Below are 72,089 nucleotides of genomic sequence, written 5' to 3'. Positions count from 1 at the left end.
TGTTGCACGGGTGGAGGGATTGATGCGTTTTGAGCCGCCCATTGACCTTCCTCCTGTTGTTTTTTTATCGGTAGTCTTACCGCCACTTGACTGTTGGCCGGAAGCTTAGGAGTTAGACTCCTTAGCTTTGTTGATTCTGGTAATATATCGACCAATAGTGACAGCAGTCATGAGTTTGCTAAATATTATTGAGGTACCTAGACCGGTAGACACATACAGATGCTTTAGAATCCATTATATCTGTACTGCGAAACCAAGGCTTCGTTTGTTGTGAGGAGACACAATTTCGCACAAAGTATTGAATAGAACCAGCCCCTAGTTAATACTATCTCCCCTAACAATGACACCCATCATATCGAACTTAGATTGGTTAATGGTGTCGTAGTTTCCGCCTCTTACCTGTAGGGCTTTAACGACAATATCGCATAAAATGTAATATTCTCACTTGAGATCTTTCTTCTTACCGTTAACGCTCACTGAAACAGCGCTATCGAAAAATATAGATTGCAAGTGGGATAAAGCATCGGGAGTCATTGCTTCAAAAAAGTCTTGACCTTCTGTTGGAAGTTGTAGAACCTTGGCGAACAACTCTTCAGTAATAGTGAACTCCACACCGTTCACCGTGGTGGAAATAGAGTCGTCAACCAACTTTGTAGAGTCAAAGAATGCCCGAACTACTTCACTGTAGCAGATGAACGACCCTCCCAGAAAATGTCTGAGGTCGTAGTCCTCAATAGATCCGAACATCGTCCGCATCTCCAATGTTCCAGATTCATAGATGGAATCTAAGTTTACCTTCATGATATTTATAGAGAATATATTATCCTTAGCCATATCTATGGATTTAGAAAAGTGGAAGAAGATGAAAATTTCTAAAGAGAGAGTAGAACAAGATAAAAATGATTTAGGGTTTGTAGAATGTGAACCCGAAATTTCGGCATGCACTGCCTTTAAATAAGGGTATGACATGCTATTTTTCAAAAACGGATTTAGGAGGATACTAAACCGTCACATTTCTGGCGCATGTATCCACACCTTATCAAATGAGGAAAAATGGCACCTTTTTGAAAGGATATATTTCCAATAAAAAATTTATTTTAAAACAATATTGTTTTATAACGGTTATAAATTAATAATGTGACTTAGAATGACAAATAAATGCACATGTTATTTAATAACCCATAATTTAATTAATATAAATATTAATAACCGATTCATAATACAAAATTAATCGGTTACCAACACAAATGACTGGTTCACAATTTCCGAATTCTAATTTTAAAAAATAAAAAATCCTAAATCTAATCACACAAAGACCCTATGAGCATTTCCTTCTTAGCCCTTGCTTTTTCTACCCTATCGATCCATCTATAGATTTTGTTTTTGGTCAGTACATGAGAGGGTATTAGACTAGTTCTGGATTCCTTATAGGCATTGATGTCGTAGAAAACGTGACCAAGTGGAAAGACATAACTGGTCAACATTTTTTTAGATGAGATCATTCTCTTTAGATTTTCGAAAATGACCTTCGACCAGTTAATAGGAATGCTTCTAGTTATGGCAATCATCATTTCAAAGACTTTCTTGGAGTAGATGTGGGTGGAGTCCTTTTACAAAATACATTTGGAAATGAATCTCAAATTCGATTTATAAGAAGGATTTAACACCATGAGTGCCAACGCGTATAGAGGAATCTGAGAAGTGTAGTGACATTTCATTAATGATGTCACTTGGAGATGGAGGAAACTCATAGAACCCTTCCGTAGGAAGGTCGAGGGAGTGAGTAAAGTCTTCTTTGAAAAGAAAAGAATTCTTTTCCTGCCACTTTCGATAGAATTGCATCATCAATAACTCTTGCGTTTTCAAATAATTCAAAAACAATGCCTTCGTATAGGATTGGCGTGCCTTTGAGGAATTTTATTAAACTAGAGTTTTCTAGAGATTGAAACATGGAGATGATTTCTTCATCCCCACATGATAGGACAATGTTGAAATTAATGAACAAAGTGTTGCGAGCAAAAGCCGAATCCATTTCTTGATTTTTGAGAGAGAATAAATGGGCTTTTCTTTGTGAAGGGAAGATATGGATTGATGGAAACTTAGGTCTTTTTGAAGAGATTTTAAAACGCTTCAGATGGATAGTTTTTCTTTAATAAAAACATCATTAAATAGAGGAATATTTATTTAAGATTCATCCTAAATTCTATTGGGCAAGGGAAAGTGACCGTTACAAGTATGTGAAAGTAATCATTACAAATATGTTTGTCATCCGTTTAAACGGTGAGAGACACAAGTTTTCACGTTGTTTGAGGTATGACTGTTTGATTTTTGAAAGTGAATATATTCAGAAAAATAATGACAAAACTGGACAACTGTCCCATTTTGATTTTAAGATGAAACTACCGAAATTTTCCATGTAAATAACTGAAGAGACTGTTTGTAAACTCTATATGTAAGGGATCAATTATTTAAGCTTTAAGAAAAACCGCTTCTGCATAAAGTGAAAATTTAACCGAGCGGCATTTGTTCATTCTTCTAAATAACCGATCGGCTTAATATCTAGTTTTACTTAAGTTGTTCGGTTTATCTACAGTTGTATCGGTAGAGTGATCTGATGGGTTTCTAAAGGAGAAAACCGTCTGGTTTTATCTGTCTGATGTTTTATTTACCCTCTAAACTTATGCATACATATATTTTTTGAAGTCATGCAAAAAAAACGTTTTGAGTAGTGGAGGTTTCTCCCTAAATCCATGCATATTATTTTTATGAAAACAATTTTAACATAAATAATTTTGAGACGCAACGGCTTTTCCCTCAATGCATGTCCGGTTTTATATGAAAATATATGCAATAAGTAACATTTTGAAAAAGAGAAAGATTCTCCCTAAATGCATGTCGTGTTTTTAAAAAGTTTAGTTAATGTCTGCAAGACCCAAAATATTCCTAAACTAAGAAAACTTAGTCTCTTGGAGTGGCTTGGTAAAGATATCGGCCACTTATTGATCTGTTGAGACATTCCAGCCAGATGTACTTCTTCGTCACATGATCTCGGATGAAGTGGTGCCTGATGTCTATATGTTTGGTCCTTGAGTGCAACACCGGATTGTATGTTTTGGAAATGGCACTGGTGTTGTCAGAAAAGATTGGGGACTATCCTGGATACCGAAATCTTTAAGTTGTTGTTGGATCCATAATAACTGAGCACAACAACTTCCAGCGACAAGATATTCTACTTCAGTCATTGATGTTGCAATGGAGGTCTGCTTCTTGCTATACCAAGAGACAAGTTGATCACCAAGGAATTGACAAGTTCCGCTGGTGCTCTTCTTATCCACCTTACAACCTGCATAATCTGCATCAGAGTAGCTTATCAAGTTGAAACTGGAATCCTTCGGATACCACAGTCCCACATTTTGAGTGCCCTTAAGATATTTCAAAATTCTTTTAGCAGCTACATAATGAGATTGTTTAGGATTAGCCTGGAATCTCCCACAAACATCAACAACGAGTAAAATGTCTGGCCTTCTGGTTGTTAGATAGAGCAATGATCCGATGATTCCACGATAAGTGGTGATGTCAACACTTTAACCATTTTCATCCATATCAAGCTTGATTGATGAGCTCATTGGAGTTGAGGAAGTAGAGCAACTTTCCATGACGAATTTCTTTAGCAGCTCCTTTGTGTACTTGACTTGATTGTTGAAAGTGCCTCCTTCTAGTTGACGAACTTGAAGGCCTAAGAAAAAGCTTATCTCTCCCATCATGCTCATTTCAAACATATCTATCATCATCTTAGAAAATTTCTCACAAAGCTTGGGGTTAGTTGACCCAAATATAATATCATCAAAATGTATTTGGACAAGTAAAATTTGGGAGTCTTTTTTAAATTTGAACAATGTTTTATCAACCGATCCTATAGTAAAATCATGATCAAATAGGAACTTTGTAAGTGCATCCATTCTCTAGGAGCTTATTTAAGACCATAAAGTGTTTTATCCAATCTATAAACATGTCTTATCAAGGCGGGGGTTTTAAAACCGGAAGGCTGCTCGACATACACCTCCTCATTAATTATTCCGTTAAGAAATGCACTCTTAATGTCCATTTGAAAAACTTTGGAATTTTTGAAAGATACAAATGCTAAAAAGATTTGAATTACCTCAAGTTTGACAACAGAGCAAATGACTCCTCAAAGTCAATGTCTTCCTCCAGTCTGTAGAATTGGGCCACTAGTCTAGACTTGTTCCTCGTGACCAAACCATCTTCACTTAATTTATTTCGAAAGACCCATCTGGTTCCAATGACAGATTGATTAGCTGGTCTTTGAACCAAATGTTTCTTTCGAATTGGTTTAGTTCCTATTACACAACAAGAATCCAATCTAGATCCTGTAGTACTTCATCCACTTTCTTAGGTTCAATATGGGAGATGAAAGTCGAGTTCACGAATTACACCTCCACAATTCCTATGTCATATTACATGGCTCATCGCCAAGGGGGGGTCAATCCCATGCAATCTAGTTTTTCCTCTCGCAACATCACTCATTTTATAACATGTTGTCATTCCTCATCGACAATTTTTACACATAATTTATAGAAGTATTAATTTCAATTGCGTACTTCTTAAAGCAATGTTAGGGTTATATACCCTTTGTAGGCCCATGCATTTATTATGATAAAGTCTATGCATACGTTATGTGTTGTACCTTTTAGGATATGCCTATTAAGTTGAAAATGTAATACACATGTTTTTCAAAAGTCAAGTTAAACAATTTAATCCCCAGCAGAGTTGCCAAAAAACTGTAATCCATTTTAAAAAAAGCAAAATACTTTCATCATCTCATCACACGAAAACACAATCGGCACAAACGACACGATCGACAAGAATATAAAGAACAACATGATTGGCACGATATTAAAGTCGTGGTTTTTCTTATTGTGGCCGCGATTGTTAGTCTCTTGTCAAATCAAGAACATGCGCACGATCAGCACAATCGACACAACTGGCACAAATGACACGATATCGGCTCTAATTGTTATGTGAGCCATTCATCTGTAAAGCTTGGTTGGAAGGTTAGGGTTTCTAGTTTGCCATGTTCTATAATAGTTAGGGTTTATGGTATACTATATTCTATTATTGATCTACTTTATTGTAGTGTTCTATTCTTTATTAAAATGAGAAGAAAAAAAAGAAATAAGAATAAGGAAGTCAAAGAATTTGTGATGGAAGGTTTAAGAAAGGCAGTTGAAAAGGAAATTGATAGGATTGATAAAGAAATTATCCAAGAAAAACATGAATGCATCAAAGGTAAGGAACCAATTGTTGATAAAAATTCTGAAAAAAAAAATACAGCGGAAAAATAGGGGGAAAATGAAGAAATATAGAAGGTTGGGTTTAATGAAAGAGCAAACCTCTTTCGGCTTAAAATTCAAATCATAGAGATACTGATACATGCGAAAAAATGAGAGATTATACTCAACAAAGAAAAAATACAGCAAATAACTGTCCAATTGAATATACACTATCTTTAAGATTGGAACCTATTGAAGAAGGAAGAATACGAAAAGATAGTAAAGTAATTAGTGGAAACAATGAGGGAGCTAATAAAATCCCCAAAATCAGAAACCTATACTATCAGGAGTAATTCCAGTTAGAAAGTAAATGAAATTTGGAAAAGGAATGCAAACAAGAAAGTAGAGGATCATGCATACAAAGTTCAAATCTACTTGGGTGAAATTAAAACAAAAGTCGAGATTCTCAACTCTCCTTTTGAATTTAAATTTCCCACTGAAGTGGAGGATAAATGCGTCAAATATTGGGAAAATGTAGTTGTTAGGAACTACATAGGAAACAACCATGTATCTTTCTCAATCACCAAGGAATCACTAATGAAACAATGAGAGAAAAAGGGACTATAGAAGGTTTCCGCAAACATCAATGATCTCTATTTTCTGTAATTCAAAAAGGAAATAAACTTGGGAGATATTCTAAAAATTGGGCATACTTATATTGGATCCAACTATATGAAGTTGGAGATAGACTGAATAATTGAGCCTTCTAAGAAAGTCAAAGGAAAACGGGGGTCTAACTATTGATAGGATCGGTGTAATCAATAGAGACGAGCGTCTAACTATTGATGACAACTTCTAGAAAATGGTTTGATAGAAATCATGTTATGAATTAATATCACTTTCTATTCTTCGCAAACCCTTGCAAACTCTTGAAGCGATTTAAGTGCGGAAACGTTTGCTCAGGTTTGAAGCAGCGAACCAATGAGAAAAGGAAAGACAGAATGAAAAAGACACAGAAAGTTGTTTATGGATGTTCGGAGCAAACTCTATTACGTCACCCCTTCTTCCAACCACCAGAAGGATTCACTATACTTCTTTGAATCAAATACAGTTTACTAGCTAGCTAACTATTGAACAGAACAGACTTTGTTCAACTTACAATATGGTTAAGAATATCACTCAGCTAGACAATGATTTTTGATTCTATCTTTCTCTTGAAGATGATGTACAAAATCAGTAAGCAAGTGAGAAAGTAGACAACAATTCGTGAGACAGTTCGAACAACCAACAGCTCGTCCGTTGTCCTTGAGGATCTTTATATAAAAAACATGCACCAACGGTCGAATCTTCTGCATTGACACATGGAGAGTGTCTATTGGAAAGCCTCCCATAGTACAAGAGTATAGTAGGCTCTATGCACAGGAATCGTGGTCGTACCAAATTGGTAGTGCGCCGGATATTCTTCTAGAACTGTCTTGCATAGAACAAGTAGTGGAAAGAATATTTACTTACGTGGCATACATTCATTGGATGCAACTGGCTATCGTACTGAACTGCACGGATCAGTGAAGTAGGAGTAGCGTACAACTAGTTGATCGTGGGTAGACGGATGTTAACTTCAAGCAGCTTCTAAAGCGAGGTATTAGACGTGCTCCATTAGACTATCAAGTCTAAAGAAGTTTGACGTCAACGTCTAATAAAGAGATCCATTAGACCATCAAGCCTAATGGAGTTAGACTACACATCTAACTATGTTTCACTTTAGACTAGTCTGAAGTAGTTAGACGTCAACATCTAACTTTACATCCCATTAGACTCATACATCTAATGGAGTTAGACTACACGTCTAACTACGTATCTATTGGACTACACATCTAACTACGTGTTTGTTGGACTGCAAATCTAACTACGTATTTGTTGGACTACATGGTTAACTACGTATCTATTAGACTGCACGTCTAACTACGTATCTGTTAGACTGCACGTCTAATTACGTATCTGTTAAACTACACGTCTAACTACGTATATGTTAGATTGCACGTCTAACTACGTATCTGTTAGACTGCACGTCCAACTACATATCTGTTAGACTGCACATCTAACTATGTATCTGTTAGACTGCACGTCTAACTACGTATCTGTTAGACTGCACGTCTAACTAGCAACACGTCTAATTCGCCTATTTCAAACCATGTCTAACTTAGCATAGATGCACCTGCACAAACACAATTAGACGGCTTAGTTTAATTCTTAATTTAAGTTTTACTAATACATCATTAAAATATTGTTAGTCAAAATAATTTGACCCAGCAATTTCCCCCTTTTTGATGATGTTAAAACTTAAATAAAAGATTAAGGATGTATATGCAAATTTGATAATCATCACGCAGTTAAAACAAAAGATCATATATTGATATTTTCAGAGGACACATAAAATGATCGATAATAAAAAGATTTTCAAAAACAGCAAAATATTTTCTTTCCCCCTAAGTCTAAGGCTGATCTTTTCCCCTTTCCCCCTTTTTAACATCATCGGGAGAGATGGATTCCTACTGATTTCTTTCGGCCAAAAAGGTCTCCATATTTCTTTTCCTTTGCTTGAGCCTCATATCTTGGACAATGTAGTCAAGAACCTTTTGATAGCTCAAGACCCTTGATAATTTGATGAGAATCTCATGTCCCGAGACACTGTTAAGGATAGAAGGAAAGAACATGCTAAGCGGAGCAACATATCTAGGGGTTCTTCTTTCAAGCATCCCCATCATATTACGGAAAATGACCATCGACCAGTTGATTGCCGTCCCCTTAGTGATAGCAATCATCATCTCGAAAACCATCTTCGAGTAATGGTTAGAACATCCCTTGGCCAGAAGAGATCGGGAAATGATGTTGTTGAGTAGAGCGAATTCAACTTTTAAAGAGGACCGTAGTCCGGAGTTATTGACAAGAACCAGAGTCCCATCAAGAAAAGTATTGGAGAAGACAAGCCCCATTTCAGTTAGGACTTCCTTCGAAGATGTGAGGAACTCAGAGAGTCCCTCGGATGTAAGGTTGAAGAAGCGAGCGAAGGACACTTCAGTGAACGCGACAATATCATCGAATATTTGCCTGCAATGAGCACGTTTTCGTATAGCCCGGCGTATTTGAAAAGTTCATGAACCTCCGGTTCGTGAATGACTACGGGGACCTAGAGGAATTTCTCGAGGCCAGAAGCTTTTAGAGAATCAAACATAGCGTCTAATTTGCCTTCCACATTCTTTACCTCTAAGTTGGATATGCGTCTATTAGACGTCAACGTCTAATTACGCTTGTCTTATAGAAAATCAAAATTCAATTAGACTTTGAAAGTCTAATTTTGCATATACACCACGTGATAGATGTGTGTTTGGTTAGACGTGAGCGCCAATTTTCTCTTGTCTTATAAACTTCTAAACGTCTATTAGACGTCGACGTCTATCCGCGCAGGTTATTTAACCAAGACCTTCATCCAAATGGAGGTATAGACTGCTTAAGCAACCACGCATCTAAGTAGATATGCTCAATAAACTATTGATCAATTGGACATATTGAGGCCTCTGCCTACACGTCTGTCCAGTTACATTTGAACAACATGTTCACCCTCAATTCATGCATGAAGTAAAATCAATCAATATCAACAAATCATAGTATATTTCTAAAATGAGAAAACTTAGTCTCGGGTAGAGGCTTCATGAAGATGTATGTTGTTTGTTGATCTGTTGGGACATATTCATGGCAAATATACTTTTGACTGACATTCTCTCGGATGAAATGGTGTCTGATTTCGATGTGCTTTGTGCGAGAATGCAGAACTGGATTGTAGGTGATGACTATTGCACTTGTGTTGTCGTAGAAAATTGGGGATTCTTCTACCTCAATCCCATAGTCCCTTAGCTATTGTTGAACCTATAAGAGCTGAGAGCAGCAACTTCCTGCAGCAACGTACTCTACATCAGTTGTAGACGTGGCAGCGGACGTCTGCTTCTTGCTAAACCATGAGATTAGATGATCTCCAAGGAATTGACAAGTTCCACTCGTGCTTTTCCTATTTATTTTGTACCCCGCATAGTCTGCATCTGAGAAACTTATTAGATTGAAACTGGAATCCTTCGGATACCATAGTCCCACATTTTGAGTTCCCTTCAAATACTTAAGAATACGTTTAGCAGCAGTAAAGTGAGAGAGTTTAGGATTAGCCTGCAATCTTCCACAGACACCAATAGCAAATTGAATGCCTGGCCTGCTAGTAGTGAGATAGAGCAAGGATCCGATGAGACCTCTATAGGAAGTGATGTCTACATTCTGTCTACTATCATCTTTGATAGGATCGGCTTAATCAATAGAGACGGGGGTCTGACGATTGATAAGGGCTTATGAAAAACGGTTTGAAAGAAATCTTGTTAGGGATTTAATTCACTTTCTATTCTACGCAAACCCTTGTAAACACTTGAAACAGAATCAAGTGCGGAAATGTTTACATAGGTTTGAAGCTTAAGATGAAAAATGAGAAGATGACAGAAATGAACAACACAGCAGTTTGTTTATGGATGTTCGGAGCAAACTCTCCTACGTCACCCCTTCTTTTACAGGAAGGATTCACTATAATATGCTTTGAATCAAATACAGTTTGCACACACTTAGTTCACTGTTGAACAGAACACACTCTGTTCAACTTACAAGATGAAAAATATCACTCAGCTAAAGGATGCTTTGATTCTAACTCTCTCTTGATTAACACACAGTAAAGCAAGAAAGCAGCTGACAGTTTCAGTAATCGATTGAATTCTCTCTTTGTAATTCCGGCTTGTTCGCTCTAAGTTCTGAATGTTCTTCCGTTATCCTTAAGAATCTTTAATTATGAACAGGTAACAACGGTCGAATCTTCATAATGATATGTGACACTCTTCCATTGGAACGCCTCCATAGCACACATCAGACTTTGAATACAAGGATCGTGGTCGTACACAACAGGTAGTGCGCCGAATATTCTTCAAGGATTTACCTGCAAAACAAGTAGTGGGAAGGATATTCGCTTATGTGTCATTGGTTGATTGGTTGCATGGGCTGTCGTATTGATCTTCACTAGAAAGTGGAGCGAGAGTAGCGTACAGCTATAGCACGTGGGTAGGCGGGTGCTAGCTTCAAGCAACTGTTTAAGCAAGGCATTAGACGTATTTCAATTAGACGACCTCGTCTAATGAAATCAAATGTCTTCGTCTAATAACAAAATCTAATAGACCACATGGTCTAATGGGATTAGACTTATGTCTAATTACAAACACTTCAGACTAATCTGAAGGAATTAGACTAACGTCTAACTTTCACCAGTTGAACTGCACGTCTAACTTTCTCTTTCTATTAGACTACACGTCTAACTCCGTGAGTTAGACTGTACGTCTAATTACGGTTCCACTTTAGACTAGTTTGGAGGAGTTAGACTACACGTCTAACTTTCACAATCCATTAGACTGCACGTCTAACTCCACGAGTTAGACTACACGTCTAACTTTCACAATCCATTAGACTGCACGTCTAACTCCATGAGTTAGACTGCACGTCTAATTACGACTCCATTAGATTGCACGTCTAACTCCATGAGTTAGACTGCACGTCTAATTACGGTACATTAGACTGCACGTCTAACTCCATGAGTTAGACTGCACGTCTAATTACGAGTACATTAGACTGCACGTCTAACTCTATGAGTTAGACTACACGTCTAATTATGAATTTCTTAGACTGCACGTCTAACTCCACGAGTTAGATTGCACGTATAATTCCGAGTCCCTTAGAATGCACGTCTAACTCTATGAGTTAGATTGTACGTCTAATTCCGAATTTATTAGACTGCACGTCTAACTCCACGAGTTAGACTACACGTCTAATATCATGCATCTAATACCAAATCGGTCTAATGAACCTCATTAGAACCAAGTCTAATGAAATATGATTTTAATACACCTGTATCAAAAACAATTAGACGCATATATAATCCATTCAAAATTTCATCATCAAAATTCCAATAGTCAAACTATTTCAACACTTAGTCAAAATAATTTGACCCAATAATTTCCCCCTTTTTGATGATGTGATTAAAATCCTGCATAGACAACAGATTTGCGTATCCATCATATAGATGTAAACAAACCCCTGTTTACATATAAACATTTTCAACACACAATATTAAGAATATATCATTCATAAGCACATAAATAAGAGTGTTTTCAGGAGAAACACACAAAACGTTGTTCCAAAAATAACCAAAATGAGTTCAAAACATAACAACATCAAAAGAACTTTCAAAAACTTCATCTTAAATGAAAATAAAGTATATTCTAATCTTCTTCTTCTTAATTATTTTTCTTGAAAGGATAGTCTTCAACCTAGGAAGTCTCTAAGACTACGGTTATAGGAGGGTTGGAAACATCTCTTTTCCTTTTCTTAGACTTGAGCCTCTTCACCCTAATAACATATTCAACAACCTTCTGGTTGTTCAGAGTTTTGGAAGGAAGGTGATAACTTTTACCGGGTTCATCCAGAAGGAAGCAAAGGAAAGCGCCAAGAGGACCGTCAAATCCAAAGATAGTCTTCCGGGCACAGATCATTCTAACAAGGTTTCCGAAGAGGAAGCTTGTCCAGTTGATGGGCACATCTCTAGTGATAGCCACCATAATCTCAAAAACCTTAGTACAATACTTGTAGGAAGATTCTTTGTCGAGAAGAGATTTAGAAATGATTTCGCTTAGAAGAGCAAACTCATCTTTCAGGAGGCCTTTCTTACCGTGAATATCCATATTGGGAGAATCAGAGAATACTTTCATCATTGTGAACATAATTTCAGGAGGAGAGGGTGAAAACTCATGAATACCTACACTGGGAAGTTGGAAGAACATATCGAACGAACTTTTAGAGATACATATCATCTGGCCCATAACAATCCAAGCAATAATTTTGTCCTGATAGAAACCGGTTGTTTCGAAGAATTCACGAACCAACTGTTCGTGATAGATATAATGAGGGGTGAGGAACTTTCGCAGCTCGGAGGCTTTCAATGACTCAAACATATTTTGCATTCCAGGAGATTTCAATGTGGATACAGATCTAAAATCCACTTGAAGAGATTTTGGAGAGAAGGATGACATTTCGAATAGGTGAGAAAGAACTAGACGATTCAAATTCTAGAGAGAGAGACTCGGATTGTGAAATACTCAACCATTTGAGTAATATCACTCATTAAATATTAAGACCTATAGTATAGTTAATATGCAATGATCATATCTACCGTCAAAAGTTCAGGAATCTGTTCCCAAGGGACGCAGTATTTAATATTAATCATGAAAACGCACAGTTAATACTAAACGTACAGACTAGAGTTATTAGAAATATTAGTCATTTTTATGTATTGAGAGACACGTGTCTTCAATCCTTTTGAGGAATGACTGATTTGATTTTTGGTGGGAATAGGTACATGAGCAGATACTTAATCAAAGGACAGCTGTCCAAATAGCCAGAAGATGAAAGGTCCAATTACACGAGTAGTTAGACGTTTATTCTCCTTTTCACATTTTCAACTTTTACTTGGAAATCCATCTATTAGACGTATACGTCTAATTATGCAAGAACACCACGTGCAACACGTGTGTATGGTTAGACGTGAGCATCCTCTTGCTCATGACGTAAGAACGTCTAGCGTCTATTAGACGTATGCGTCTAACCATGCAGGTTAAATAACAAGGACAAATATTCCAAAGGAAAATTGAACTGCTAGAGTAGACGTACGTCTAAGTAGTTGTGTTTTTCAAACTCTTAATCCTTAGGACGTATTAAGACCTCTGTTTATCATGTCTATTCAGTTACGTTTTGAACAATACGTTCCCCCTCAATTTATGCAAGTAATCACATCAATCAAGATCAACAAGACCTAAAATATTTCTAAAGTGAGAAAACTTAGCTTCGGGCAAAGGCTTCGTGAAGATATTTGTCGTTTGTTGATCTGTGGGAACATATTCAAGACAAATCTGCTTCTGATTGACGTGTTCTCGGATAAAATGATGCCTGATTTCAATATGCTTTGTCCGAGAATGCAGAACTGGATTGTAGGTGATTGCGATAGCACTAGTGTTGTCGCAGAAAATTGGAGATTCATCAGCCTCAATCCCATAGTCCCTTAGCTGTTGTTGAATCCACATGAGCTGAGAGCAACAACTACCAGCTGCAAAATACTCTGCTTCAGCTGTAGACGTGGAAACTGACGTCTGCTTCTTGCTGAACCATGAGATTAGACGATCTCCAAGGAACTGGCAAGTTCCACTCGTGCTTTTTCTATCAATTTTTCACCCTGCATAATCTGCATCTGAGAAACTGGTCAAATTGAAACTGGAATCCTTCGGATACCACAGTCCCACATTTTGAGTTCCTTTTAAGTATTTAAGAATACGGTTAGTGGCAGTAAAGTGAGAAAGTTTAGGATTAGCCTGAAATCTGCCACAAACTCCAACGGAAAGCTGAATATCTGGGCTGCTAGCAGTCACATATAGCAAGGATCCGATGAGTCATCTATATGCTGTTACATCGACACTTTGCCACCTTCATCTTTATCCAGTTTACTAGAGGAGCTCATTGGAGTAGTTGCAGCCGAACAGTTCTCCATTCCAAATTTCTTTAGTAGTTCTTTGGTGTATTTGGCCTGATTGATGAGGGTCCTTTCTTCTAACTGACGGACTTGAATCCCAAGGAAGAATGTTAATTCTCCCATCATGCTCATTTCAAATCTGTCATGCATCAGCTTAGAAAATTTCTCACATAGTTTGGGGTTAGTTGAACCGAAAATAATGTCATTAACATATATTTGAACAAGTAGAATGTGTGAGTCCTTAGTGAATCTAAATAAGGTTTTATCCACAGTTCAAATAACAAAATCATGATCAAACAAAAATTCAGTTAAAGTGTCATACCAAGCTCTAGGAGCTTGTTTCAGACCATATAGTGATTTATCAAGCTTATAAACATGATTAGGTAACACATGATCTATAAACCCAGGGGGTTGCTCAACATATACTTCTTCACTTAATTTCCCATTTAAAAATCCACTTTTCACATCCATTTAAAGACCTTAAAGTTCTTAAATGATGCATATGCTAGGAAGATTCTAATTGCCTCAAGTCTTGCTACAGGTGCAAAAGACTCATCAAAATCGATACCTTCCTCCTGTATGTATCCTTGAGCAACTAAAATAGCTTTGTTTCTAATGACTAAACTATCTTCACTAAGCTTGTTTCTAAAGACCCATCTTGTTCCAATAACTGACTTATCAGTTGGTATAGGGGTAATATGCCACACTTTATTTCTCACAAATTGGTTTAACTCCTCCTGCATAGCATTGATCCATTCTGGATCAACTACAGCTTCACCAATTTTTTTGGGTTCAATCTGAGAGATAAATGTAGAATTGGTCATTTCATCCATTAGTTGACGTCTTGTCCTTCTAGGAGCGAAGGGATTTCCGATGATCAATTCTGGTGGATGATTTCTGTTCCATCTGAAGTTGGATCCAAGGGGATTGGTCATCTGAACGGGTGACTCCGCGACGTCTAAACTCTCAATGTCTTGTTGAACAGGAGTTTGTACGTCTGGTTGAACCTCAACCGGATCAGCCACTGGATCAGACAAGTCAATCCGTTTGTCCAGAATTTCTTCTTCTTCACTCACGGATTCAAGACTTGTCGCTTTTAGTCTATCAGCAAGATCAATGGGTTCAATGGATTTGCTCTCAACAAGCTCATCAAAAACTACATGGAGGAATTCCTCAATTGTTTGTGTTCTTTTGTTGTATACTCTGTAAGTATTGCTTACTGACGAGTATCCCAACATGAATCCCTCATCTGCTTTAGCATCAAAAGCGGTCAGATAAACCTTTCCATTGTTATGAATAAAACATTTACACCCAAATATCTTAAAATAAGAAATTGTGGGAATTCTCCCATAAAATAGTTCATATGGAGTTTTATCAAAACGTTTGTTGATTATTGACCGATTTTGTGTATAACAAGAAATGCTTATGGCTTCCGCCCAGAACATCTGAGGCACATCTGATTCAGCTAGCATAAATCTCGCAGCTTCCTTCAGAGTCCTCACTCTTCTCTCAGCAATGCCGTTTTGCTGTGGAGTTATGGCGCTAGACAACTCGTGCCTAATTCCAGTCTCCTCGAGATAAGATGATATGTATATGTTAGTGAACTCAGTTCCTTGATCACTTCTAATGAATGCAATATTCAAAGATTTCTAATTCTGAATTCCTTTAAATATTCTAATCAAGTTTTCAGCAATTTTATCCTTTGATGGTAAAAATGCAACCCATATAAATCGAGAAAAATCATCAATAACAATTAGGGAAAATCTCATTCCTCCTATACTTTTTACAGGAATTGGACCAAACAGATCCATATGTAACAGTTCTAGGCAAAGGCTGGATTGTAATTTCCCTTTACTTTTGAATGATGATCTGCCATGTTTACCCAACTGGCAAGCAGTGCATATCTTGTCCTTTGAAAACTGAAGTTTGGGCAAACCAATAACTAAATTGTTTGAACAAATGTTGTTGATGGTTTTGAAATTTAAATGGTTCAATCGTTTATGCCATAACCATTTCTGGTCATTCTTGGCAATCATGCACATAGGATCAGAAGATTCTTTTTGCCAATTCATTTTGTATGAGTTTCCTACTCTACTACCAGTTAACAGAGTATTTCCATCTTGGTCATTAACTAGGCATGCATGAGTTTGAAAATCAACTGACAAACCATTATCACATAGTTGACTAATACTAATCAAGTTATAGCACAAATTGTCAACAAGTAGCACGTCATTAATGGTTAGGTTACCATGGATAATCTTACCCTTACCCATGGTCTTACCCTTCTTGTTATCACCAAAGGTAATCTTAGGTTCAGAGCAATATGATATATCAGTAAGAAGCCGTATGTTTCCTTTCATATGCTTGGAACAGCCGCTATCGAGATACCATACAGATTCCTCCAGCCCATCGTTTATATGTACCTACATAGATAAATATTTACAATCTTTTGGTACCCACTTTTAATTGGGTCATCGGTCAATCAGTCCCTTAGGAATCCATATTTGAGTTATTCTGATGGATTTCCCATTTTGTGCTGTGATTAATGCGTATGTTTTTGACTTAGCAGCCGACTTTCTGCTAGCCACTAATTCCTTAGCTTTTAAAAAAGACTTTCTTTTAAAACTCCTTGATTTGAGTCAGGTTTTAGATTACCAGACTTGCTGGCTGCTTCTAACTTATTTTTCAGCCAGCTAACAGTCGGCGGAACATAAATAATTTCATTCTTAAAAGCTATTTCTTCACGAATGGGATCAGATTCACTATCAGTCAAACTCCCTTTAACAAAGCTTATTGGCTTAAGCTTGTCATTTACTGAGTTTGACGTTTTGCATGACAAGTTAAGGTCATTGCTATCAAATCCTAGATCGGATCTAGATCCAGCAGGTTTTAACATACTGATCTGATGTTTGACAGCATCTCCGGATCTTGTCCATGCACTGACAACATAGTTTAACCTCTTGTTTTCAGATGAAAGAATTTGAATCTGTTCTTTGAGCATCTCATTCTCAGATGAGATCTCTGCTATGTTTTCATCAAAAATATTTGATTTAGATTCTTTGTTAGAAGAAAGAAAAGTTGATTCATATTTACTTTCATTTCATAAAAAGAGTCAGTTAACTTTTTGTACTCAATGGCCATTTCATTGAGTGCATTAGTTAACTCTTTGTTTATAAATTCTAGGGTAGAACATTCATTTACCTTGGATTGGTTATCTTCCATCAAACATGTAACAGCTTCAGTCTCTCTTTCAGCAGGAGACTCCTCTGAGTCGCTATCAGCCCATTTGGATTTCTTTTCAGCCGCCATGAAAACTTTCTGATCCTTCTTTGCTTGAACTTTTCTACCATAGATCTGAGTAAGCTTATCCCATATCTCTTTAGCAGAAGAACAGGACTTGATTTCATAGAAGACGTTCATGTTGATCGACTTATACAGAATGTTCCTAGCAACATTATCCAGGTTGTTGGTCATCTTGTCTTCAGTAGTCCACTCACTTCTTGGCTTTGAAATCTTTATGGGGCCATCAGTAATGACGCTCTACATATCACAACCAAGGGAAGCCAAGTGAGCTTGCATTCTCATCATCTAGTATTCACAGTTGTCTCTTGACAGAATAGGGATCTTATTGATGATAAACATGATTTAGGATCTTTGAGATTGAGAATAGAAACAGAGCTCTAATACCAATTGATAGGATCGGCTTAATCAATAAAGATGGGGGTCTGGCGATTGATGAAGGCTTATGAAAAACGGTTTAAAAGAAATCTTGTTATGGATTTAATTCACTTTCTATTCTACGTAAACCCGTGTAAACACTTGAAACAGAATGAAGTGTAGAAATGTTTACATAGGTTTGAAGCTTAAGATGAAAAATTAGAAGATGACAGAAATGAACAACACAGCAGTTTGTTTATGAATGTTCAGAGAAAACTCTCCTACGTCACCCCTTCTTCCAACCACCGGAAGGATTTACTATAATATGCTTTGAATCAAATACAGTTTACACACACTTAGCTCACTGTTGAACAGAACACACTCTGTTCAACTTACAAGATGAATAATATTACTCAGGTAAAGGATGTTTTGATTCTAACTCTCTCTTGATTAACACACAGTAAAGCAAGAAAGCAACTGACAGTTTCAATAATCGATTGAATTCTCTCTTTGTAATTCCGGCTTGTTCGCTCTAAGTTCTGGTTGTTCTTCCGTTGTCCTTAAGAATCTTTAAATATGAACAGGTACCAACGGTCGAATCTTCATAATGATACGTGGCACTCTACCATTGGAACGCCTCCATAGTACACAGCAGGCTCTAAATACAAGGATCGTGACCGTACACAATAGGTAGTGCGCCGAATATTCTTCAAAGATTTACCTGCAAAACAAGTAGTGGGAAGGATATCCGCTTACGTGTCATTGGTTGATGGGTTGCATTGGGCTGTCGTACTAATCCTCACTAGAAAGTGGAGGAGGAGTAGCGTACAGCTATAGCACGTGGGTAGGCGGGTGCTAGCTTCAAGAAACTGCTTAAGCAAAGCATTAGACGTATTTCAATTAGACGACCTCCTCTAATGAAATCAAACGTCCCCGTCTAATAACAGAATCCATGAGATCACCTGGTCTAATGGGATTAGACTTACATCTAATTACAATCACTTCAGACTAATCTGAAGGAGTTAGACTGCACGTCTAACTTTTACCAGTTAGACTGTACGTCTAACTTTCTCTTTCTATTAGACTGCACGTCTAACTTTGTGAGTTAGACTGCACGTCTAATTACGGTTCCACTTCAGACAAGTCTGAAGGAGTTAGATTACACGTCTAACTTTAACAATCCATTAGACTGCACGTCTAACACCATGAGTTAGACTGCACGTCTAATTACGAGTCCATTAGACTGCACGTCTAACTCCATGAGTTAGACTGCACGTCTAATTATGAGTCCATTAGACTGCACGTCTAACTCTATGAGTTAGGCTGCACGTCTAATTACGGGTACATTAGACTGCATGTCTAACTCCATGAGTTAGACTGCACGTCTAATTACGAGTACATTAGACTGCACGTCTAACTCCATGAGTTAGACTACACGTCTAATTATGAATCTCTTAGACTACACGTCTAATTCCGAGTCTCTTAGACTGCACGTCTAACTCCACGAGTTAGACTGCACGTTTAATTCCAAATTCATTAGACTGCACGTCTAACTCCACGAGTTAGACTACACGTCTAATATCATGCATCTAATACCAAATCGGTCTAATGAACCTCATTAGAACCAAGTCTAATGAAATCTGATTTCAATACACCTGTATCAAAAACAATTAGACGCATATATAATCCATTCATCATTTCATCATCAAAATTCCAATAGTCAAAATATTTCAATACTTAGTCAAAATAATTTGACCCAACACAATTCTCCATCCCGAACTTCTTCAGTACTTCTTTGGTGTATTTGGCTTGATTGATGAATGTTCCTTTCTCCAGATGACGAACTTGAAGACCGAGGAAGAAAGTTAGTTCTCTCATCATGCTCATTTCAAACCTATCCTGCATCAGCTTGGCAAATTTCTCACACAGTTTGGGGTTAGATGACCCAACTATAATGTCATCAACATACACTTGAACAAGTAGAATGTGAGAATCTTTAATGAATCTAAACAACGTTTTATCAACAGTTCCAATAACAAAATCATGATCAAACCAAAATTTAGTTAAGGTATCATATCAAGCTCTTGGAGCTTATTTCAATCCATATAAAGCTTTGTCAAGTTTAAAATCATGATTTGGCAAGATATGATCAAGAAAACCGGGGGTTGCTCAACATAGACATCTTCATTAGTTTACCATTTAAAAATGCACTTTTCACATCCATTTGAAAAACTTTAAATTTTTTAAATGATGCATAAGCTAGGAAGATTCTAATTGCCTCAAGTCTAGTTACAGGTGCAAATGACTCATCAAAGTTGATGCCTTCCTCCTATATGTACCCTTGGGCAACCAACCGGGCTTTGTTTTTTATAACTAAGTCATCTTCACTAAGATTATTTCTAAATACCCATCTAGTTCCAATGACCGATTGATCAGTCGGTCTTGGAGTTAGATGCCACATTTTATTTCTCACAAATTGGTTTAACTCCTCTTGCATAGCATTGATCTAATCTGAATCAAGCACTACTTCACCAATTTTCTTGGGTTCAATTTGAGAGATAAAGGCGGAGTTGGTCATTTCATTCATTAATTGACGTCTTGTCCTACGAGGAGAGTTAGGATTACAGATTATCAATTCTGGTGGATGATTCTTGTTCCATCTGAAGTTGGGTCCAAAAGGATTAGTCGTCTGACAAGATGGCTCCGCGACGTACGAACTCTCAACATCTTGTTGAACAGGAGTTTGAACGTCTAGTTGGTTCTCAACCGGATCAACCACAAGATCAGACAATGGAATTTGTTTAGCCAGAGCTTCATCCTCACATACAGACTCAAGTCTTGTTGCTTCTAATCTACTAGCAAGGTCGATGGGATCAATGGGATTACTTTCAATAGACTCATCACAAACAACATGTAGGGATTCCTCAACAATTTATGCTCTGTTATTATATACTCTGTAAGCCTTACCTACTGAGGAATAACCCAACATGATTCCAGTATCTGCTTTAGCATCAAAAGCAGTTAGATAATCATTCTCGTTGTTATGAATAAAACATTTACACCCAAATACTTTAAAGTAAGAGACTGTAGGGATTCTCTGGTAAAACAGTTCATAGGGTGTTTTGTCAAAACGTTTGTTGATTATCGACCGATTTTTTGTGTAACATGTTGTGTTTATGAGTTCTGCCCATAACTTCTGAGGAACACCTGATTCATCCAGCATAGATCTCGTTGCTTCCTTCAGTGTCCTCACTTTTCTCTCAGCAATGTCATTCTGTTGTGGAGTTCTAGCACTAGACAACTCGTGTCTAATACCAAACTCCTCGAGATAAGAAGTCAGGCTTCTGTTGGTGAATTTGGTTCCCCGATCACTTCGAATAGAAACAATGTTTAAAGATTTCTGGTTTTGATTTCTTCTAAGGACCTTAATCAAATTTTCAGCAGTTTATCCTTAGACTGCAAAAATACTACCCATGTAAATCGTGAAAAGTCATCAATAACTACTAGAGTAAATCTCATTCCTCCTAAGCTCTTTACAGGAATTGGACCAAACAGATACATGTGTAAAAGTTCTAAGCAATGGCTAGATTGAGATTTCCGTTTACTTTTGAACGATGATCTGCCCTGTTTGCCTAACTGGCAAGCAGGACACACCTTGTCCTTAGAAAACTGTAATTTATGTAAATAGAACACTAAATTGTGCGAGCAAATGTTGTTAATGGTTTTAAAGTTTAGATGGTTTAATCTTTTATGCCATAACCATTTCTGGTCATTTTTGGCAATCATGCACATAAGGTCAGATGTCTTATTTTGCCAGTTCATTTTATAAGAGTTTCCTACCCTGTTTCTAGTCAATAAGGTATTACCCTGATGATCCTTAACCAGGCATTCATGAGTTTGGAAATCAATAGATAGACCATTATCACATAATTGACTAATACTAATAAGGTTATAACACAGATTGTCAACAAGTAAAACATCATTAATGGTTAGATTACCATGGATAATCTTACCCTTACCCATAGTTTTACCCTTCTTGTTGTCACGAATGGTGATCTTAGGACCTAAGTAGTCTGATATATCAGTTAGAAGTCGTTTATTTCCTATCATGTGTCTCTAGAACAACCATTGTCTAGATACAAAATAAAGTCCTCTAGGCATTTACTCAGTTGTACCTTGGATTGATCATTTGTCATCAAGCATGTGACGGCTTTTGTTTCACTTTCACTGGGAGAGTCCTCTAAGTCACTATCAGCCCATTTGGACTTGATTTCAGCACATATAAGAACCTTATGATCTTTCTGGTTCTTCTTATTTTGAATGTTACGGCCATAGATCTGAATCAGCTTTTCCCAAATATCTTTAGAAGAGGAACAGGATTTGATCTCGCGGAATATATTCATGTTGATTGATTGATATATGATATCTTTGGCAACCTTGTCCAAGTTTTAAGTTATTTTATCTTCCGTTGTCCACTCACATCTTGTCTTTGCAATCTTTATGGGACCATCGGTAATGACACTCCACATATCGCAATCAAGAGCAGCCAAGTGAGCTTGCATTCTCATCATCCAATAATCGTAGTTTTCTTTCGAAAGTGGAGGGATCTCGTTGATGATAGACATGATTTAGGTTCTTGATGCTTGAGAATAGAAAACAGGGCTCTAATACCAATTGATAGGATCGGTATAATCAATAGAGACGGGGGTCTAACTATTGATGACAACTTCTGAAAAATGGTTTGATAGAAATCTTGTTAGGGATTAATATCACTTTCTATTCTTCACAAGCCCTTACAAACTCTTGAATCGATTCAAGTGTGGAAACGTTTGCTCAGGTTTGAAGCTACGAACCAATGAGAAAAGGAAAGACATCATGAAAAAGACACAGCAAGTTGTTTATGGATATTCGGAGCAAACTCTCATACGTCACCCCTTCTTCCAACCACCGAAAGGATTCACTATACTCCTTTGAATCAAATACAGTTTACTGGATAGCTAATTGTTGAACAGAACAGACATTGTTCAACTTACAATATGTTTAAGAATATCACTCAACTAGACAATGGTTTTTGATTTTATCTCTCTCTTGAAGATGATGTACAAAATTAGTAAGCAAGTGAGCAAGCAGACAGCAATTCGTGAGACAGTGCCAAAAACCAATAGTTCGTCCATTGTCCTTCAGGATCTTTATATAGAAAACAAGCACCAATGGTCGAATCTTTTGCATAGACATGTGGCAAGTGTCCATTGAAAAGTTTCCCATAGTACAAGAGTACAGCAGGCTTTGTGCACAGAGCTCGTGGCCGTACCGAATTGGTAATGCGCCAGATATTCTTCTAGAACTGTCCTGCATAGAACAAGTAGTGGAAAGAATATTTACTTACGTGACATTCATTCATTGGATGCAACTGGTTGTTGTACTGAACTACACGGATCAGTTGAGCAAGAGTAGCGTACAGCTAGTTAATAGAGGGTAGACGGATGCTAACTTCAAGTAGTTGGTGAAGTGAGGCATTAGACGTGCTCCATTAGATTGTCAAGTCTAAGGAAGTTTGACGTCAATGTCTAATAGCGAGATTCATTAGACCACCAAGTCTAATGGAGTTAGACTGCACGTTTGACTACGTTTCACTTCAGACTAGTCTGAAGGAGTTAGACGTCAACGTCTAACTTTACATCCCATTAGACTCATACATATAATGGAGTTAGACTACACGTCTAAATATGTATCTGTTAGACTGCACGTCTAACTACGTATCTGTTAGACTGTACGTCTAACTACGTATCTGTTAGACTACACGTCTAACTACGTATCTGTTAGACTACACGTCTAACTATGTATCTGTTAGACTATACGTCTAACTAGAAACACGTCTAATTCGCTTGTTTCAAACCAGGTCTAACTTAGCATAGATGCACCTGCACAAACACAATTAGACGGCTTAGCTTCATTCTTAATGTAAGTTTTACTAATACATCATTAAAATACTATTAGTCAAAATAATTTGACCCAACAATCCATGATCTCTATTTTCTGCAATTCAAAAAGGAAATAAACTTAGAAGATATTCTAAAAATTGAGCATACTTATATTGGATCCAATTATATGAAGTTGGAGATAGACTGGAGAATTGAGCCTTCTAATCAAGTCAAAGGAAACAGCTCAAATATGGTTCAAGTTTAAGAACATCCCATCACACATGTATAATGTAGAAGCTCTAAGTCACTTTGCTAGTCAATTGGGAAAATCTTTATATATTGACTTAATTACAGAGGGAGAAGAGCACCTTACTTTTGCTATAATAAGCATTGAAGTGAATCCTCAAAGTATACTGCCAAAAAACATGACAATTATTGATATGAAGAGAAAGTCCAAAGTCATAGAAGTCTCATATTAATGGAGACCAAATAGGTGTAATTTATGTACTATTTTTAACATGTTAGTACTAAATATGCAAAATCAATTGAGGAAGAGCAGAAAATCTTGAAAGCCCAAGAAGCGAAAAAACAGGAAAATGAAACGGAAGAATCAAGAATGGAAGAGCATATTGTGGAAGTTAAGGACAATGATAAAGAAGACAAAAATGAGGAAAATGTAGAGGAAGAAATCAAGGAATATTAGAGAAGGAAGAAAGCAAAGAAATTGAAGAAATAGGGGTTGCTGAAGGAGTTCAATCTAAGGACAAAGAAGAAGAACAAATGAAAGAAGAAAGCAATGAAATAATAAAAGAGAAGAGTGATGAGGAAACTAGGGTTGTTGATCCTCAAACCCGCAAAACTGAAGTAGAGAAAATCATTGATAAATGTTCTATAATTCTGAAAAATAATTCTTTTTATCAGATCAGTACAGGTTCATACAGAGGTAGACTAAACAACGAGATCAGACATGTATCATCATCTGCTACAATTCAATCATCTTTCGTAAAGTATGAGCGTGGAAGGGGACGTGGAAGAAAGTAACATGGCCTACAAAGTGAATATGGAAATAACAACAAAGATTGATAACATTAATTGAAATATTTGATTGTACTGTTGTTTGATTGCTACTATTTAGAAACCTTAATGTCGTTGTTTGTTATCTTATAATCAAAGCTAGAGTTTATCTAGTTTTGATTCTTGACACTCTCATTTTTTGGGCTTCTTAATGAAATGTTGTTAAACCGTTTTTTCCAAAAAAAAAAACTATAATCCACAAAAAAATCTTTGTCTCGGAAAAAGCTCAAGGTTCGAGAAATTTCAACCTCAGTTTGTGTGTCGGACATCTTTTTAAATAAAACATTAATTTTAAAATATTTATAGAGATATGTCTTCACTTTGGAAATTAATTATAATGAATTTAAAATAATCCTTTAGATTTAAAATAATCAAATAAAAATTTGATTAAAGAAATCTTTATTTGAATTAATTAAAAATAATTAGTTTAAATTATTATTTATTTGATAAAGAGTCGCCAAATAATTTTTTTAGTTTATAATCTATAAAAAAAGGTATACATATGTATACAAACCGTATTCTTAACAAGAGTTTCGTTTTGGTTTGTAGTTTTGTGATATTCAGGAAATGACTTTCGTGCAATATCCTTCGTACCTATAAAAAACGGTCTCTACTTTATAAAATCTTGGCTCTTTGAAAATTGGTTGTATAACGTTTTATGTTAACCAATTATTCTTCCAATCTTAGACATGCACATATTTTTGTGTATTTAAAATTACAACAACAATATTTAAATGTTGGTACATGTAGCTGATGACGATGACTAGGGAGGAATATATCTGAAGAGAATCAGTTTTAAAGGTATTAGGGTTTAAAAATAAATCCTCAAACAAGCCCTTATCAAAATATGTTTTATGAAAAATTTCTAAAAAAAATTGAAATCATTTTGTATTTTTTAGATTTTTAGAAAATGGTTTAAGTTTCCAAAAAAATAATTTTGAAGATTAAAAAATAAAACCAAACGGACCCTAGGACAGGTGCTCTCTGTCCTAGGTGGGATTTTATCATTCGGGGATAAAACCCTCGGTCTTGGGTCGGAACTCCCTTAGTCGAGATCGGGGGATTCTTGGTCGGGGTGTTGAAGTCCCTTGGTCGGGTGTGGAGAGCCTCAGCCGAGGTGTGGAAATCCCTCGTTGGGTGTAGAAGCCCCTCGGTCGAGGTGCGGGAATCCTCGATCGGGGTGTTGAAATCTCTCGGTCAGGTGTAGGGAGCCTCGGTCAAGGTATGGATTTCTTCGATCGAGGTGTGGAAATCCCTCGGTCAGGGTGCTAAATTCCTCGGTCGAGTTGTGAGAATCATCGATTAAGTACGGAAGTCCCTCAGCTGGGTGCAAAAATCCTTGGCCGGGGTGCTGAAATCCCTCGGTCGGGATGAACTAAAGAGGTTGATTCTATCCTAGATTGGCAGCACAAAAAATTAGGATCCGAATAGAGTTCATTTTGGCGACGGGAGCAGAAGAATAGGCAGTATGCATTAACCTTTTTAGTTCATCCACATTTCATTACAAGAGGAAGGGAAGAGGAATGACAAGGGGAAGAGGAAGAGGAATACAACCTGTTGAAACAATAGGTTCGTATGGAAACAAAAAATACTTATTGGAATAATTATGATTTGATACAGTCTGTAATCTATGTTTGTAATCTTTGTTTCTTTTATATTTGATTGCTACTAATTAGGTTTTTTTAGAATCGTTTGATTGTCATTTTTTAATCATATCTAGGGTTTATCTATCTTTGATTTTGACCCTCCCGTTTTTGAGATTTTAATGAAATGTTTTAACCGTTTTCCCAAAAAAAATCTATAAAAACTTAAATATGAAAATTTCAATTTTAAACTAATAGATTGAATTAGATGGTGATTGGAAGTTTACTTGGAGTTGGAGAACACTCCTTAACTCTTAGGGAAACTTTCTAAACGCCTAAATTAGAGCCTTAAGGCCTTGCTCGAAAATTTCAAAAAATCTAGAAAGCTTGAAGTTTTAATGGAGGATTTTATGTAAAGCTTGATTGAAGGCTTGTGAGTGGATCTCTTGCCTTCAGTTTGTTAAGGGGGCTATTTATAGCCTCCCGATGTCGTTTGTGAAGCAAGTGGATCGGATTCAGTCAAAAATCATCAATGGTGTTTTGTCTGTTCTTCATTCTACTTGTCTGATCAAGTCATGACGATGCCTATGATCGTAGGAGAAATAATCACCATGGTAGGGTGATCATTTCATCTTTCGAATCAGTCATTTTGGTAGACTATCAACAGAGTTCCATCTTTGACAAATCAATGATGGGATGTTCTTATCTTGTTCGTCGTCGCGGGGAAGAAGAAAAACCAGGCGAGAAATGACATCGTTTCAGACTCAAATTCGAACGTGGGACACTTTGTTGGCGTTTCTATCTGAGTTTCGTTCGCGATCGGACGTTCCGTCGCATTTGGCTAACGACTCTGAGGTGTCCGTTTACTGATCTAGTGTTGCACGAAAGTGCTCTTCTTCCGTTACAGCGGGTTACGCGAATGGCTATTGAGCATTGTATGATGATTCAGCGCTCATCCAAAGGTTGTGGCTTCTACTGCAGCGATCCGTCCGAATTTCGGCCACACATGACCACAAACGATTTTTCAGCTTAAGGGTTTGTTTAAAATTAATTTTTCTTTTACCTTTTTAGTTTTACTTTTAACTTACAAAATATTTTTAATAAATATGACATTTATTTTTTTTAATATGATATAGCATGTATTTTAAATTATTCATTTTAATTCATTTTTATTAATTTGGGATAAGATGAGTAAACGCTTATTTTAAATTATTTTTTTATTTTTCTTAGTCATTATATTTTAAAATTTATAAGTTAGGGTAGGTAAAATTTGAAAGCTTAAATACATTAATTACATATTCTCAATTGGGGATTCTTAGTTTATAAAACAAATTAATTTATATAATTTGGCATGAGATTGTTTCAATCATACAATTTTATAAACTCATAATTTTCAAATAGAATTTTAAGTATAATTCAACAAATTATTAAACTTCTTTTATAAATATTAATAACTGTATGATTAAAAAAAACAATATTCTTAATCTTATAAAACACATCCATCACATAATTTCAATTAATATATAATCTTCTTAATCGTATAAACATATTCATCAATTAATTTCAATTAAAATATTTTGTAATAATAACTGTGCACATAATTAGTTTTCCAACACGACCAATCATGAACTTTTATTTAATGAATTAATAACTGAATAATTTAAACTTAAATTGACCAAATAAAATTGCTCCAAATTTATGAAGATGAGATTAACATGGAAATTCTGAATATTGGTTTATATATCTGAAAACACATAAATATGGTATAATTTAACATAAAATAAATAATTATGATTTTATAATTATTTAAATTAACTTTAATTATAATCAACACAAAAAATATATATATTAATTAATTATATACAAACAAGAATAAAATTTCAATTTCTGAATATTTGAATCCTTAATTTCAAATATTATATATATATATATATATATATCATAAAATTTTAAATATTATATAAACTAAAAAAAAATTGTAATCAAGAATTAAACTAATCTTGCAAACAATATTTTTTTCTTACTTCTTTAGGGCAAACATAAAATTTTCTGTTCTCTTAATGAAGTTTATCAATAGATTTCTGAATTCTTAAAATAGCTTAATATCATTATTTGGTTAAAAGAGTTCTGTGTTTTTCTCTCAAAGTTAAGATGATTGTTAATTTTTTAATTATAAAGTTTTAATCCTTAATACTTGATATTAATGCTTATGTCAATCAAATAATAGTAACAAAAATATACTTGAGTATGTATTGTGAATTTTCCAGTTAAAAAACTGAGTAATTTAACTCTTCAAACTGTCAATAACTTTTTTTATTTTCTTTTATAACGAATTAGACTATTTATTTTTAAAAATATCAAAAAATTTAAATTTGATTCACATTAAAAAAAAAAGGTGACTGGGTCATGAGTGCCACTCCCAAGTCAAAGAAAATAAAAAAATAATAATAATAAAGTTGACAAAAAAAACCTTAGAACTAGACTTTCTAATTAATTAGTGGTCATAATGAATTCATTCTGTTCATGATCTTTCTATAATTAAGTATTGATTATTCAAACTAACATAAATTGAGAATCAAATGAGTCATACAAAATGAATTTGCATTTCATTGCAACATGAGATATGAATAAGATTAGAACAAATAATTTACCAAAAGGTACACAGTTTGATTAATAGATGAATTCCAGAACTAATTAATCTTGAGAGTTTGGAAAATACAATTTGAACCTATAATGAACAAAACATTCAGTCTTGCCAAACATGAACTTTCAGTTTCAGTATTAACCTAAAGAACCCCATGTAGTCCAATATTCAATCCATGTGATTCCACTAAGACCTTTATAGAAGAACTATAAGCAGACAATATCCAATCCCTTTATAAAAAGAATATAAATTGTTAAAACAATTGTAACATTGATAGAAATTGGTTCTCCGTTCACCATTAGAACCAAAAGTTAAATGGTGGCACAAAGATGGACATATCATTGACAAGGTGGATAACATAGATAGAAGATAGTGTGTGAAACGGCAACTTAGCACACAAATAAATTTCATAACATTAAGAAACAAGCCAGACTTTCATGTCCCCGATGAAAAAACCCAAGTTCAAAATACATATTTATATCTATAATACTATATTGCTTTTTTTTTCTGCAGCAACTCCATCAACCATAGACAAGCTATCCATGACACAAAGTGAAGTGAAAGTCTAAACTGGGGATTGCTAAACTTGAAGAGGTGAACTTTACCTGAGAATCCACAGAACAAGAATGATTGTTATTCCCAGTTTTCATCTTCATAGTGCTCATTGTCAGTGCTTTCGTAATAATATTTGTCATCATCGTAGTAATCATCATCATCCTCATCATCTGTATTTCCCTTAATCAATAGGCGTTCTTGTATGCTGTCCCTTATGGCAGTTCCCTAATCAAATGCAATAGAATCAGAGAATAAATACATAATCTCTCATGTACAAATGTATTTGGCAGATGCTCACCATTTTATGGCAGCGTTCTTCAAACATTTCAAGAAAACCAGCAACCAACCGATCAGCATTATCCACCCAAATATTGCGGTACTTCTTAACATTTTGTATCTGCAATATCATATCTTCAATCACAATTTGGAAGAGCATACAAAAATCAATAATGCATTATATTAAGTTAGAAACTTAGCCAGCCAGCCCCTCCACCGATGGAAGAAGAGTGAAGTAAAGGGAAAATAACTCATGAAAAGATAAGTGAACAAATATCTGAATTACTAATTATCATTTAGTAAAATTGAAAACTAAGTGTTAAATTACTTGAGTATCTAAAAAAAGTCCTCAAACAAACCAAATGAAATATATAAAGTACTTGTTGTGAGTTGTGAAACTATAATGTCCGGAAAGTACATATAAAGATGTAACTAGATTAAATTCAATGGTTAGAGTTGTCTTTTGGAGGCTCTTACTAGTACTGAATTAAGTTGTTCATAACTTACCGAATGAAGCTAGATTTTTTAGTTTAAATTAAGTTGAATCTAATAATTAAGTAATTTTAAATAACAGTTTTAAGATAAACTTAATTAAAATAAGTACTTAATTATTTAGATTAAGTGATAAATTGTATTAACAAATACTGCCAAATCCAAATGAGGACATAAAAGATAAGGTAAATAGCACAATTTTTATGGACTAGTTCATCAGATGACCAACTCAAATACATTAACTTAGATATGAGTTACTGGCAACTTAGACTGTAATGATATCTAACAAATGTAAACAAGTAAAAATAAAAGTAATACAATCTTCTTTTATTAAACATGTTGGTGGATATGGGAAATAACTTTCAGAAACATAATTAGCACAGCATTATTTCAAAACCATGTAAAAGGGTCTAACAGTTGTCTCCCATTGTAGACCTCAGATGCAAATACAAAGGAAAATGTGATAGACAGGATCATATACTTAGTCTGATGTAATACGAAGAAAGATATCGAATGCATGAAGTCATTATCATTTTCATTTCTGGCCACCATCATTAGCATTGTCTATGTTTGAGTAAGCTCATAAATAAGCCCTTAAAGTATCCGTCAATTTTGGAGTTCTCCCTTACACTGTTGTCTTTTTTATACATAAACCTCCATCTAAAACCCTTTTAATATGAATTATTTTCAAAGGGAAATTTTAAACTGGACTTCTTTTGGTCAAATTCTAAGCCACATATGGCCAGCCAAAATTGTTGTTGGTTGAACCCTTTATTTTGGTTGTGTTCCCCAATTTAGGGAAAACAAGTTTTATTTCTCTATTTAAGTTAAATACGTGTTGATGAGGCAACAAATAAAATGATAAGAAAAAATGACCCTATTTAGCTTAGACTTTGAACAAAAAAATCCATTAAAGATTGTTGGTGTAAAAGGGTTCATATTCAAAACAGTGTCATAGTTGAATTTTCAAAATTGTTGAATACTTTGAGGGCTTATTATGGGTTTATTATTTAATCAAACAGCAGATGAACCTTTCATGATATTGAAAAGAATTTTTACTGAATTTCTATTTAATTCTTATGCATCATAACTGAAGCAATAGTTAAGCACCTTTTCCTCCACTTTCTCTTGATGTTTCTTCACATTCTCTTGCAACTTTTTCAGACCCCTGTTCACCCTCAACCTTTTTTCCTGAACAAAGAAATGGGGAAGCAGGTAAGCAGTAAAGTTAGATAACTTGAAAGTGTACAGAAACAATGATTTGGAAAAGAAAGTTAAGCATATATAAATTTAAATGATTTAAATGTGATTGAAACTAAAGCATGCCTTGACATAGCTAACACCGAGTTCTTTTCTACTGTATCCTCGATCCAAGTTGCGTAACACATATTGGTTGTAATCTTTGACAATTCTCATTATTAAATCTGATGTTGAGATTCCTTCTGTGCGTTTGGTCTCCTTAAATTTTCCAATGGACTTGACCTGAAGGGGAGAGAAATTCATGTTAACAACACATGACACAACAAAGTACTATATTCAATGAGACATGAAGGGAACTTTGAGGCAAATATAAGTTCAAATGTACAAGGAAGAAATACTATATTCAATGAAACATGAAGGCAATTATTCCAAGAGATCTCCAATTAATGCCCAATGTAATAATATACCTTTGGTCTTGCAAGTAATATTAATGACAACAATTGGTGGGTAGCTTAATATTCTTTCAAACCAAGTGATATTTTAACAATTTTGATAAATCTCATGAACCATTAATATTTAGTAACCTCTTCATGACCAAATTGTATTACCATAAGAAGTCTCAGTCTCGTTTAGCTTAGTGGTAGATAACATGGTTCATGCCACACGGTCGTGGGTTCAAGCATTCACAACAATTTTTATAAAAATATATTACCATAAATGTTCCATACTAACTAGACATTTTATTCCATACTAACTATAACTATTTTTACTATAAATGTCCTCTAGAATATACCTGTGTTGCATTTTATGTCTTTCCTTGCACTTAGTTTCTATTTTGTACACATTATTGTGTCTTGCTTGTAGACAACCTTCTTTCAAATTAAGTTCCTTTCTAGTAAACAGATAATGATTAGGCCACTTAACATCAAAGTATGAACTTCTTTAAATAAATATCCATTAGAGCATAGATTCATTTTTATTTCATTAGTATATAGTAGGAAATAGTGAGATCATAATTCATAGTTTTACGAGACAATTTTTTCTTTAACTAATTGCTATGTATTATGCATGACCATCAAATTGGTCATGATAGTTACTATGTATTATGCATGGAAACAAAAATTAAAGAGACCTGATTGAAAATATATACTAGAATAAAACTTTAGAAGCATATAAAGCAACCATAGCTCTGCAAGTAATAGTTCCTGAGATGCCCATATGAGGATTAACTAAACTTCACAAATACTAGTAGTTGGTTTCTTGAACTCACAAACTCATAAACATCTTTCCCAGCACCACTTGTATCAGCATATCTTGAAATACATGCAAAGAGAAAGTGGTTAGCAAAATTGACAGTGACCAATAAGATAGCACATTTATGAGAGGACATGTATACACTTAAAAGGAAAATGACAATACAAGGCACAACATAGAATAGTATCAAACAACAATCAATTTCCAACAATATTGGGGAGATATCGCAGTTACATTTATATAGGATAGAAAGGAATGGTATGGAAGAAATAGCAATTTACACTTGTATTAGCATAAAATAGCTAGAAAATATGAGCTAAATAAATATATATAGAAAAAGAAAAAATCATCTTCAAACCTAGGTCAAGTAAAATTCTTTTATGTGTCGAAAATTTTTAAAAGATTGTAAAGATTAAGTGGATTCACAATTCAACTTTTATAACCATGAAATTTTGTTAACGATGCATCCAAGTATGGAAGGTATGTGAATTATAACTTATAAAAGAAGAGAAAAAAAATTCGAACAAATAACAAACTTGTAGAAAGAAAATAAATAAAATCTTATGTTGTATTGGACAGGTGAACCTTACGGAAGAGAGTCATGAGCAACATAATCAATTTGATGCTTATCCATGAACTCTTGTGTGAGCACCCAAGGTGCGTCTGGAATAACTTCATCTACCCACCTGAATAAGCACATCAAGGAAACCTTTATTACCCTCAAAGTGAAATTAATGGCAACCCATAAATGTCCAGAATGAAATTTATGGCCAGTTTCAAGAAAACTAACTTGCAGTGACGAAGAGATTCGTAGCGCTCCTCTTCTGTCATGACAGTCTTGCCTTTGTACTTGTGAGTAACTTCATCATTGCAGCATCCCACAAGCAGATAGGAATTTGGAAACCTACATTAACATTGAGATTCGAGGTACAATCATATACTTGCTAACTGTTAAGATTTGGTTACACTGATTAACCATCATAATAGCCATACATAGGTACCAAGCTAACACTTTTACAGATAAACACAATCAATCCTCACCTATGTTACAAACCTTATAGAAGCAGTCATAAATCTAGAGATAAAAATGTCAATGTCCAACCAACATACCTAATAGACCATAGTTTTAGTGAAGCTGCAAGAATAGGAAGCCAAAGGAGACAAGATATACAAATTCGTAATATAGCAATACGGTTCATGGCGCTACAATAGTAACAGTGTGGTTTGTGACATTATATACAAAACAGAAATGTAAATATAGAGTCGGCATCACTAGGATCACTGAGTTCTAAAACCCAATAGTTCAATACCCAAATCAACCATCTATTCCTATAGCTTCAGAAGAAAAAGGTTGTCAGGAGAGAAGTTATCGGAATTATTGGCATGAACAGAATAAATTTAGGTTTTTTGAAATTGCAGGGCCAGTCACACCAAGAGAAACATCTAGTTGATGTTTAGCCCTCCATATGATATATCAAGGAAGACCAATAATACCAAAATGATCACTTAGTCAAAACATGGATGGGTAGACACGCAAAAAACAACAGTCTCGTGTGGAATAAAACAAGATAAATACAAAGTATTCGAATGATTTGAGAGGAAAAGGAAAGGAATCTACGATTTCTTAGCTTGCTCGAGTGATCGGGCATGTCCAAAGTGGAACAAATCATATATGCCATCTGCATAGACCCGAATAGGACGGTCCTTCACAGGTTCATCTGCTGAAGTGTTGTTGCAGTTCCTCTGATCATGATCCACGTCCATTCCCTCAATTTCTTTGAACAGAAAAAATTCGTCCAATTAGGTTTTCCCTAGCAGCGGAGGTTCGGCAGAACTCAGGCTTTGGGGGAGCCTCCTTCAATGGTAAATTGGCGTTTCTGCTGTATCTGATAAATATCATTGTGGCCCTCATTGTTTCTTATGCCAGTTTAATTTCCCTCAAATTATGGATTTGATTTATAAATTGGTGTTTTTCTATAAATTTTTCATTCAAACTTGTTAAATGAGCTCAAAATAAATATATTAATTATTTTTACTCCAACATTTAAGGTGTTCTCTCTATACACTTGTGAGTTTATTTTTTTTTAAATTTGGTTAATATGTAAATTTAAATTTTCTTTATTTTCCTATAAAATTCCCTTTGAACTTTTATATTTATTAGAAGTGATCTACTCAAAGAATTGATCAAGACAAACTTCACTTAGTATATATAGTTAATTATATTTTGATCTGAATCTACCATATATATGTAAACATTTAATATTTGTTATTGTTTTATATTTTATGGATGGCTTAGTAATTTATTTAAATAATTATTTCAGAAAAGTTGATTAATATTGTGAATTTTTAATTTAAAATATATAACAAAAAAAATATTATTATTGAGGTGTTGAAAAATAGTAAAGGACTAATTAATGAAGATGTATAATGGGATACCATGTTGGCATGAAGGACCGCATCAATATTTAAAATATTAAATTTGAGGGTATTATTAGGGGGAAATTTGACGAAATAACCCTGATAATAGGCTTATTTCCAAATTTAGCATAGGCATGATAAAATTTTCAAAATTAACCTTTTGCCATGGGTAAAAGACAATTCTACCCTTAATTAAAAGTTTGGGTTATTTCTGTTTCTTTTCCTCTCTCTCTCCTCATTCTCTTTCAGTTTCTCTTCGACCGACTCTTTGGTTTCCTTTCTCTCATTTCAGTTTCTCTCATTTTAGTTTTTCATCCCACGATCCAAGTGAAGCAACGAAACGAAGGAAGCCGATCGATCAACTCCCCGAGGCAACGTCGGAACGCCTTCATCATTTCAGGTGAGTTATGCCCGTTTTCCATCGTTTTCTGCTGAAACGGAAGATTGGTTTAGAGTTTGGGGTTTGGTTTAAGATTTTAAATGGTGGCTGAATGGTTTAGGGTTTAATATAAATCTGTCGTAGTCGTTGCAAGCGAAAATGCATATGTCGCAGGCGAAAATGCATCTGTCGCAGACGAATATGCATCTGTCGCCTGCGAATATGCATCTGTCGCCTGCGAATATGCATCTGTCGCCTGCGAAAATTGCGCATCTGTCGCCTGCGAAAATTGCGCATCTGTCGCCTGCGAAAATTGCGCATCTGTCGCCTGCGAAAATTGCATTTGCATGTGTTGAGTTCTTGTTGTTGAGCAAAAAATGAAGTAAAATGTTATTGTTCTTTGTGTTTTGTCAAATAAAGTATCAATTTTTTTCTTTGTTGAACCCTGCTTCCCAGAAGAAGTACAGTGATACAGGGAGAAATGTCTAGCGAAGCATGGGGTTGACAGGCCGTCAATGGGAGATGTTTTGTGGAATTTGGAGTACGCTCTCTAGCTTGAGGAAAACTTCATCGGCTCTGACAGAACCGAAAGACAACAGCACGAACCATATTCAATGAATTGCATTGAATCCTTCACCTATGGAGGCGTTTGATAACAGCAGCGCAAGTAGGGTGGAGGGTGCGAGTTATGGGGAGGAAGATGTGGCGACAAGTGCTATTTTCTCGCAGCTAGTAAATCCTCGTGAAAGATAAATGTTTTTGCTCGTGACAATTGGGTGCATTTATACTTAAAATTTGTTCTTTCTTTCTTATACTTTGATAATAATATGATTGAAACAATATGACATGAGTAGAACATAGTAGAAGAATTTGGATGCATCTTTTTTCTTTTGAATTTATGATTGATCTTTCTTTTGTCTTCATACTCGCTACAAAAGGAATAGAGAAACTTTTTTTAATATAATCATCATTTAATATAATCATCATTTAACATAAATTAAACTTAATATGTCTCTATTTTTTGGTAACTTACTCAAATAATATAATATATGTTTTATTTATTTGATAATTTATTTTAACAAAAATCTCAAGATCTTAATAAAGTCCAAGACAAACACAAATTACATCCCACAACATAATTAACAAAAATATAACAAAGTTGGCATAATCCATCTTCTTCCCACGACAGAATACAAGCGAGATGAAGCTACTTGACTTTCTTCTTCTCCTTGATTGACGATGAAGATGATACAACACCAATTCTGTAGGGGTCGATATTGTAAGCGTACTGCTGAATAATGGCGAAAAAACCCATCTCCAGACACACCAACACATTCTGATATATTCTCATTCTTTGAAGAACTATCATCAAGAATGAACATACAGGTCGAATCACAACAAACTGCCATGTCCACTGCTTTAGAAGCTTTAACGATTGGTGATTCAACCGAACTGTATGGGGCTGCAATCAGTATAAAAAGAACCACATCTTTGAAACAGATTAAACAAAATCCTCAAAAACTACACCCAAAAAAACAAGTTTTACTCACCTGAAAGAGAGTCATTGGAAACGAGTGGTGAATTTCTATTCCTTTTACCCCATCTGGAACTATGTTCCAAATAGCTATACATCAACGCCATAAACTTAGTAATCACCTGCATTTATAAAAACAACAGAATAATCTCCCATTGGAATTACAAAACCCTTAAAAATGTTTGGTACTATATACTTACCAAAGTTTCATAGCATTCCTTGATTTATTCAAAAAAAGTAAAATAAGAACTGCTCCATGTAAAATGTAACAAACCAATGTAGGAAACAACAGCATATAAAGGAACCATGAGAATGATAGCCAATATAGAATTATGTTCCTTTGGTTCCCTCCAGCATAATATATGTGTCAAGACTAATTTAGTAGAAACCAACAGTGTAACAAGTTGTAATATAAGTCATTTGTGTTGGATGCATCTTTCCTTAATAACTGAGAACCTGCATTACAGATTTGAAACTTCAACCCTTAATAACTAGATTTGTTGTATTATTCTCGCGGTAGATTTCAGAAAATTTCATGAGATTCTAAATCTAGAAGTTAGAAAGAAAAGTGTATGATCAAAATAACTAGAATTCCGAGTAGAATCGCGCAAGCAGCGAAGGTTATGAACTTCGACAGGCGAAAAATGATTTTTTCGCAGGCGACGGATGCATTTTTCGCAGGCGACGGATGCATTTTTCGCAGGCGACGGATGCATTTTTCGCAGGCGACGGATGCATTTTTCGCCTACGACGGATGCATTTTTCGCCTACGACAGATGCATTTTTCGCCTACGACAGATGCATTTTTCGTCTGCGACAGATGCATAGTCGTCTGTGACGCCTACGACAAATGCATATTAAACCTTAAACCAATCATTCACCCCCCAAAACGCTAAAACCCTAAACTATTATTCCATTTCAGCATTCAATCAAGGAAAACGACATAAAAATGGACATAACTCACCTGAAATGATGAAGGCATTTCGGGGCGTTGCTTCGGAGAGTTGATCTATCGGCTTCCTTCATTTCGTTGTTTCGCTTAGATCGTCGGGAGAGAAACTGAAATGGGAGAAACTGAAATGAGAGAAAGGGAAACCAAAGGTCGGTCGAGAAGAAATCGAAAGGGAATGAGAAGAGGGAGGAAAAGAAATAGAAATAACCCAAATTTTTAATTAAGGATAGAATGGTCTTTTACCCATGGCAAAAGGTTAATTTTGAAATTATGCCTATGCTAAATTTGGGAATAAGCCTGTTATCAGGGTTATTTCGTCAAATTTCCTTTATTAGGAATGGTGAAACAATGGGTATTAATTCATTTGACCCTTTTAAATTTGTATATTTTATTCATGTAAAATTGATGATGAAAATATAGTTAATAAAAATACAGATTTGGTCTTGGTTGAAGAAGTGTTTCAATTTGGGAAAAGAAAAGGTCTTAAAGGAATTTTTCTCAACAACAAAACAAAACAAAAATAAAATGAGATAAGATAACTGATACTTCCAAATCTAGATCTGAACTTGAGAGTTTATGATACGCTCAAAACTCTTTGAAATGCTCCATCACAAAAGAAGGATTGACAGAGAAGGCTTAAAAGGTCAAATAAGTCCTTGGACTTGGAGAGGTTATTTTAATCAGGATTATTTTTTTTATTTTTTTTGTTATAATGGCTATACAAGTTGCGAATATCAAACACAATTTGAAGGTGTTGAGAAAGCTTTCCTAAAAAAAAAATAATAATAAATATAAAGCCCTAATAATAAATAAATAAATAAATCCCTAGAGGATTAAGTCAGTCTAATTGTTTTGACTTGTCAAGGTTCTTCCTTGACAATTCCAGTCCTTGTAAAAGCTCAAAAAAGGTCCTTTTTAGTTTGTTTATCAAAGATGAACTTGTTTATTTGATTTGGACTATTATAAGTTAGGGTAGATGTTAACTTTTTACACCATATGTTATAATTTTAAAATAATTTTGAGGCATCAAGTTTATTTTTTAAATTTCATATGCGAATTATTTACACGACATTACAATAAATAATTAGTTTGAAAACGTTTTTATATAAATCAAATTCAAAAATAATTAAATTCCAAATTATTTCAAATAAAATTCAAAATGTACAAATAAATAGATAAATAAATAAATGAGTTAAATGAGAATTATGATTAATTTTATTTATATTTTCTTTTAGGAATGAAAAAAAAAGTGTTGATGGAAAGTGGTCGACAACCATAGCAGGCAGTCCCAGACCACCGCAGACAGCCAGCCACAGGCCCACAACTAGCGAGACGAGGAACCCAGCGGCCAGGCCAGACGCCCAGTTAACCAGGCGGGTTGGCCTGGTCAACCACGCGAAAGCCCAAGCTTGAACTCCCATTACGCGCCCACCGCGCACCTACGACATAGAGATCACCCTCCACTTGTGTCTTCTTCCTCACGATGTTGGTGGTGATCTAAACTGATAAAAAAATCATATTTCTTGAACACTAAACCACAAGCCTGGTTGATCTAACATTTTTTTATTTAATTTATACAAAATATTAATTTTTTAATCAATCACACATCATCGTCACATTGTTTAAAATAATTTTCAAAATACTAAAATATCTTTTTAATTTTAAATTTATTTTTTACCTACTAAATATTTTAATATTAAATTTTAATGAAAAATTATTCTTTTTATTTTATTTATTTTTTATTAAGACTAACAAAAAAAAAAAAAGTATATATTAAAATTAGTTTATTAATTACTTTTTACATTTCATATTTTATTTAATAAATTCATATTTTAAAATAAATTCAAAATCAAACAAAATTTTATTATTAGCATGTTTTTTTATTTATTTTATTTTTGATTGTACGAGAGCAATACTATAGAAAAAATACTAAAGGTTAAGGTTCATTAATGCAGCAATAAATTTGTGGGGCAATTTCTCAAAAACTATTCACGGTATTTGGTTCAATATATCTTTTATACTTCTCGTCTTCCATGTAATCGTTATTAGTAGTCTCAATTCTTTCTTCATTTCGATGTCTATCAAAATTAATGGGAATTTCTTTTTTCATATTTCTCCGAATAAAAGTATGCAATCCCGCAGTTGCATTAATAATATTCAATTGTTTTTCAATTAAAAATCCTCGAAGAGAACCCAAAGAAAATTTTATGTGTCATTTGTTTTTCCAAATTCTAAAAGTTTTCTCAATCATAGATCTGATGGACGAGTGTTGTTTATTGAACGACTCTTTTACATTATATGATTGTTGTTGTTCTAACAAAAATTGATGTGTATAATATGACCACGGCCAGCTCTAAGAAGACCCAGAATTTTGGGCCCTATATAAATTTAAATTTTTGGACCTTTAAAATAGTAAAAAAAATTAAAAATTTTATTTAATAAAATAAAATATAAATAATTAATATATAATAGGAGACTAAAAAGAAGATAAAAAAATTATTTTTATAATATATATTTAATATTAAAGGAGAAAAAAGAGGAAAAAATAATATTAATAATATAATATTATTAAATATAAAAAAAAATGGTCATATAAAAGTGGGGGGCCCTATGTAGGTTGCCTTACCCAGGGCCGCCCTGGGTATGGCGATATGGTGTCATGTAACCAACCATATTTATTATAGCATGCATCAACTAGGTAATATTTACCTACCAAAATAATACATAAGTTTTGTTACATATTTTATTTTACAATTGAAACAATGAAGTGAATAACATACCTGGTATTGGATGCGGAAAACCATATATTGGATTGTTCCAAACTTTGTCAAGGATCAATGAATCGTGCATAGAACCCTCAATAGAAGCGACAAAATATGTAAATAACATATTGTGGTCACATATCGCTATAACATTTGTAGATGTATACCCAGTTCGACCACGCCAATTTAGTGACTCGCTTGCCTTAGAATGTACTCGTACATGAGTGTCATCAATGACACCAATACAATTATATTAAAGACAAGACATCAAATAGTATTTTATTAATAATATATAAAACAGAGGAACCAATATTGTTAAACGTGGAAAATGACAATTATTTATCTTAAATAATTTTCAAATGTTAGTTGTGGTGAACTTGACATATACTTGTGTTTGATGGGTTACATCTCGTCCGTGTATAGTTGTATTAATGATTTAAATACATTTGATACTATTGTAGACATCGTAGACATCGAATGACCACAAAAGACACTTATTGCTCCCATACTTCCATCATGGGCAAAATACACCAAATTGATTAATACTTCCTTTTCATTTGAAATTTTATGTCCACCAACTAAGTTGTAATGTGTTACACAACGAATTATCAATCAGCTAACACATTCACAATTTATTCTTATAGCTCGAAAACATGAATTATCATTATTCATTAAGACTTGTATAATTTCAGCACCACGAGTGAAAAGATCTTTAGGTAAACGTTTAACTTGCTCATTCAATAAATAATGTTCCGCAAATGTTGTAAAACAAATTGCGACCAAATAATTTATAAAATCATCATTAGATAAAGTACTCGTGTCAATTTCATTTAAATTGTTCATTCTTTCTAATTTTGTAAAACAACCCAACAAAGAAGAGAGAGATGTGTTATGATTTGTGTAGAGGAAAATATGGCCATAAAAGATAGACGGATTTATGTTTTCTTTATAGGGTAAAAACTCAATTATTGTTTTTATTTTGTCCATAAGATAAAACAATATATGTACTTATTGTTGTTTGTTTATTGGATAAAATTTTAAATGTACATATTATCTCAATTATTATGTATTTTTGGTTCATAGGATAAAATGATGTATGTCCTTATTGTTGTTTGTCATTGGATTAAATTATGTATGTACTTATTTGTTATTTATTCATAAAATAAGGTGATGTTTGTACTAAAAAAAAATAAATTGGATAATAGAATGTTATCATTTGGGTAAAAGAATGTTATCTTAAAGATAAAAACATGATTAAAAATGTGTATTATACCCATATATTTTATGAATGATTAGTTTGTGAATTGATTTTTTTAAATTATATCAGTCCTTTAATATATCATCATTATTTATTATAAATTAATTTCAAATAATCATACTCTCATAACATAATATACTACTTAAAGTAAACTCATCTTCATTTAACAAAATAAGCATACACTTTATCATTACTCTAATAAAGGTCATCACACAAATAAAAACGATATTAAGGTTATATATACAAAATATAATTATAACATATATCACAAAAATAAGTCATAAGTTACCAAAACTACAAGAAATAGAACTATCAAATCAATGTTGAGTTGGTGGAAAATTTAGGTCATCTCCAATGTTTGTGTGGTTTTGTGCGGAAGTTGAGTCAACAATATTTGCAACTTTAAGCTCGTGCTTGATTCAACTCCATCTTTGTTCATTATTTTCAAGATAGTTTTAATAAAGTTAGAATTCAAGAATATGAGATATGTCATATGTGATTGAAGGTTTCATACCCACGTTTGAAGGCATAGTTGTCCAAGCAGAATATCTAAACACTTTTTTATTAGAGTATGTGAAATGATCGAAGGAGAGGACATTGAATCGGAATCTGTCCGGCGATATTGTGGCGACGATTGCTGTTGCATTTGTTTATTCATATCTAGGAGATGTACAAATACTTTCTCAAGTCTTTTATTGGGGAATCATTTTTTTTTCTTTTACTCCTCCTAGATGAACACATTGCCCTTTTTTGACCACTAGAAATGACAATAGATTTCGTTGCTTCAACACAAATTTCATCTTGAGGGTCAATGAATTGATTTTCTAATGACTTATCAGAGTCACTTGATCCCTCTTTAAAAATAGATGTAAATGAAAGAGGTTCAAAAGAAGAGCGAATATAATTACCATTTGCACGGTCACCAGTAAAAAGACGTTCCAACAAAGCATAGTCTGAATGTCTTTCCTTTATATTGATACAAAACTTTTTTATTTTTATAGAAAAAATACCAAAAATATTAAAATCTAAAAATTATATATCTAAGAAATGTTTAATCCAAAAATAATTATCCGAACATAGTCCCACCAGCTATCGCTCGCATCAATCATATTCCGTATCTCATCCTGGGCCAGTTTAGAGTGTGTCCCATCGTAATTCAGACCAAAGGTTTTTTAGTACGAAAGTGGTTCTTGAATTGCTTTTTCATATGATATAACATAATGAAAAAAATACAATGAATATATTGCAAAAGTCTAGTAGTTAGTTTTGTCTTTAAACTTTCAGAATTTTTTTATTTCAATATATATAGTACACAAAATATAATTCATTTGAATATTTATGTAAAAGAAAACATTGTAAAAAATTAAAATATGTAAATACTAACCTATATTAATAGATAAGAAAACAGAAAATTCCTATAATTTCAAAACTCCAACAGACTAGGGACAATGGGTACCCGTATATCGAATACCCATGGGTATTCGATGGCCGGGTTCGGGTATTTTAAATCGGGGTCGGGGATGAAGACTAAAAATGATTACTTGATCGAATTCGGGTTCAGGAATAGGGAGTGTGCAAAACCCAAACTGATACCTAAAATATTAATATTAAATATATATATATATATATATATATATATATATATATTAAAAATTAAATTGACTTTTCAAATTTCAAATCAATACCATCATTATAAACTTAAATTAAATATATTAATTAATTAGTTATAACAACACTTAACCACTCACTCCCCACGCCATAATTAATTTAATTTATATTTCCCATGACTCTTAATTTTTCTTTCTTTAATAACAAAATTTTTTCCTCTCTATTCATTTCTTATTTTCAAGATTAACATCTCTTGTCTCTCTTTTGTTTCAACATTTTCTCTAATTTTTGTTGAATTTTATGTATGTATATTGTTCAACTTTTACAATATAACTATACAAGTAATAATATTTTTATATGTATTTTTAATATTTAGTATTTAGTATATTTAGAAAATAATTAATAAAAATTTATATTTTAATCGGGTAATGGAGTACTCGTCGGGTATCGGCTACCCGACGAATCGGGGATGAGGATACAAATAGATATACCTGTCGGGTTTAGGATCGGGAATAAGTAATAAAATAAAAATCGGGTTCGGGGGTGGGAACTTCACTACCTGGCGGGTAGGGTTTCCCATTGTCATCCCTACCACAGACCATATCTCCTTGTGTTTTCATCTCAGGAAGAACCGTATATTAAGAAACATCTGAGAGCAAAAGGAACAGATGAATACTACACAAATCCTAGCATCAGTAAATGTTTCACCATGAAAGTGTATCTCAAATTATAAATCAATCATAAGCAACACAAACCCTTTCCGTACAAGAGACTGTATTCCATATAAAACATCCATATTTGATTGATTCCAAAAGATAGATAAAAAAAAAAATGGAAGTACTAACATGTAGATAAATTTAGAAACACTTCATTATTCATATTCGTTTTGAAACAGACGAAAGAAGAAAGGTTGAGCGGTGATTAAATCCTTCGACATAAACAGATGAAAGAAGAAAGTTTGAAGAAAGTTTGATGGTGTTGTGGTGAGTAAAACCTTTGGTGGAAGGTAAATATAATTTATAAACCTTTGTAACATTAATTGAAGTAAATCTTAAGATATAATGAAAATTGAAGATACAGTATGAATGTGAGAAATAACAAAAGTTCTTCAAATCTGTTTAAGGAAATAAAGAAGAAATGGAATGTAGGAGGAATTGAATGAAAATTAATGAAGATATATAGAGACGTATTGATGAATGTAGTGAGAAATGACTAAAGTTTTTCAAATCTTTAAGGAAATAAAAAAGAAATGGAAGGTAAGAAGAATTGAGTGAAAATTAATGAAGATACATATAGACGTCTAAATGAATGTAGAAGAACCTGTGTAACGAATGAATTGTTTTATTGGGGAATGAGAAAATGAGAGAAGGGTAAATGGGGAAATATATACATTATTATTTTAATGGTTAAATTAGTAAAATACGGCATTTTTTAATAATTACCATAGTTATTTCAATAACTCGAATCCAAACTAGGCCAAATGACTTGATTCAAGAAGGGAAATGACCATGATGACATCGTGATCATTTCACGCGGGTCGCCATAGGGGCACAAAGACCTGCTTAGTCGAATTTGACAATTGAACAGGCCATAAACTACTTTTCGTTGAGATTGCAGACGTAGGCTGGACGACCCAGGCCGGGATGGCCTTATCAACTTGATGAGGACAATCCGCGTGGGAGGAGAGCTGGAGGGAGAAGAAAGGTAGCCTGAAAAAATCTGCCATTGTTGACTTTTTGGGTTTTTTTTTTATTTAGTGAAGGAGGACTTTAAGTGTTATTCTAATAATGCTAATTTAGCTTTATTAGGTTAGGTTATTAGAGGCGATTTCAATCAATTGTAAGCTCTCATTCCAACTATAATACAAGTTACAAACAAAAATTAGTTTACACACATTTGAGTCTTTGTTGTTATATAATGCATTGTTTTTTGAATTTTTAAATTAAAGAGTTTAATTATATATGTTATATTTTTTAATTGTTCATTTTGATAATTTATTGGACCTCTTTAAGAGTTACCATGTGATTTAATAGAAACGATGTTGATGTTATGCTATAAACAAATGTGGTCATAATCATTTTGAACGGTTACCAATAGATTTGGTCTCCAAAATTATGTATAAAACTTTGTCTCAAGCACTTGAGGATTATCAATATTATATTGATGTAAGTATTCACTACACTATCATGAATTAAAAAGAATATTTGAAACATTAAAAAAATATAATGTTCAATAATTGCACATACTTCAAACAAATTATTATTGTTACAGTTGTAAGATTTTAAAGGCGATTTGCGGTCATAATCTCGACTTGTGGAATTTTCATCGCCGAATTCCAAATTTGACGTGTATGCAAGGTAATGCACTCCTTGCGTTTGGTACGGGTGGTTGTTAAAAATACCAACAAATTTGGAAATACTCGTTCGAATGACAATTTATTAGGATATAAGATTTAATTTATCTTTTTTATTTTACATTCTCTAATTTCGTTTTATGAAAATTATTTTTTTATTAATATATAATTCAACATGTCTTATTTTTCCTATAAAATAAGATATTTTAAACCACTCTTTCAATTTTTATATATAGTCTTTTATAATTATAAAATAATTTATATTGAATAATCTGTTTTAACTTAAATTTTTTATTTTAATTTTAATAGTTTAAATTAAATCAAACCAATAATAGAATTAGTTGTCATATCTTTCATAATTAATTTTATATAAATATATTTTTTTTCACATAATTTTTTCCCACTATTTATATTATATATATATGAATATATAATTTATATGACTATTAATTAAAAAAACATCACTAAATTTATAAAAAAAAATTAAAATTATAAAGATGAATAAAAAATATTGCAAATTCATGTTTATATGTATATAACAATATTTGGTTCATAAAAATTTATTTCATAATTTTTTTTCATATATATATATATATATATATATATAATACATTACATATTTATTTATATATATATAATTTATTTATAAATATTTCATTCAATTTACTTATTATATTATGAAATAATTACTAATAATTAATTTTTTTTCTATTTTTTCCTCTAATTATATATATTATATATTTTATTTTCTTATAAATATACTCCTTTACTAAATTAAATAATTTATAAAAATTTCGTTTATATTCTTCCAGTACAACGTATGATATCATACTAGTTATTTAAATATATACAAGTTAATAATAATAAAATAATTATTTTCTAATAAAAACACAAAAATATTTCCTTAGGATTTATTTTATTTTTGTACTAACATTTTATTTCTTTTACATGTACAATTTTTTGAGTTCGTTATCGTCTACATGTATTAACATTTTTATTTTAGACTTAGGAGTCATGACATAGATACATGCCTTGAAACCTTGGAAACAGTATAATACAAAATTATACATACGTTAAATCTTAAATTTATCACATTTGAACATATGAACTATTTTTCTTTCCTAATTTTTCAAAGAATAAATTATGTGACGACTCTAAAAAAAATCAAAGTTAGTCTAAATCGATATTTTTAAATGCAATATAGTCAAGCCTACCATTTTGGTTTCTTGTCTTACTCGAGAGGAGGTGAGTTATAAGGCGTGATTATCGAGTAATGAAAATCCTTTATCGAAAAGGATCGATTTTTTGATGTTACATTAATGTTGTATTTATATTATTATTAGATTGTAAGTTTAAGACTTTTATTTATATATATATATATATATATATATATATATATATATATATATATATATATATATATATATATATATATATATATATATATATATAATTTTAGTCTTATTTTTTAAATTTAACTGTTTTATATTTAGTTGTGAGTCAACCTGAAAATTAACCATCTCATTGTTACCCTAAACAAAACCGGATTGTAAGTTGTGTTGAAAATACCTATAAATTTAATAAGACTATGTTTATATATATATATATATTATAATATTATAAAATTAAGCACTTTTTATACATTTGATCATTTTAATAAAATATATAATTAATTAAAAAAATTATAATATAAAAAAATTATATTTACAATTACATTAGTTCATTTATTGAATAAATAATAAAAAAATAATTTATAAATATAATTTTTTTTTCTTTTAATAAAATCGTATAAAATTATAAAATCAAACTTATTTTTATAAATTTAAAATCATAAGGGTGTGCCTAATCTAAGAGTTTAATTAGTTAAATCAGAAAATATCACTCAAATAATTAAAGTGATAAAGGTTTCATTGAAATTTTAATTCATATCAATTTCAAAATTATCTAAAAGTCATACTTCCTTAGCAAAATCACCCAATAAAGCTTATTCATATTCCAAATTTTGAGCAGTTTTTTAGTTTTAAAGGATTTTGAATTTAGTTTTTGTCTTAGTATTTGATTAATGAAAGGATGATTTATTAGTGTAGAATATTTCCTCTAGCAACAAAATGATGGAATATTGGATTTTAAAAGGACAAATTAAAATCTCATTTTTATAATTTTCCAGCTATCATAGGAGAGTAAATGGTGGTACTCGATTGAGTTAGATAGGGATGAGAATGAGTACTCATATAACTAATACTCGTAGATATTGATGGTCGGGTTCAACTATTTTAAATCTGGGTCGGGATCGAGTCCGAAGATGGGAAGGAAGAGGTTCGGGGTCGAAATGAAAAATCTACGAAATTAAAACTCGATACTCGACTACATTAATATTAAAAATAAAATAATCTTTAATGTGTTATTTCACCTTACACGTAATGACAAATATCACAATAAATACATTATTTATTTTATTTTTACTCACATTTCAATCAACTTTATAAATTTAATTATTTATTTCTCTTTCTCATTCTTCATCTTTAATATTTACTATTTAACTTTTTCATTAATTTTGTTTTCAATTCTAATACCAATAAAGTTATTATCTTTTTCAATATTTACGATAAAAGTATTGGGGTAACTAATGTTTTCAATTTTTTTTTTAGATTTTGATATTACAAAATTTTAAATTATTTATTTTATATTTAATTTTTTTCAACTTCTAATCTTATAAATATTTAATTGCATAATGGAGTACCCGGTGTATTAGAAATAAGAATAAAAATAAAGATATCTGTCAAAATTGAAGTCAGATAATAAAATGAAAATCAGATTTGGAGACAGCGGTATGATACATCTTGTCGTCCCTAGTGTTAGCTTTGGACTCAGACGCATTGGATGAGACCTCATGTAAAGGTCAATGTTCAGATAGATTATTTGAAAATTACTTTAAATTTTGTTGCAATTTATTTGTTTTCTCTTAGATGATGATGAACTTGGCGGATAGTTGGAGAGAAACAAACCCATAATGTGATTTAAAAAATATACATTAGCCACTAAGTAACTAGTATAATTATTATTATTTTGTAAATGATTGAAATATATACATAACTTAGTAGGTAATTTATTATTTTTGGTTAAACTTCAGTATAGTACTACCATTGTATAGTTCTATCAAAAAAATCCGTTAGAACATTTAATTGTTAGATAAAATCCATTGTACAGAGTTTTGAATATTTTAAATAAAATAATTAAAAAGGGGGAAATTGTTAGATAAAATTAGATCGGTTATATAGAACTTAACCAAAACAAATCTCTTGTGCAGGAACAGTTAAAGAATTCAACCGGTTAAGTTACTCAACCGGTTAAGAAACTCAACCGGTCAAGCAACCCAACCGACCAAAAACCTGGCTGAACAAGAAGACAAAACCGGTCAAATCAGAAGGTCAAAATCAATGAATATTCGGCCAATCTGAAGTTATGGAAAAACTAGAAGCCATTCGGTTAACATAAATAACCGACCAGTACAAATAGACACTTCGAGTATCTGTTGAGGATGATACCGAAGGGACAGACTTTAGCATTGCCATATTCATACAAGTCTGAAGATAATCTGCAGGCTGCAGAAGATCGTCCGGCAAGATCTTTCCACTCCAGGATAAATCAGAGGCGCAATCCTCCAGGTATAGGCAACTGTCCAACCGACAATTGTCATATTGAGTAAAAGACAAACCTAGCCGGTTTGACATACACACTGAAGCCTAGACCACCAGGTCTGAATCACTGAACCTCTGCTCAACCAATCAGATTCAAGGAAATGAAATGTGACCGTTGACACATTTCACCTATAAAAGAAGGAGCTGGAGAGGGGTAAATACAGTTCTAAGAGATTTCAACTACCCAAGTTTTGATCGTACGGTTACCAAGCTCAAGAGCATAAGAAACAAGTCAACTAATCCTACCAACTACAAGCTCTAAGATTTATTACAAGTTTATTTCTCTACAAGGTTTAGAGCCTAAGTGCTTATTTGAAGAGTGATTACAATTTCGGTTAAAATTGTACGAGTGTTATCGAGCAGAAAATAAGTCTCGATCGGATTGTGTTTGTGTATTTCTTAGTGAATATCCTTCTCGCAGTTTCGAGAGGAAGGGGTGACGTAGGAGTTTATCTCCAAACATTCATAAAAACCTGTCTTGTTATTTACTTTCTGCTAGTCTTACATTCTAACTGATTCTACCTAAAACCGACTTAATGAGTTCCAAAACCGACCCACCCAACTCCAAAACCGACTTCATCCAAATCTGATTCTGCCTATCTTGTGTGTGTGTGCTTCTTCAACCTGAAACAAACCACTTTCGCACTTGAACTCGGTTCAAGGGTTTGTGACAGTTTGTGTAGTATTGAAACCCCGGTGTTAATCTCTAACCGGATTAACCACCAACCTTTGAGTGAGACGCGCAAACCGGCCAGACCCCGGTCCGCCAGCCGCGAGCTAGATCCTAACATAATCTCTGTTTCTTTTATATTTGATTGCTACTATTTAGGTTTTTTAGAGTCGATTGTCATCTTTTAATCATATCTAAGGTTTATCTAGCTTATTAGTTAAATCAGAAAATGTCACTCAAATAATTAAAGTGATAAAGGTTTCATTGAAATTTTAATTCATATCAATTTCAAAATTATCTAAAAGTCATACTTCCTTAGCAAAATCACCCAATAAAGCTTATTCATATTCCAAATTTTGAGCAGTTTTTTAGTTTTAAAGGATTTTGAATTTAGTTTTTGTCTTAGTATTTGATTAATGAAAGGATGATTTATTGGTGTAGAATATTTCCTCTAGCAACAAAATGATGGAATATTGGATTTTAAAAGGACAAATTAAAATCTCATTTTTATAATTTTCCAGCTATCATAGGAGAGTAAATGGTGGTACTCGATTGAGTTAGATAGGGATGAGAATGAGTACTCATATAACTAATACTCGTAGATATTGATGGTCGGGTTCAACTATTTTAAATCTGGGTCGGGATCGAGTCCAAAGATGGGAAGGAAGAGGTTCGGGATCGAAATGAAAAATCTACGAAATTAAAACTCGATACTCGACTACATTAATATTAAAAATAAAATAATCTTTAATGTGTTATTTCACCTTACACGTAATGACAAATATCACAATAAATACATTATTTATTTTATTTTTACTCACACTTCAATCAACTTTATAAATTTAATTATTTATTTCTCTTTCTCATTCTTCATCTTTAATATTTACTATTTAACTTTTTCTTTGATTTTGTTTTCAATTCTAATACCAATAAAGTTATTATCTTTTTCAATATTTACGATAAAAGTATTGGGGTAATTAATGTTTTCAATTTTTTTTTTTAGATTTTGATATTACAAATTTTTAAATTATTTATTTTATATTTAATTTTTTTCAACTTCTAATCTTATAAATATTTAATTGCATAATGTAGTACCCGGTGTATTAGAAATAAGAATAAAAATAAAGATATCTGTCAAAATTGAAGTCAGATAATAAAATGAAAATCAGATTTGGAAGATTTGGAGACAGATAATAAACTAATTAGCGGGTATGATACATCTTGTCGTCCCTAGTGTTAGCTTTGGACTCAGACGCATTGGATGAGACCTCATGTAAAGGTCAATGTTCAGATAGATTATTTGAAAATTACTTTAAATTTTGTTGCAATTTATTTGTTTTCGCTTCGATGATGATGAACTTGGCGGATAGTTGGAGAGAAACAAACCCATAATGTGATTTAAAAAAAAAATACATTAGCCACTAAGTAACTAGTATAATTATTATTATTTTGTAAATGATTGAAATATATACATAACTTAGTAGGTAATTTATTATTTTTGGTTAAACTTCAGTATAGTACTACCATTGTATAGTTCTATCAAAAAAATACTTTAGAACATTTAATTATCGCGATTGACCATTCAATTATCGCTACGGATGTGTTTACTCTACCATGTTATTATTAAAGACTATAATATAATCCATGCTTAATAATGAAGAGTCAAACCAATTCATTCATTTTCTCAAAAGACTTTAAGTGTATTTTTAAAAACTTTTAATTATTTCTTAAGAAACTATTGATTTTATCTCCAATAAACTTAAGAGTGAACATTAAATGTTAATTTATCTGTAACATTTCATTTATTATTATTATTATTATTATTATTATTATTATTATTATATATATATATATATATATATATATATATATATTATTTTTATAAATACTCAATATCAAATAATAAAAATAGAGCATTTAAAGTTCATTTAGGATCCTCTCCTCCGTATGCCCTTATGAGAGGGCTCAGGAAGCGAAGATTGAGATGATTAAAAAAAATATATTTTCAACCTTCACTATGAGGGGGCTCATGAAAAAAAATGGGTATAGAGGATTCCACCTATTTAAAATTTAACTCTTTTGCATTCTCATATACAATTATCAACTATTTCCTCTATTATTTTTTCTCTCTATTTCAAATCAATTTAACTACTATTATTTTGATATGTGAGGTCTTCGACAATCAGTAAACTCATTAATCTTGTTTTGTTGTTACCCGTTGTGTATCAATGTGTATTTGGTGATATTTTAAACCACTCATTTTTATTATTATTTTGTGTCATTATATTTAAATAACTCTCACAACTTTAAGAACTTAGTTTCGAGATGTTATTATTAAATATTTAAATATCGAATTTTATAATTTTTTTTTTTTTTGATAGTTTACATATATGAGAATGAACAGAATTTTGGATGTTTTTGTGGCATTTTGGAAAGATTTTAAAGCTTTTGGATGGTTATCTCAAATATGTATATTATACGTGATCAATCAAAGGTGACATTAGTACATCTCTCTTGATTATGGAGTGTGATTTTCCTAGAAGAGGCTAAGCTGTGATATTTGGTCATCTAAAAGATCATGATTTTATTTGCATATGGAATCACAATTCCTGTGGTATTGATGTTTTACTTAAGAAATTATCAGAAATCTCTACAGTTCTGAGTTGATGATAAAATTAGTGATATTGTGTAGATAGGAGTATCATGTACTTTGGAGTGATGATTTTCATCCCTAAAGTTTAATCTTAATCAATGATGAAATCTCAATTATTGAATTTTGTTTTGTAAAATTTTGTGGTGTTGAATTGTTCTACTTCATGAAATTAAGAGTGATAAACAAACATGCCTTAGTGACCTTATCCTGCTGCGCACCTTATCCTCCTAATTAATTAAGAGTGTTGAACAAAGTTGGTTGCAAATCGCTCAAGATGAGCACGTCACCATTTTCTCTCACCTGTTATGCTCAACCTAATATCAGCAGCAACAGCAGCGGAAGACGTCTCACTACTGCCAAAAACGATCTTCTTATAATAGCAGAAGAAAAGAATTTGAAATTTGAGAGAAAACAGGTTTTGTTTAAAAGGAGAGAAGCTATTGGCCTTGGATTTTCTCTTCCCATTGCAGATTTTCTCTTTCGACAACAATCTGAAGAAGCAGTAGCCGCAGATTCAAAACTTCAATGCGAGCTTACAGGAAGCCCTTCTGGTCTCGCTTATTGTGATATAGTTGTTGGATTTGGTCCCGAGGCTTTGAAAGGACAGCTAATTAAGGTATTTTATAAAGTTGTTTTCTGGCTGGTACCGGAGAAGATCTAAATTATTGAGTTTATTAATAATATGCAGGCTCATTATGTTGGCAAATTAGATAACGGAACAGTTTTCGATAGCAGCTACAATCGCGGGAAACCTTTAACATTTCGTCTTGGTGCTGGAGAGGTATGTACGTACTTTAAACATTTCGTGTCTAAATTCTTCATTCAAAGTTCAAACACTAATAAATACAAATATATGATCATATTCCTAAGAAGGGGAAGGAAGGGATGTATGGATATCCGACCCTATATATCTAATAATTCATATTCAAACATATTTTGAACTTTTAAAATAACTAATTAAACAAAATCAAGTATAAAACATTAATATAACAACAATTTCAAACAATTTTTTTTTATTACAAATCAAATTTGTTCAGTTATTAGTCCTTATATTGAGATGGATATAATGTTTTTCAGTTGGACTGTTTGAATGTTCACAGCTAGTTAAAGATATTGAAATGTTTTACATTATATTATTATGAGATTTGCATACATGTTGAATTTGTAACCATGCCCATTAGGTAATCAAAGGATGGGATGAGGGTATTCTTGGGGGTAATGGAATTCCTCCCATGCTTACAGGTAAATAATATAGTAACAATTTAACCATGGAAGTGACATTAAATTTATAATAGAAATGGGAAATGTATGATTTGATTCTTAGGTGGAAAACGTATCTTAAGAATTCCAGCAGATCTTGGATATGGAATGAGAGGAGCTGGGTGTCGAGGAGGTAATAAGGATACATACCATTAATAAATGATAGTGGAAGCTAACTCTTACACACAATATCCAACTCATTTTATGCACTTTTTGCTACAAAAATTTTGATACTCCATCAATATTACTTATTAAGTGTTCTTTTGACAGGTTCTTGCATTATTCCACCTGATTCTGTCCTCATCTTTGATGTGGAGTTCATTGGGAAGGCATGACAAAATAATCAAGAAAATGATAGTATTGTCTTTGTGTTCTCAATCCTCCATTCCCCCTCTCTTTATACACGGGGAGGGAAGGAATTTGTGTATTTTTACTTGACATAATCATTCATAATTAAAAACACTTTCCTAATACATATTCAAATATGCAGTTGACTGGATAACCAGAAAAAACACCATTGTTACTGATCCCAATATGAAAATCTAACCAAAATAGTGTTTATAATGAAGTCATTACTAATTATAAAAATTCGGTTAAAAATATGTAATATATGAGTTTATATTTATTAATCATTGTATTATAAATAAGTTTAAATTAGGAAGTTCATAGATAAGTTCAAAGGTTTTTGTCTAACCACTAATTTTTAATTGCTATTAATAGTCTCTTATATGTAAATACAATAATACAAAAATCTTTCTGTATTCTGTTTTATACATTAGTATCATAACACGGTTAATCCGACTCAATCTAATCTCTTGAAACTCCGACCTTAAATCTTATATTTTCAGCAAGCTCAAGTGGTTCTCTAAATATTTTGATTTCCTCTTTCTTCGTCTGATTTCTTCTATTTTCTTCAAGCCCCAATGACTATTTGAATCTTTTTCTCTTTTTTATCGATTTGAAGAGGACCAGCACTGACCAACGGAAATGGTCAGAGAAGATCTCTTTCCCATGGAAACGAAAAAGGTAGTAGTAAGAGACTAGAATATAATTGGGTCAAATAAAGACAGGGCCTCTAACGTGTTTAAGGTGGAGAGTTCCTCAAATTGGTCTTCCCTTCAAACAAGTAGACCCAAGCTGAAAGGAATACTCCAAAGCCTAATCATAATAAAATACATGGTGTGGATCCAGACAACTTAAAACTCTTTCTCCAATTCTCCGACTTCATGAAAACCCGACAAGAGAAGTCCACTAATCAAGTGGACCTAGGTATTTCTGCGCATTCTTCTAATTTCAATTCCTCTTCAAACTATTGGATTGTTGATTCCGACGCCACGAATCACATGACTAAAACAAAGAATTTTTTGAAAATTTAAATTTGAAAAAACTCAATCAAAATGTTAAAGTAACTAATGATTCTAGTATTCCCATTCATGGAATTAGATCAATTAAATTTTTCTCAAAACAACTTGATAATGTCTTGTATGTTCCTGAATTATCACTAAATCTAATCTCCGTTAGTAAAATCACAAAGGACCTTAATTGCTTAGTTATTTTTTTTGACGTTGATGTTGTTTTTCAAAAAAAGTCGATCGGGATCACGATTGGTAAAGGAAGACTTGAAAATAATCTTTACATTATTAAACTTTCTAGTTATGCTTTACATTCCAAAAATAATTATGATTTTCTATGACATCGTCGTTTAGGACATCTATCAAAGTATGTGCTTAAAAAATTATTTCAATCGAAGTTTGATTTTTTAGATTGCGATATATGTCAATTTTTTAAACAAGCTAGACTTCCGTTTCACAATTCAAATAGTTTATCTAAAGCTCCTTTTGAGTTAATTCATTCTGATGTTTGGGGTCAGCACCTACTACTTCTTATAATAATTTTAAATATTATGTTTCATTCATAGATAATTTTTTAAGAGCCACATGAATTTTTTTACTACACGAGAAATCAGAAGTATTTTTAAAATTTTTAGAGTTCGTTTCTTTTATTGAAAATCAAATTCAAGCTTCAATAAAATGATTTAGAACTGACAACGGTACTGAATATGTCAATAAAAAAAATTCTTCTTTTCTCAAAATAAAAGGTATAATGCATCAAATCTCTTGTGTCCATATCCTTGCCTAAAATTGTACGGCGGAAAGGAAAAATCGTCCTAATAGTTATTCGTCCCTATATAACCTTTGCAATTAGCAATGTAAGTCAATTAATGCATGCTCCAAAAACTTCACACCTTTCTGCTGTTTACAAGATTCTACATTATCTTAAAGCTACTCCTGGAGTAGGCATGGATGAAGCAAAACAACCGCATTGACGTCATTGGTTATACTGATGCTGATTGGGCAGACAACTTTGATAGAAAGTCGACTACCGACTTTTATACATTCGTTGAAGAAAATTTAGTGACGTGGAGAAGTAAGAAGCAAAATAATGTTTCCCGTTCAAGCGCCGAAGCTGAATATCGTGCTATGGCAGCTACTACCGGAGAACTCATTTAGATTAAATATATTATTAAAGACTTGAGAGTTGACCTCAAAACCATAAAAATGTATTGCGACATCAATACTGTAGATATATTGCATCAAATCTAGTATTCTATGAGCGTACCAAGCACATTGAAATTGATTGTCATTTTGTTCTTACTTTGTTCGTAAAAAGGTTCAATCTGGTGAGATTGAAACCCTCTTTGTACCTAACAAAGATCAACTTACTGATATTTTCACGAAGGCTCTAGATTACTCCTAATTTGAAGAGGAGTGTTAAAAATATGTAATATATGAGTTTATATTTATTAGTTTTTGTATTATAAATAAGTTCAAGTTAAGAAACTCATAGATAAGCTTAACAATTAAGAAGCTCATAGATAAGCTTAACAATTAAGAAGCTCAAAGGTTCGGGTCTATAGGCAAATTCTTAATTGCTATTAATAGTCTCTATGTGTAAATGCAATAATAACCTCTTTTGTTATAATAATACCAAAAAATCTTTCAATATTCTCTTTTCTACAGATTCATTTTTAGTATTATTTTTCTATACCTGATTCTAGAAGCATTGTAAAATTCTACTGTAACAATAATACTTCTTGGATCCCTTCAAAAGGACATGAAATAATATATTAGAGAGGAAATATGGGAGTAAAAAAGGGGCAAAATAAAGTGACTTGTTGGAGACAATTAAAGAAATTCCGATAGGTTAATTGAAACAATTTAAAGTTCAATGAGTGGTCAATTTAAGCATTCCATATTAGTTCAATGGCTTGTTGAACTTTTTTTTTCCAAAACTGGTACAGTAAAATTATTCACACTTCACAATGTAACAGTTAATATGATTTGGTGTTCCACCACCAGACACATTGATGAGTATCTTTTATGACAACTCTGATGTTCTTGAAGGAAGTATGACTGATAACTTCTGATCAAGTACCTTTATAAGAGGAGCAAACATCAGAATTTTTAAGTATAAAAAATTGCTAGGAAGATATTAAGCTATATCCCATAAGAAAATAGGGACTAACTCCATTACCACTCTGAAATGTTCAATCTCCTTCTTTATTTCCTCCTTTACGTTGTTTTGGGATGACGAAATCTGTCCCATCCTCTCATTAAGGACCTGCAGCCAATTTTCAGATTATGAACAACATAGTCAAAAAGAAAAGTACAATAAAATCAGATAGAAGTGCATGAACTTGTATAAATGATGGATTTGCTTACTCAATTTGTGTTAAGCGTATTTTGTGCTTTTAAAAATAGCTCAAATTACTTTCCACCGTAAGTTCATAATACAGCTCCTTAATTTTAATCCTTAGCTAAAATATTGTTCTTTCTAAATGCATAACAAGGCAATAACTAAGTTTTCAAAAAATGATGATGGAAAATAATTTGAGCTATTTTAAAAGTTATGCAGCAAAACAAGCTTGCCATAAATTTAGCAACTGAGTTTTTTCTTAGACCTACAATCCCCAGCCTTGACCTTTTTCTTTCATTTCATTGTTAGAACAATCTGTTCCTTCCTACTGTCACAATCAATGTCACGTTTCCTTGTTCTAATCATAGACATATATCCAGCTACAACAAACTGTTGTAGACTGAGATGCAGTGAAACAGCCAAAGGGAAGAATAATAGATTTTTACATATAATTACAGGTATATGTAAGAATAAGATCTAATCTTTCACTAACTTACAATCGTAAATAAATACTACCTGTTTTTTCATAAATATTTACTATTACTTATTTCAGTAAATAAGCAATAATGCCTAATAGCCTATTGAATTGAAGCATCCAATGAGTCAGCACTCAGCAACAAACTTCAATTAAGGGTTTTATGGTAACTAATTGTTGTGAAGTTAACAGGTGTACTTCATTGCCAAGATTGATCAATGAGTAGAAACTGCGGAAATGATGAAGAACTAACTACACAAAGGTGTAATTCAGGATTTGGTATTCTTGCTTCTCGAACAGTTTGCGAGAGAAACTCGATATCTTCTTGTGTAATGTATGGAATTCGATGAAATCAAATGGAGAATGATACAAAGCCTTTATAGTGGATAGGAGAAAATTCGTACATCCACTTGCCAAGATAACATATAATTTCCACTAGAAAAGATGATCAAGAAACTTACAAGTTCTCAAGAAGCAACCTTGCTCTTGAATTTCTCGGTTGTTTTTCTCTCTTCTGTTGTATATCTCTAATCCAATAATGTGTTGTGTGCATACATGAAGTGTGTCTAATTTTAATGGTTATTGTTTTTAAGAATGATGACAATATGGCAATGTGCATTATATCCTCAACAATATCCTCAAGAATGTCTAGCTGAAAACTTACCATTTTGAAACCTTCATCAGAATGGGAAAAATCTATTTCTTTGACATTTGGAAAGTTATGCTCTATCATGGTTGATAGACGAATAATTATACAAAGGATTCTGAATTTTTGCTTCACCTGCAATTCCAACAGCCTTTGTTTCATAAACTTGTACCAAATACAAATTTTTAAGTAGTTCTGTATGTCAAATACATAAGGCAGGCAGACTGAATGATGAATGTGGATGGATAGCAATATATACCTCTTGGTTGAACCCATGTGAGTGATTATCCAATTTTGGAAACTTCTTCCTATGATGTCTGGCAAGCAAGGCTATTATCTGAATACTACAGATATATAATCAGCATTTGTAATTATATTATGACCTGGTGACGTTGGCTTGATTTGGAGACACTTTTTTATTTGGATCCGGATGTAGATCTAGCTTTGAAACTGCAATATGTTTGGCCTGAAAGGTGTATATGGATGATGGACACACCAAAAAATAGCGTCAATTTAGATAGTTTGTAGATGTCTTCCAGCCAAATTGGACACATCTCCAACAGCAAGAGCAATTCTATTGTCAGTGCTTTTCTTAGGCATATCCAGATCTGGATCTAAGCATCACTAAGTTCAGATACACCTCATTTTCAGACATGATCCCATCCAAATTCACACAAATGGTGCTTCCAAATCAAGCCAAATATTCAGACAAAATGTTATAAGAAAAAACCAATTTAGTGAGCAGCTTTTACCTTGACCTCATCACTGTTATATCCATGAAGATGTTCACCATTCTGTTACATAAAGACAGAATCCCATAAACAGCCTAAAGCACAATGAAATATGCAGCAAAGATTCCTACCAAAAACTAAAATTAACATAACTGGATAGATAGATTGTTAATGCCAACTGAAATCTGCATCTGAAATTAATTTAATTTTATAAAACTATTATATGCTATCATCATAACCACTTCTATTTGGAAAACATATGACAAACTGGAGTGTCGTTTAACATACCATGATAATCTTGTAAGACTGCTTATGATAACCCTTTTCACCCAAAAAGAGACCTATGTTGTGAAGCAAACAAGCAGCTTCAAGATATTCACGATCTTTATCGTCTAAAATAATATGCATATCTTCACAATAGACAACCATCAATTTCCTTAAACTTTCAAACAGTTCCTGCATTCATGACTTCCATATGTAAGTCATACTATAATCTATAGGTATAGACATATATATTTCTCCACAAAATTCAATTTACCTTAGCAATACTACTGCATAATGCAGCTGATTTCATCCTCTTTTTGTTGTTAAACCTCTTGGCCAGGCGCACAACAGAATGCCATCGTGCATTTGCATTCAAGTCAAATTCATTCAAAACACCGTACATTTTTTCTGCAATTACACCCTCTCCCAGAGAATATCCAGAAACCACCATCTCAAATATACCAAGTGCAACAAATATCTCTTCTAAGAGCACAGCACCCGCCACTATAAACTCTGATCTCCTCTTGAAAAATTTGTCACGTTTATCCAGCAATTCAATCCTACCCTCTTCAAGATACAACCTACTAACTAAGTCTCCCAGTTCTTCCTTGACAAATCTCCAATCTCTCTTGTGCCCTTCAAACAATCCAGCATCATCCATCAAGCTGCCACCATATCCATAGAATATTGCCTTCTCTATGGATCGAACTGTTCCCGAAGAACCAATAACAATGTCAAATCTTTGTTCTGCAACTTTGTCAATCAATCCAGATTTTCGGATCACACTCCTAATGTGTTCTCGCATAGACTGAAGTTCACCAGTCTTTACAAATTCTTCCGTAAGAGTCACGTGTCCTAGTTTCAATGAAATCCCAACAATAACTTTGCCTTGTTTCCCGATCACAAATTCAGTCGAACCTCCACCTATGTCAATAGTGAGGACTTTTTTGTCGAAAACTGGATGAAATTGTAGAACCCCAATATACGAGAGGCGCGCCTCCTCTTCGCCGGACAGGACATTGACTTCAAGGCCGAGGGTCTGGTGGACTTTTGTTGTGAATTCGGATCGATTTAAAGCTTCGCGTATAGCGGAGGTGGCGACAAAGCTGGTATGGGCGGGAGGAACGCGATTGGAGCAGAGGATTTCCTGGAATTTCGTGAGGGCATCGAATGAGTGGACATACGAGGCGGCGGATATTTTTGAGGAGGAGACGATGTCGCGACCGAGGACGACTGGCTCTTTGAGGCGGTCGAGGGCAATGAACCTGCCGGTGGAGGAATCGGTGCGGACGATGAGGAGCTTGAAGGAATTTGTTCCCATATCAACGGAGGCGAAGAGGTTGTTGTTGAAGGAGGGGGTGACTGCCATCTTCTACGGTTGGATACTATTCTACTCGATCTCCATTTCTGTGATTAATTCTGTTATGTAGAAGAGCGCGAATCCTTCTCACTTTTAGAAAGACAAAAGTAAGGGCTATAACATCCGGATTTTAAAAACTATATATGTTGGTTTTAATCCGTGTAATTTGTCACATAAACAATCAATAGGTCCTTCTTATCAGGTTTAAGCCCCATTTTTTCATTTTTAGATGATCACCAAATCGACACATAAAATTGTTCCGAAGAAAATGTGTTTCTCCAATCGGGAAATTTGAGGAAATGACCTCAAAGATGCCTTTATTTGAGCGGGTGGCAAAACATAATTTTAATTGCGTTCGTGGTCTTTTATTTTTTTTTTTTTTAAGAAATTGCTTTTTTTGCGAAACGCGAAGGGGCTTAGCGTTTCGCGAAGTGGGAATGTGTGAAATGTCCAGATTACCCTTACTATTTAATATAATCTCCCTTATTTTTTTTTATTTCTTTTCTTCTCCTTCTCTCTCTTCCCGCTCTTCTCCTCCTCTCTAAACTCCGACGGCGATCTCGTCAGCGACGGGTCGAAATCCACAATGAGCTCCACGATGAGCACGAGCACTGTTCCACTTGGTACGTTTATTTTAAGCATGATACTTCAAGTTTATTGATGTTTGGTTTCTTCGAATCACTGTTGTTCAAAGTTTGCTTCCCGTTTCGCTAAGGCCTTCCCGTTTCGCTAAGTACCTAGCGATTCGCGAAGGCTTTCTCGTTTCACTAAGTGCCCAGCGATTCGCGAAGGCCTTCCCGTTTCGCTAAGACCCAAGTGATTCGCGAAGTATTAATTATCTATTTCTAAATCAAATCATGTTTTTTTATTGCAGCTGAAGTTTTCGTTTTCTATAATGGAGAGTGGAAACTTGATGCTGATGGAATACTGTATTTTGATGCATCTTCAATCAAAACATTTGATTTATCCCAAAGTATTCGTTATGCTGAATTAGTTGATATACTCTATGCTAGACTTAACGTGCAGAAATCTGCATACGATTTAGTGTTGTAAGTCAAGTATGATATTCCGAATATCAGAAATCCAAAACCTATTTTTATTGATTATGATGGGGGATTTGAACACATATTTATCACGCTTGATTTTGGGTCGAACCGTGTCATCATTGTGTCTCTGTAGTAGAGAAGTCAACATGTACTAAAGAAAAGATACCACTACTTACATACCCAACTCAAAAAGTATACTACCACCACAACTTACTCAAAAAATTGTACCACCCGTCGTACCCTCGGAATTCTTTGTTGAAAGTCAAAATAAAGCTGGAGAAAACTCTTTGCCTCACATCCCACTTACTCGGGTCTTGCATGTTAATATTGGTGAAAAGGCATCAATACCTATACCAACAAGTGCAAGAAGATCATCAATGGGTACACCAACTAGTGCAAGAAGAGCATCAATGAGTACACCATCTAGTGCAAGAAGATCATCAATGAGTACACCATCTAGTGCAAAAAGATCATCAATGGGTACACCATCGATAAACCCGACATACACATCACCGCCAGACCCCTCATTTGCGATGACATTAACTAGTGAAACCGTATTGGAAGTCGGTTCGTTGTTTGAAAATAAAAAAAACTTCAACTTGCTCTATATAAATATGCGATGACCAATCATTTTGAATTCAAAGTGGAGAAGTCAAGAAAACATCTTTGGGAAGTGAAATGTTTGGATGAGACATGCAAGTGGAGCTTGCGGGCTGTGAAAGGTAAGTTTTCTGAGATATTTGAGATCCGGAAATTTGAGCAACAACACTGTTAGGATCTAGGTCGCGGCTGGAGGAACGGGGTTGGGCCGGTTAGCGCGTTTCACTCAAAGGGTGGTGATTAATCCGGTTAGAGATTAACACCGGGGTTTAAATACTACACAAACTATCACAAACCCTTGAACCAGGTTCAAGCACGGAAGAAGTTTGTTTCAGGTTGAAGCAGCACACTCACAAGATAGGCTGAACCGGTTTTGAATAGGACAGGTTTGGAAATTGATGGGTCGGTTTTTGTAACTTGGTGATTCGGTTTAGATAGTGTAGAGTCGGTCAAAAAGGTGTAGGTCGGTTAGTACAGCTCGGTTATAAAGTAAGTCAGACAGAAAGTAAATAACAAGACAAATTTTTATGGATGTTCAGAGATAAAACTCCTACGTCACCCCTTCCTCTCGAAACCGCGAGAAGGATATTCACTAAGGAATACAAATACAATCCGATCGAGACTTATTTCCTGCTCGATAACACCCGTACAATTTACACCGAAATTGTAAATACACACTTCAACTTTAGCACTTAAGCCTTTTCTAGAGAGAGAACACAATCTTATCACTTGTAAATTAATTGTTCACTGTGTCCCACATTTACTCCTCTTCAGCTGCTCCTTTTATAGGTGAAATATGTCAACGGTCATATTTCATTTCCTTGGATTTGATTGGTTGAGCAGAGGTTCAGTGATTCAGACCTGGCGGTCAACTTTTCAGACCTGGCGGTCAACCTCACAGAGTTGGCAGTCTGTTCTTCCAGTATGTAGGACAAACCGGCTAGGTTTGTCTTTTACTCAATGTGGTAACTGTCGGTCAGACAGTTGTCTGTACTTGGAAGATTGCCTTTCTGATTTATCTCGAAGTGGAAAGATCTTGTAGGACTGTCTTCTGCAGCCTGCAGACTTTCCTCAGACTTGTATGAATATGGAAATGTTTAGTCTGTTCCTTTGGTATCATTCTCAACAGATACCCGAAGTATCTTCTTAAGCTGGTCGGTTATTTGACTTAACCGGATGACTTCCGGTTATTGCTTTGACTTCTGAATGACCGACTGTCTGGTGTTTTCGGCCTTCTTTGAGCGGTCATGTTTCTGGTCGGTTTGATAGTTTGACCGGTTGAGCTTCTTAACCGGTTCATTTATCTGATCGGTTGGTTTTCTCAAACCAGTTGGTTACTTTGACTGGTCCGGTTCTTTGTTCCTGCATGGAAGGTTTATTTGTGTTAAGTTCTGTTGACCGGTCTAATTTTATCTAACAATTTCTCCCATTTTGATTATTTTATTTAAAATTATCAAAATTATGTAGGATTGCAAACGTAGGCCGGTTTTTTTTATTTCACCGGATTTTTGAAACTAACTGCGGAGAATTTTTCGAGAAATTTGGAAAAATTTTGAGAAAAATTTTGGAAAATTCTAATCTTTTATCTTATCAATTTCTCCCTTTTTGATTATTTTATTTAAAATTATCAAAATCATGTAAGACTGCAAGTATAGGCCGGTTTCAAAAATAACTTTATATATATATAAGTAACCGTAAAAGGGGAAAATATTATATATGTAGAAATCGAAATAAACATAGATTAAGAAAAGAGAGCCCCTATTCTGATTCGGATGGCATGAAGCCTTTCATCATGTCATCGGTTGGTTGTTCCTCATCCGGTTGAGCCGGTCTTGAAGATGAACCTCCAGCTTGCGGTTGACCGACCGTGCTGACTGGAACTGCATTGGAGACTCGCTGTCTTGTAGATCGCGGCTCAAGATTTTCTTCGTTTTCGTCCTCGGTTTGGGAAGCCGGGTGCGGTGGAGTTTCTATATTTGTCTCGGTGATCCTTTCCAGCATCCCGGTTACCTGAACCTTTCTTGATGGTGTTTTCCTTTTCCGTGTTGCTGGAGCCGAAGATGAGGAAGCCGCCTTGGTCTTCTTGTGAGCGTTTGCAAATTCGGCGAGTCTTCGTTTTTCAGTATTTAACTGCTCTGCATCCTCGGCTGCTTGAGCTGCCATGGACTTCGCAAGTGCCGTATTTTTAGCCGCTAGGTTTTGTTCGCGCACGGCTATTTCCTCTTCAGACAATCGCGGTGCCTCCTTTGCTTTCCGCGCTTCTTCGTCCAGCGCATCCTGAATATCCTTAGCCGCTCGAGCGTTTGCCTCTTCAACCGCTTTATCAGCATTAATCTTGACATTTATCAACTCAGTCACCTGTTCGGTGACCGCCTTAAGGTCGCTTTCAAGCTTGTCGTTGCGCTCCTCAAGACTCGCATTCTTCTTTTCAAGATCTATGACCCTGACAAGTGTCGAACCGACTTCGGCGCTTGACCGCCCTAGGTCCTCATCGACCTTTGTGAGCTGTTGTTCGGTTTTCTCTTGAAACCGATCCATGTCATCCACCATCTTGGAGGTCTTATCTTCCAAGTCTTCGGTTCGCTTAAGATGTTCGTTGTGCAGAATGGTATCGTCCCGGTAGTCAGCTTCGATTTCTGTGATCCGGGCCTCTGCCTTCACAAGATTATCCCTCGTTGTTTCGGCCAATGTAATTGTTTGAAGCGCGGCTTTCTTGAATTTCCTCCTCCACGGTCGAACCTTTCTGTTGGCAAACTCTTCAATGAGAGTCTTGACTCTTTCTTCGGTGACAACCGGTTCTGAATCCCCAGGTTGATTGGTTTCAAGTGGCCCGGTGAAAGGAGTTTCTGTCCTTTCGTCGGTTTCGTTGATGACCGGATCCGCCAGAGGAGGCGTATCACCTCGATTCTGACCGTCATCGGTTTCAAGACGCGGAGAGTGCGTTGTACCTTGCTGTCTGCGCACCGCTTCAATCTGCTCTATCTCGTCAATGAGTTCTCCTTTCCTGACTTCAAGCATTTCCAACACCAGGAGTTGTAACTTAGCCTTCGGTGTTCCCGCAACATACCTTTCTGTAAGCTTTCGTATATGTGCGGTTAGCTTTTGTAACCGAGCACGCGGTTCCACTATTGCGTGTCGGTCCATGGCTTCGTTAGGATCCTCGGCGTTTGTGAGTCTGATAACGTCTTCTTCCATCTCCTTTAGCCTTCTGAAACTTTGTTCATCGGTTAGACCCGGTAGCATGTGTTTGAAGAATTTATTGCACCGGATCATGAACCACTCATTGCATGCTTGTGCTGCCTTTTGAGCTTGCAGATGAATCCCTTCCAAGATTTTGCGTACAATGTTCTCGGCTATCTTCCGGTCGTTATCAACGGGAACCTCTTCCTCCCTAGGGCCGTCTGCACCGACATCGGTGTGTTCAAGGCTTGCGGCTGTACCGGCATTGTCAAGACTTGTAGCCGATTGTTCCTCTTCAATCGGTCCTTTATTGGATGGATTGTTATCGGTTTTCTGCGAGCCGGTTCGGTCAGACGTGGAAGCCGACTCTTCCTCATCTTGCGTTTCTGAGCGCGATTCCGTGAATACTATCGGTTCCTTATCCTTGCTTCCGGACTTGTCTTTTACCAGAGCCGGTGTCTTGGCGGTAGATTTCTTCCTTCGGCCACCTGTAGAGCCGGGGGCCGGCTGCTTCTTCTCTAGAAATTGGCGGGATCTAATTATTTTGCTTGAGGAGAGAAGAACACCAGGACCGGTGTTGATGTTGTTATGGAGCATGATCTTCCCAAGTGGGATGGCGTATCCCCATGACCGGGCGGAATCCGGTTTCACCATGTCTTGTAGATTACGGAAAATCTCCTTTGCCCAGTTGACGTTCATACCGTCCAGTAAGCCGATAAGCATCTCGATTTTGGCCTTGGTGAGGTTGTCGAAATTTCCACCTCTCGCTTGAACCGACTTAGTGAAGATGTCACAGAGCGGTATATATTCCGGTCGCAGTGATGACTTTTTACCGGATACCTTTACCGGATCCCCGGTTGCCGAGAGAATCTGGCAAGCCGCCTCGAATGTTGTTGGGTCTAGTTCCATCGAAGCGTTGCGGCCATCTGTTAGAAGACGTAGGATTTCCGCAACCGACTCTTCGGTTATATCGAATTGCTTGCCGCCAACAGTTGCGGTTATTTTGTCGCCAGAGAGAGATGCGGTTTTGAAAAATTCTTCAACCGCTTCTCTGTAGAGAACAAAAGGACCGCCTAGAAAGTACTCGAGTCGGGCTTCGGAAATCCGGGTAATAACTTCCTTTGCCGCAACCGAACCGTTTTGTAGGATCTCCTCAAAATCCACTTGAATGATATGTTTGAATAAAGCCGAAGCACGACCCATTGTAGATGATTGAGAGGGTTTGAGAAAACAAGAGAATAACCGCTGTGAGAAAGTTTAATAGCTTAGAGAGAGAAAGCTGTTTCGCGTAAGAGTAAAATGAAATGGCCAAGGACCCTTTTTATAGGCGCGGTCTGGAAGCCCAACCGTCCCATCAACTTTTGGCGGGATTTTTCCCTCCTAGCCAAAAGGCGGCAATCAATGGGCGGGAAGCTAAAGGCGGTAATCAAATAGGCGGCAATCAATGGGCGGGAATCTAAGGGCGCCAAATCAGAGGCGGGAAGTCAAGGGCGGGATTTATGAGCGGGAATTTATGGGCGCGAAATTTCCCTCTAAAATTTCGATTTTGATTTTGATGACGCAATCCCTTTTTGAAACCGTATTATGAAGTGGTTTGTGAACCGCAATGATGCGGTGTTTTGACCTTGACCGGAAAATTCTACGAACACAGGTTTGTCTATCGATTAAACCGGTTATTTAGATGAGTGTTCTGGATTATTTACAACTTTAAACGGTTCTTCTTGAGACCGTGCATAACTGCGAAGACGCGGTTTCTTTGATATTGACCGGATATTTTAATGAAAATGAAGTTACTTTATAATATTAACCGGTTACTTAGATGGATGTTCTGAATTGTTATTTGGACCCGGTTATTTAGACTGAAATAGAGTTTCATTGAATGAAGGTACAAGATAGAAACCGATATATAGATCGGTTTGGAAATACAGAAAGGAAGGAATAAAAGAGATAACAAGGAATATGGTCTAGGCAATAACCATCCTAGAGAACTTATCCTCTACCTCATCCACATCAAGAATGTTTGAGAGGGATGCCGGTGCACCCGGTCCAAATTCTGGACGATACTTGAGTATAAGTCGACTGATACGAGGAGCGTAACCTAGGCCTCTTTTGGTCAACACCATAGTTTTTAGGTTGTTGAATATGACCGATGACCAGTTTATGGGGGCATAACTCATGATGTAGGTCATCATGTTATACACCTTTTTGGAGTACAGCTGGTTAGGGGATTGGCAGATTAACGAGCGATTGATGATTTCAAGTAGGAGCTGGACGTGGAACCGAAGACAGGTCTTTGGCCCGTTGTTCTCCACCGGCCTCCCGGTTCCTGAGAACAGCCAAGAGTAAGACACCGCGGCTCTTCCTTCCCTGGGAGGGAAGTCCGAAAACCCTTCGGTGGGCAGATTGAACATCTGAGCAAATTCGGCTTCATCCAGCCAGAAGGTATGATCTCTTACCGTGGAAACAATATAGTTTCTCTGACGCAAGCACTTCTAAAGAAGGTATTGACATCCTCAAGAAGTATTGGGCCGGATTCTTCGAGAAAAGTTCGAAGGCCGGTGTTAATAAGGGATTCAAATAACATCTCTTTTGTTTCTTGATCGCTGATTTCCAAGCAAGAGTCAAAATCAATGCTTAGGAAATTTGGTAGAGTTCGGCTTGGCATGATTCGAATTTTGCTAAGAGAGAGAGCTCAAGAGAATTTTGTGTTTAGGATGTGTTGAGTTGATTAGGAGATAGCCCTTTATATAGATTCGGTTTTGGAGAGAAAATATTAATATTGAATGTCAGTTTTGTCTTATTGGAGAAGAGAATATTTATGTTTCCAAAGTGTGTTGGGAAGAGGTTGCTTTTGACTAATTGCGGAGCTCGAGGTAGGATTTAGTTGAAAAGTAACCAAGTTAGTTGGGTAGTGATTACTCATGTAGTTGGGGGTTACCTCATTAATTAAATGTTACTTTTCATTAATGACTAATGCAACAACACACTGAAAAGTAACCGATTGAAACCGAAGATAACTTAGACTAAACCGAAGAGAACATAGATGAAACCAAAATGATCATAAGAGTTGAATAGAGATACACCCAGTGCGTGCAGCAAAATGACCGGGTGTAGGAAGGAGTGACCTAATATCCGCTTGAGTTGGTGTGACCGTTGGAGTGGATGTGACGGTTCCTCCTCTTCCACGTCTTCTCAAACCGCTCATAGAAAGAGTCGGTAACTTCCTTGGTTAGTACTTGGGCTTGGTTCAGCCCTTCCCCCGGGCATGTTGGAACTCCAAGCTCTAGAAGCAGACAACTTATTTGAGGAATGATGCCGACTGTTTGAACGCCAATCATCCAGACTAGGACGTCGAACAGTACCCTCGACCAATTGACCGGTGTGCCAGTAGTTATAGCAGCCATCATGTTGAAGGCAGCGGTGCAGTATGTGTTGGTCACATCCCTTCCCAGGATGCCTCGACCGATTACATCATTGAGAAGCTGGTATTCAACTTTCAATAGTGACTTAGCACCGTGGTCATCCACTGGATGGCTTGACCGGGCAAAGGCTAAGGAGATCTCGGCTTTTAGTTCAGCCGGTATGTTGAGGTCGGGTAGCCCCTGCTTTGGTAGGTTAAAGCATCTGGCAAAGTCATTTTCGGTAAAGTCAAATACGATTCCTCCAACCTTTGACTGGATGTGAGTGTCAAAGTGAGGAGTTCCACGAAAAACCCTGGCGTTATAGAAGAACTCCAGGACGGACTCAGAATAGATGACATGTTTGTCATGTAGAAAGTGTTGGAGACCTGTATCTTCAAGTGATTTGATCATCTTGAAGACCTCATAGTGTTCAGTGCTTTGAGAAGAGTTGAAATCCACTTGAAGGATGTTTAGAAACTGAGACATTTTGTCTTAGTGAGAGGAAGAGTTATGCAGCTTGTGATTGTTTTGTTTAAGGTTTGTTCAACTTATATACTAGTGGAGAGAGAAGCCTATTATCCAGGTATCACAGGTGATAATGTCTATTAACCATATGATAAAGAGTTTTGCATGAAATAGGCATGTCTACAGCCTAGGATGTTGGTCATAGACCTGGACCATGAAAGATATCAAATCTTCACGTCTTTTTAGGTGCGACCATTTTACTTTGAAAAGGTAATGTTTCAGGACAGATAATTTTAAACACAAGTAATTATTCCACTTTTGTTTGAAGTTCAAATAATCTAAGATAACCTATTTCCGAACCGGTCAGTTATCAGTTGTTCGTCCCGATGCTGTTATTTGGTGCATGCACTAAGTAACCGGTCGGTTTATTCTGTCTGATAGACCAGGCCGTTCTTCCATAGATACCTTGGAAGATTTGAAATCCGACAGTTTAGGAGGAACTACCGGTTTTGTCTGTCAGAACCGATTTCCCTTTTAAGCATCCTTAGGGATGATCTGACTAATGTCGGTTAAACCGAGTGTAAGTCTGAATTGAGAGAACTTAGCTTTCTGTAGAGGCTTGGTGAAGATATCGGCTACTTGTTGATCTGTTGGTACGTATTCCAACCGGATATGCTTCAGCATGACATGTTCCCGAATGAAGTGGTGCCTTATGTCAATGTGCTTGGTTCTAGAGTGTAGAACCGGATTGTAGGTGATTGCTATGGCACTTGTTATCACAGAAGATCGGAGACTCTTCGGCTATGACACTGAAGTCCTTCAGTTGTTGTTGGATCCAAAGAAGTTGTGAACAACAGCTTCCGGCCACCAGGTATTCGGCTTTTGCGGTTGATGTGGCAACTGATGTTTGTTTCTTGCTATGCCATGAAACAAGCCGGTCACCTAGGAATTGGCATGTTCCGCTGGTGCTTTTTCTATCAATCTTACAACCTGCATAGTCTGCATCTGAATAACTCGTTAGGTTAAAGGATGAATCCCTTGGATACCACAGGCCGACATCAGGTGTTCCCTTTAGGTATTTTAATATTCGCTTTGCGGCTGTGTAGTGGGATTGTTTTGGATTGGCTTGGAATCTTCCACACACACCGACTGTAAATAGAATATCCGGTCTACTTGCTGTCAGGTATAGAAGAGAACCGATGATGCCCCGGTAAGCTATCAGGTCTACCACTTGACCCTCATCATCTTTGTCCAATTTAACCGATGAGCTCATTGGAGTAGCCGCTGAGGAGCATGTGTCCATCCCAAATTTCTTCAGAAGCTCCTTGGTGTACTTGGGTTTGTTTACGAACGTTCCTTCTTCGAGTTGCTTAACTTGAAGACCTAGGAAGAAGCTTAATTCTCCAATCATACTTATTTCAAACTTGTTAGTCATCAGGGTTGAGAATTTATCACATAACTTAGGATCGGTTGAACCGAAGATGATATCATCTACATAGATTTGAACAAGTAGGATATGTTCCTTCTTCTCAAATTTAAATAACGTTTTATCTACCGAACCGATGGTGAAATCGTGTTTTAACAAAAATGCGGTTAGTGTGTCATACCAGGCTCTAGGTGCTTGCTTTAGACCGTATAAAGCTTTGTTTAACCGGTATACATGGTTGGGTAATTCAACATTTTTGAAACCGGGTGGTTGTTCAACATACACCTCTTCACGTAGGTCACCATTTAAAAATGCACTTTTAACATCCATTTGGAAAACCTTAAAGTTTTTGAATGCAGCAAAAGCTAGAAAAATCCTAATAGCTTCAATCCTAGCTACAGGGGCAAATGATTCTTCAAAATCAACGTCTTCTTCCTGTTTGTAACCTTGTGCCACTAATCTGGCTTTGTTCCTCGTGACCAAACCGTCTTCATTGAGTTTATTTCTAAATACCCATCTTGTTCCTATGACCGGTTGATCTTTCGGTCTAGGGACTAGGTACCAGACTTTATTACTCTCGAACTGGTTTAATTCTTCTTGCATTCCCAAGATCCAATCCGGATCTGACAATGCTTCATCTACTCTTTTCGGCTCAAT

General features: G+C 34.6%; 3 protein-coding genes across 4 annotated transcripts; 1 reads left to right on the top strand and 2 right to left on the bottom strand.

Annotated features, from left to right (window-relative positions):
• Positions 1 to 29,139: 29,139 nt before the first annotated feature.
• LOC124935900 (choline-phosphate cytidylyltransferase 1-like) lies at positions 29,140 to 34,437 on the bottom strand. The gene is made up of 8 exons (XM_047476334.1): positions 34,216 to 34,437; positions 33,388 to 33,501; positions 33,188 to 33,283; positions 32,614 to 32,656; positions 31,470 to 31,625; positions 31,254 to 31,334; positions 29,674 to 29,772; positions 29,140 to 29,600 (listed from the first exon to the last, which is right to left on the bottom strand). Exons 1-8 carry the CDS (start codon positions 34,359 to 34,361, stop codon positions 29,454 to 29,456), a joined length of 882 nt encoding a protein of 293 aa, XP_047332290.1. The 5' UTR covers positions 34,362 to 34,437; the 3' UTR covers positions 29,140 to 29,453.
• Positions 34,438 to 53,128: 18,691 nt separating this feature from the next.
• Positions 53,129 to 54,625, top strand: LOC124936312 (peptidyl-prolyl cis-trans isomerase FKBP13, chloroplastic-like). Its single transcript, XM_047476800.1, has 5 exons — positions 53,129 to 53,498; positions 53,571 to 53,663; positions 54,064 to 54,124; positions 54,207 to 54,275; positions 54,413 to 54,625. The coding sequence occupies exons 1-5, from the start codon at positions 53,157 to 53,159 to the stop codon at positions 54,475 to 54,477; spliced, it is 630 nt and encodes a 209-aa protein (XP_047332756.1). The 5' UTR covers positions 53,129 to 53,156; the 3' UTR covers positions 54,478 to 54,625.
• A 2,664-nt stretch (positions 54,626 to 57,289) lies between these two features.
• Positions 57,290 to 61,418, bottom strand: LOC124936747 (guanosine-5'-triphosphate,3'-diphosphate pyrophosphatase). 2 transcript variants are annotated; one of them, XM_047477266.1, is made up of 7 exons: positions 60,229 to 61,418; positions 59,979 to 60,146; positions 59,712 to 59,753; positions 59,219 to 59,296; positions 58,978 to 59,094; positions 57,677 to 57,763; positions 57,290 to 57,577 (listed from the first exon to the last, which is right to left on the bottom strand). In XM_047477266.1, exons 1-7 carry the CDS (start codon positions 61,321 to 61,323, stop codon positions 57,521 to 57,523), a joined length of 1,644 nt encoding a protein of 547 aa, XP_047333222.1. In that variant the 5' UTR covers positions 61,324 to 61,418; the 3' UTR covers positions 57,290 to 57,520. The 2 variants fall into 2 exon arrangements, with proteins under 2 accessions (XP_047333222.1, XP_047333223.1); XM_047477267.1 differs by lacking the exons at positions 57,290 to 57,577; positions 57,677 to 57,763 and having other exon boundaries at positions 58,979 to 59,094; positions 59,219 to 59,303; positions 60,229 to 61,417.
• Positions 61,419 to 72,089: the final 10,671 nt, after the last annotated feature.

Source organism: Impatiens glandulifera, chromosome 4 (genome assembly GCF_907164915.1).
Source record: "Impatiens glandulifera chromosome 4, dImpGla2.1, whole genome shotgun sequence".
NCBI classification, from domain to species: domain Eukaryota; kingdom Viridiplantae; phylum Streptophyta; class Magnoliopsida; order Ericales; family Balsaminaceae; genus Impatiens; species Impatiens glandulifera.
The sequence above is the reverse complement of the archived record's forward strand: the minus strand, read 5'-3'. Positions and strand labels throughout refer to the sequence as shown.

Coding starts and splice junctions, on each gene's coding strand:
- LOC124935900 (XM_047476334.1), bottom strand. CDS start 34,361: ATGGACGTGGATCATGATCAGAGGAACTGCAACAACACTTCAGCAGAT. Junction 33,502..34,215: donor CTCGAGCAAGCTAAGAAATC/GTAGATTCCTTT, acceptor ATGTTAATGTAG/GTTTCCAAATTCCTATCTGC. Junction 29,773..31,253: donor AAGAGAAAGTGGAGGAAAAG/GTGCTTAACTAT, acceptor ATGATATTGCAG/ATACAAAATGTTAAGAAGTA.
- LOC124936312 (XM_047476800.1), top strand. CDS start 53,157: ATGAGCACGTCACCATTTTCTCTCACCTGTTATGCTCAACCTAATATC. Junction 54,125..54,206: donor AATTCCTCCCATGCTTACAG/GTAAATAATATA, acceptor TTTGATTCTTAG/GTGGAAAACGTATCTTAAGA. Junction 54,276..54,412: donor AGGAGCTGGGTGTCGAGGAG/GTAATAAGGATA, acceptor TTCTTTTGACAG/GTTCTTGCATTATTCCACCT.
- LOC124936747 (XM_047477266.1), bottom strand. CDS start 61,323: ATGGCAGTCACCCCCTCCTTCAACAACAACCTCTTCGCCTCCGTTGAT. Junction 59,297..59,711: donor ATAACAGTGATGAGGTCAAG/GTAAAAGCTGCT, acceptor TGTAGTATTCAG/ATAATAGCCTTGCTTGCCAG. Junction 59,095..59,218: donor CACATGGGTTCAACCAAGAG/GTATATATTGCT, acceptor TTGGAATTGCAG/GTGAAGCAAAAATTCAGAAT.